The 72,089-nt window shown below is 41.6% G+C and overlaps 1 protein-coding gene across 2 annotated transcripts; it reads left to right on the top strand.

The window, feature by feature from the left end:
* The first annotated feature begins 35,130 nt into the window (after positions 1–35,130).
* On the top strand, positions 35,131–57,022 carry TLX1 (T cell leukemia homeobox 1). Of its 2 annotated transcripts, none has more exons than XM_070754019.1 (3): positions 35,131–36,028; positions 41,755–41,956; positions 55,564–57,022. In XM_070754019.1, the coding sequence occupies exons 1-3, from the start codon at positions 35,545–35,547 to the stop codon at positions 55,784–55,786; spliced, it is 909 nt and encodes a 302-aa protein (XP_070610120.1). In that variant the 5' UTR covers positions 35,131–35,544; the 3' UTR covers positions 55,787–57,022. The 2 variants fall into 2 exon arrangements, with proteins under 2 accessions (XP_070610120.1, XP_070610118.1); XM_070754017.1 differs by having other exon boundaries at positions 35,267–36,028; positions 41,719–41,956.
* The last annotated feature ends 15,067 nt before the right edge of the window (positions 57,023–72,089 follow it).

A 72,089-nucleotide genomic window follows, 5' to 3' on the forward strand; every position in this document is an offset into this window, starting at 1 on the left:
GATTAAACATTCGCGCCGGCGATCGGCGCAACCGACCACGGAACAACAAGGGAGGGAGGAGAGAGAGAGAGGCTGAAGTTCGTTGCGCGTTTTTCCCAAAAACCTCGCGGCGGCGGCGACGGTGGCGGGCAGCGCAGCCAGTCTTCTATATTAGGGATCCTCCCGCCTTTTACCTCGGCAAAGGAGGCTACCTCCCTGCAGAGGTGGGCTGCTAAGGTGGCACGGTATGGTGTGGTCGCCCCCGTGGCTCTGAGTGCTAGCGGAGTCCAGCAGCAATGATGCTATGCACCTGGGCAGGGAGCGAAATCGCGCGCGGAGACGCAGGTGCGCTATCGCACCTGCGTCTCCGCGCGCGATTTCGCTCCCTGCCCAGGTGCAGTAGCATCATTGCTGCTGGACTCCGCTACCACTCAGAGCCACGGGGGCCAGCACGGGTCACTCTTCCACCTTAGCAGCTCACCTCTGCTTTCCTGCCTGCCTGGAGAGTGGGGAATGAACCGACGCTCACTTACTTTCCAGCTCCTTCGGGACAATCCGCCTCGCGGCGCTTCCAAGCGATTCCCCCGTAGGAGGAGTAAAAACACACCGCCCGGTATCCTGTGCGAGAGAGACGGACGCGGCGCGGAGACCCTTTCCTTGAGCGCGGTCTGCCGTTTCCCGCGCAATGCGTTTCCAGAGAGAAAAAATAGCAGAGCAAGGCAGCCGCTTCGGAGCGCTTTTGGACCGGAGCTTCCGTGTTAGTGGCCGTGCAGGGGGCGGTTGGTAGGAATTAAAAGACCAAAGGACCAGAAGGGCACCAGGTTTCCTTTAACAGAAGTGCGGCGTAGGACTCCAGACGTTCGCTATTTTAGTACATACGGTCCCAGCGAGTGGAGGGGATGGTGGGATTTAATCTGATGGAGCCAGATGAAAGGATAGCAAATCGATAGGAAATAATATTGCATTTAAACAATTAAGCAATTTATTTATTTATACACTGCTCCCAAAAAAATAAAGGGAACACTTAAACAACGCAATTTAACTCCAAGTAAATCAAACTTCTGTGAAATCAAACCGTCCACTTAGGAAGCAACACTGATTGACAATCAATTTCACATGCTGTTGTGCACATCCAACTTTGTACAGAAAAATTATCCAATGAGAATATTTCATTCATTCAGATCTAGGGTGTGTTCTTTGAATGTTCCCTTTATTTTTTTGAGCAGTACTGTATATATCATCTTTATGGATTTTACAAACAACTCTTAGTATTACTACTACTACTACTACTACTACTACTACTACTACTACTACTACTATGAATTAGCAATATCATTTATTATTATAATAATAACAGAGTTGGGAGGGACCTTGGAGGTCTTCTAATCCAACCCACTGCTTAGGTAGGAAACCCTACCCTACTTCAGACAGATGGTTATCCAACATCTGCTTTAAAACTTCCAGTGTTGGGGCATTCACAAATTTAGACTTAAATACCACTTCCCTGTGCTTTGCATCCCTCTCTAAGTGGTTTACAGAGAGGAAGCATATTGCCCCCAACAATCTGGGTCCTCATTTTATGGACCTTGGAAGGATGGCAGGGTGAGTCAACCTTGAACCTACTGAGATTCGATCTGACAAACTGCTGGCAGCTGGTGATCAGCAGAAGTAGCTTGCAGTACTGCACTCTAACCACTGCACCACCGAGGCTCTTTTGTTGTTTGTAAAATCATAGTAGCGGACATATCTAACACTTCCTCCTTCTGTTTTCCTCACAACAACAACCCTGTGAGATAAATTGGGTTGAGATTGACTGCCCCAAAGTCACCGGCTGGTTTTCATGGTTAAGACAGGACTTGAATTCAAACTCTCTCACTTTCTAGCTCGGTGCCTTAACCCAGTGTTTCCCAACCTTGGCAACTTGAAGATATCTGGATTTCAATTCCCAGAATTCCCCAGCCAGCATTCGCTGGCTGGGGAATTCTGAGAGTTGAAGTCCAAATATCTTCAAGTTGCCAAGGTTGGGAAACATTGCCTTAACCCATAAACCAAACTGGATCTCTTGAATAAGTGATGGAAAGAAAGGGGTTCAGCCTCATTTTATGCTCAACTCTTGCTGGAGCAGCCTAGGGCAGTGATGGCAACTTTTTTTCCCTCGGGTGCCGAAAAAGTGTGCCTGCGTGCTATTGTGCATGTGTGAGTGCCCACACTTTAATTCAATGCCTAGGGAGGCGAAAACAGCTTCTCCCCGCCAAGGCTCTCTGGAGGCCGGAAACTGCCTGTTTCCCAACTTCTGATGGGCCCCACAGGCTCATGTTTCACCCTCCCCCAGCTCCAAAGGCTTCCCTGGAGCCGGGGTAGGGTAAAATACCTTCCTCCATCCCCGTGGAGGCTCTCTGGAAGCCAAAAACACCCTCCCAGAGCCTTTGTGCGAGCCAAAAATCAAATGGCAGCACACACATGCATGTTGGAGCTCAGCTAGGGCAATGGCTTGTGTGCCAACAGATATGACTCCACATGCCACCTGTAGCACCCATGCCATAGGTTCGCCATCACTACCTAGGGGGACCCTACAGCAATGCAGCCTATAGTGGTCCTTTGCTGTGATTGCAGGTTCTAGCAAAGCTATCAGTAAAGAGGTTAAGAGTCTTTAGGAAAATAGGGCATATCTTGGTTGCATTTTACATCTGAGTAGAAATCTACAGACTTAATGCAGAGTTGGGATTTCAGTGTAATTCCACTGGGATTACAGTTGCAATGCAAATGTAAAAAAATGATGAGTAACACTTTAGACAGATGTGGTTAAAGCAAATGGTTCAGAAATAGATGGAGAGAGAGGAACAAATAGGATAGGATGAGATAACTCTGGTGGGGGAACACTTAGTTTCTTGTTTGTTGACGTGTTGTTGAACTACGTAGATTGGAAACCATTTCTGATCTAAAGAACTGCAGTGTATCCCCATTTATCTTCATTCATCTATTATTAGTTGCAGTGAAGTTTCTGATTAAAAACAAAACTAGAATTAGATAAAAATGTTGACATTAAAAGCAAAGGTGTCATGAGAGAAATACAAAACAATCAAGTAGATACCTGTCATGGGAGCAATTTTCCTTGATGCATGATGGAGACCTTTTTCTTTGTATAGAATTCTGTGCTTTTCTAGCTACTGAACAAATCCTGTAACTTTATTTTGTTGTATTCTGTTAGGTCAATGCACAGAAGAAAATAAAAAAGCAAATTTCATGCCAACCATTTTCTAGGGAAACATATTATTTTGTTCCTTGTTAAAAATTAGAAGAAGAATATGTGGTCTGATAAAATTTTCAGTGTAATTTGAAAGCTGTGAATGTGAAAGTAAATATAAATACATTTGCATATAAATGATTCAACTGGCTTTCAGCATTTTATCTGTAACAAAAAAGTAGAAAACCATAGGTTTTCTACTTTTATATGTTATACATCCCACTAATACAGCTATCCTCAACTAATGGTCAAGGATAAAGACATCTCTAAAAAGATTTTGGCATCCATCAATATTAATCTCTCTTAAAATGAATAATTAAATAAAAAATACCTGTTGAGAAACATCTCTTATAATCCTGGAAGTGCAATATATCACCGTTTATTTTCCTCATCTCTGAAAACAAGTAAAAGAAAAATAAATTACATTTCTTCATAACTTTGTGTCCTTTTGGAAGGTTTCACTACATTTCCTTTCAGAGTTGCTGGTTAAATTAAGCAGGGTTAATAGTTACACGTTGACTCATGAGAAGATTTAGTTGAGGAAAGCTGCCCCCTTTCCATTCCTCAATTTAAAAAAAATTGTAGTAGCAACCTGTATCTGAAAATTCTACCTGGAAAGTTTTCTTGGTCGTGTTAAAGTTTAGCAAATCCAGGTTTATTATTTATTCATTCAGGGCACCTCAGGCAATCTCAGCTCTGTTACAAAAGTATAGCTATACTCTGCATATATTCATTCAGTACTATGCTGTACTTCCCATTCAGCCCAACGTGTAAATCCGAGCTATCTAGAAGAGCTTTACAAATTGGCCCAAACATAGTGGTTAAGGCCAAACATTACGCAGAAAGCTGTAAATAGAGTTCAACCACTGTGGTTTATGCCTCTGTGAATTAATTGCAATTTTGTAGCATAGAGGTGGGAATAAACGAACAAGCTTAGAACTACGGCGCCTAAAACACGATTTAAGTTTTGCCCACAAGATCATATGCTGCAACGTCCTACCGGTCAATGACTACTTTAGCTTCAACCACAACAACACAAGGGCACGCAACAGATTCAAACTTAATATTAACTGCTCCAAAGTTGACTGTAAAAAATATGACTTTAACAATCGAGTTGTCGAAGCGTGGAACTCATTACCGGACTCAATAGTGTCAACCCCTAACCCCCAACATTTCTCCCTTAGACTATCCACGATTGACCTCTCCAGGTTCCTAAGAGGTCAGTAAGGGGCGTGCATAAGTGCACTAGTGTGCCTTTCGTCCCCTGTCCAGTTGTCTTTCCTTTATCTCATATATCATATATATTTTCTTCCTTTCATATATCTTCTCCTCTATTTTTACATATTATCTTTAGATATATTACTTCATGTCTATTCTCTTCCATATGTATTGTGTATTGGACAAATGAATAAATAAATAAAAATAAATAAACTGTTTCTGCCATCTCTTTAGAAGAGGAGAAAAAGGGGAAATATGGAATAACTTCCACCCTAGATATGGGGAAACAGCTAAGAACTCCCAGGCATAAGACTGAGCAATTTAAGCAGGAAGTTAATATCAGGAGTCAAGAGTAATCAATCTCTGTTTCTCTGAAACAGCGTGAAGAGGCAAATAAAAGTTCAGCACCTGATGTAGGGCAGCAGCTGAAAGCTGGTTGATCCTCCCTCCCCTTTCTTCTCTTTCTGTGTCATTCTACTCTGGGCCTCCATTCATCACACTGTCACTGTCCGTTCTGGCTTCCCCTGGTGTTTAACTTGCCTCAGAGCTGATGGCACAAATTTAATTTGTTACAGGCAGAGGAGGGGTGATCTGAGCCTTGCCTGGGGCCACCACTGCTATAAATGGTGTCAGGTGGATGTATTGTTCCTTAATGGTGGCAGGCTGGTGCAGATAGAGGTGGCACAAGAACCAAACTGATTAAATTAAACCAAATTGCTTCTTTTTTCATCCTGCAAGTAGGCAGCTTTTGCCAAAAGACAATAACTTTGGAGGCAGATGCTCTTCCGAAGCAGAGGAGGAATTAATATTTATTTTTTTAAAGCTCAACAGATAAAATGGCCTTCCTGCCCCAGTCTGGTGCCCTCCAGATTTGTGGGCTACCACCCCATCATCAGCCTATGCCTATGAGGGACAGCAGCTGGGGAAGGCTTAATAGAAGGATACAGCCATATTTTGGGGAATAGGTGGAGCTCCTCATTGCTCCATTAGCAATGCAATTCTATGCATGTAGTTCCACAGGATTTCCTTGGTTAAAGTCCATAGAACTGTGCCATAATGGTTTCCCTTTTATATTTAACTGTTGCCTATATGTTAATGGTGGCTTTGAAACTTAGTATATGTCAAAGTTTCATCAGTTCTCAAAAGTAACTATTTTACTATATTTTATATTGTATTATTTATATTTTATTATAGAAAACCCACCTCAATCCTGTTTATGTATTAGTTCATTTTATCCACCTTGTGGTTAATTTTAGTGTTTTATCTTTTAATACCCAATATTTTAGTGTACTTAACCTCTTAATTTTTACATGGTTATTTTTGTCATCATTAAGCTGCTGCAAATCAATAGCAATAGCATTTACCGCTTCATAGCGCTTTTACAGCCTTGGAAGGCTGAGTCAATCCTGAGCCAGTGGTGAGATTTGAACTGATGAACTACAGTTAGCAGTTAGCTGAAATAGCCTGCAATGCTGCGCTCTAACCACTGTACCACCCTGGCTCTTTCTACTTTTTAAATCACTTGATGCAGAAATGAATGGCATATAAATTTCATAAATAAATAATACATTGCTATATGGAATAAAGTGGTTTTTTTTTAAAATGGTGTTTGAGTCTGTAGCAGTAAAATAATAATAGTTTTAAAAATGATACTAACTTTAAAATATACTCACTTTAGGCATATAGGGAGAGATTTTCTCTTTTCCATCACAGAAAATTTGTGAGAGGGTACTGATAATAGTGATCTTTATTATATGCTGGCAATATCCTAATAATCAGATGGCACTAATAAAGTCTCTTACTTTATTACTAATTTCCTAGATTCCAAACCACATAGATCTGGTCCAGAACAATAAAAGAATGACAATCCCACGATATTTCATTATTAGGGTACAGTGGTACCTCGAGATACGAGTTTAATTCGTTCCGGACCTGGGCTCTTAAGTCGAGCAGCTCTTATCTCGAACGACTTTTCCCCATAGGAATTAATGTAAATAATTTTAATTGGTTCCAGCCCTCAAAAAACTCACAGTTAGTCTAAATTATGCAGAAAGACATGTTTTTAATGAAGAAATGTACATGTACATATAAATGAATAATGAAGTTTCTTTCACTTAACTTGTAAACTTTCTTAAACTTTTAAATTTACATATGTTTAACTTCTCTGCCACCCAATCCTGTAGGACAGAGGTCCCCAACCCTTTTTGCACCAGGGACCGGCTTTAAGCGATCAAGAGAGGAATGGGTGAATGAATGGACAGAGGGTGGGAAGGAAGGAAGGAAAGAGGGAAGGGACAGGAACAGAGGAAGGAAGCAAGGAAACTTATGAAAGGGGAGAGTAAGAGAGGAATGAGTGAAGGGAGGGAGGGAGGGAAGAAGGTGGGAAGGAGAAAGAAAAGAAGAAATAGAGGAAGGGAAGGTAAAAGAGAGAAAGAAAAAGAGCAAGAAAGAAAGAAAGAAAGAAAGAAAGGGGGAAGGGACAGGAACAGAGGAAGGAAGCAAGGAAACTTATGAAAGGGGAGAGTAAGAGAGGAATGAGTGAAGGGAGGGAGGGAAGAAGGTGGGAAGGAGAAAGAAAAGAAGAAATAGAGGAAGGGAAGGTAAAAGAGAGAAAGAAAAAGAGCAAGAAAGAAAGCTGCAAGCACCCCCCCGAGCCCCCCAGGCCGGCTGCAACCTTTTAAAACACGCGCGCCGCTTCGCAGCTGTCTCCTGAAGCCGAACGCGGAAGTTAGCGTTTGGCTTCAGGAGACAGCTCCTTGGCGCTTGTATCTCGAATTTGGGCTTGTAAGTAGAACAAAAATATCTCTCCCCTCCCAGCTCTTATCTCGAGTTGCTCTTAAGTAGAGCAGCTCTTATGTCGGGGTTCCACTGTATAACTATATTCATTGCAGATAAAATATATAGTGATAGCTATATTCATTGCAGATAAAATATACTATATTCATTGCAGATAAATTCATAGCTATATTCATTGCAGATAAAATATATAGCGATAGCAATAGCACTTAGATCTTGGTGGGGGCTATAAAGATGAATACATTCATTATAGCAGTTGTATTCTTGGACACTGCCATAATAAACAGATTAAAGTTTAAGATGGTAGACTGTTTGTGCTTCTAACTTGAATGTTTTACCTTCACATCTGTTGCTCATTTGAAACACTAGGGATGGCCATATCATCTCCTTAAAAACAAGCCAAAATCAATTCCCAGACATAGTTTTTAAATTTAAATATCACTTCTCCGTATTTATTAGAAGTACAAAATAAACACCTTTGTCAGTTGACAGATCAAGTATGTAGTAAACCTTGTAAAAAACATCAGTTTGGGGGGTTTTGTAAGGTCTACCCAAGTGAAAACGTATACTAATTCATAAATTCATTTCAATAATTTACTGTTTAGGAAATGTACAATGGCCAATAAAAGTGGGGTTGCGATGGCCCCCTGAGTCAGTTGTGGCCTTTGGAAGCACAGCGCCACGACTCGCTCAGACCACGGAGAGCAGAAAGCAGGCCACGTGGCTGGAGCTCGAGCAGGCCACTTTTGCTGCTGTCCTGAGCTGCTGCTCAAGGTGCTGCAGCAAGATTCAGCTGTTGTCTATGTGCAGCAGCCAAAATATCACGCGCGGACGTCCTTCCGGCAGCAAAAATTGCTGTTTTCTTTGCTTCCGGCAGCAAGAAACTCAGTAATTTTTACCAGAATCGTGCCGGTTTCACGTGCACAGAAGGTACACGCCCAGCGGCAATGGAGCTAAGCTACATGCTCCATTGCCGCCACCAGAACAGCGTTCCCGGCGTTCTGGCGCCTAGCCCATCCCTGCCTTACTCCCAAGTTGACCCTTGTTCCTCAGCTGTTCCCTTCATCTGGCAACTCTGATCATGAGCACACTGGGAGCAGACTCCAACTGTTCCTCTGCCTCACTACTATCTGACTCCAAAGGCAACTGATAACTGCCAGACGGCCTTGGCCCACTCTCTGCCTCTGATGCAGAGCTGCCATCTGAGCCTACCCCAACCTTCAGGACTGGCCCATGATCCCTCCCAACCTCCTCACTGTCTGATTCTGTAGCCAGCTTTGCTGGCCACTGGTGGGCCACAACACCTACTTTATTTTGGTCTGGCCATTGTATACTAGTATAGAAGAAGATGCGGCACTCTGCTTGCAGATGTAATGTGCGGTTGTGAATGAATTGGCTGACTGATTTTATTATATATGGGATTTTAGTAGTAATTTTTAATTAATTAGATTTGTTGTTGTGTTGCTTTTGTATCCTGTGAGCCGCCCCAAATCTTCGGAGAAGGGTGGCATACAAATCTAATAAATAATAATAAAATAATAATTTCCCATTCAGTCATTTAGCCACAGAGCAATAGTACCCAAAGTCGCCTCAATTTTTAATCATTTATTTATTTATTTATTTATTTTATTTGTTCGATTTTTATGCCGCCCTTCTCCTTAGACTCAGGGCGGCTTACAACATGTTAGCAATAGCACTTTCTAACAGAGCCAGCCCCCACAATCCGGGTCCTCATTTTACCCACCTCGGAAGGATGGAAGGCTGAGTCAACCTTGAGCCGGTGATGAGATTTGAACCGCTAATCTTCAGATCTACGGTCAGCTTCAGTGGCCTGCAGTACAGCACTCTACCTGCCGCACCACCCCGATTCTAAATAGTATCTATCTAAATAGTATTTGTAATGGTTTATCATTTTCTGTGTGGATTGCACCAAACCATACTTGCAAGATAGATTATTTATTTATTTATTTATTTATTTATTTATTTGCCTCTTATTTATTTATTTATTTGCCTCTTATTTATTTATTTACTTATTTACGGTACTTATTTGGATTTGTATGTTGAATGTTTGTATGTATAGCATTTTCTCAGATTCTTAGATTCCATTCCCATAAAATTTGGATCATTTAGTAATGTAGAGAACCAATTAACAATTTGTAACTATAACTAGGGAGAAATGGTGTTTGGTCAGGTTCTTAAAATCATGCATTTATTCCCATCCCTTGAGCACAAGGCTCTTTATACTCATTAAGAGCTCCAGAGTGCTAAGTCATTATTATAATAAGGATATATGCTGAATAAAAGGAGCCATGCTTCAGGCTCCATAAATTACAACTGTCAAAAACAGTATTCAAGGGATCCACAGAGCTGGGAATAATTATTTACAGCATGTTTTATAGAGCAATTAAAAATTCCCCAAATGGTGTTAATTGCTTTTAATGTGCAGAAAGCTCTGTCTAGGCTCCAAGAGGTTATACTGAAAAAATGTTTCTCTTTTAGATTGTTTATTTTTGAAAAGATAATATTACTTTCTAAACTACTAGCTCTTATAATTTCTGTCATTTTAAGCAACTGCGTCACTGGTGCTTGTTAAAACAATATTGCTGTTCTGAATCCATCTTCATCTGGATTTTCTCATTCAAGCAGATTGATCAAATTAATTGGCATATCAAATTGAAATTACAATTTATACAAATACAGAGCTATAGAATGGGAAGGAAACTCCAGGCAATAAAGTTCAAATTTTATTTTTAACACCTGTGGAAAACAGCTATTAATTGACACATTCTCACCAGTCATTTCACTAAGGCAACTATGAAGCTTGACAGTATATTGTTAAAATTCAACATCAGAAACAATTTAAATTTTTTAAAGGAAAAAAAGGGTTTCTCCAGAATTACAAGTTATTCTCTTTTGTCTTTCCTTAATAAGGAAAAATGTTTTTAAAAAATTTGGGAAAATTTGAGAGGACTATATGGAGTAAGCAATGTCACTCAATGTCATGTCCATTGTCAAATTGTATGAATTTCATGTACTCATAAAAAAATATACTGCTCAAAAAACATAAAGGGAACATTCAAAGAACACATCCTAGATCTGAATGAATGAAATATTCCCATTGAATACTTTGTTCTTTGCAATGTTGAATGTGCATAACAGCATGTGAAATTGACTGTCAATCACTGTTGCTTCCTAAGTGGACAGTTTGATTTCACAGAAGTTTGATTAACTTGGAGTTATATTGTGTTGTTTAAGTGTTGCCTTTATTTTTTTGAGCGATGTATATGAAATCACCAAATCTTTGTTTTCTGAATGAAAATTAACCAACAAACCAAAGCAAAATTTGGCAGCAGTTATGAATATCTTAGCAAGTTTGAATATTTCAGAGCATAATTTCTACTTCACTAGATTAATTGATGGGCAAGTTATCTTTGATTTGATTCAGAGCTGAGTAGCTTACAAAATTCTTGCTCATAAAATTCTCAAAACCATGATTTCCGAAAGTTGCATTCTAGTTCACAATTTGGTGTAAGCTTGGCTAGTGTCCCCCAGTGGAACTGTAGTTTGATTTTACTCATCCTCTACTCATTAGATAGTTCCAAATCTTGTAAAATCATTTCTTGCTGGCCTCATTGAAAAGACTATGTCATGTTCTACATCAACAATAAATCACTTCACACTCATACAACTTCAATAATCTCCACCTTCATATGTTCTAAAAAAATGTTTTTGCACAATTTGTCCTTGTTGAGGATGAAAGACTGGCCCAGATTATCCACATCAATAAAACTACAATATCATCACCTTTCATGGGAGCGACACATTGTTCCCTTCTTTATCTGTCAGTCACATTTCTTTCTATACCTTTCCAAGTTAAACTTTGTTCTTTAGAATCTCTTTGTAACCCTTTTCTTCTTTTGTCAATAAATGCATACTTATACGGATGGTTGAAACAAATTGTACGTATTCAATCTTCCAAACTAAATCCACACTTTTGGCTTTGGGAAATCACAGTTTTCTTCAAATCACTTTTTCAGATTAGCAACAATTCACTGTTGGTATTAGCAACAATCCCTATACACTGTGCCCAAACCTACAAGGATTACTTCCCTATAAATAGGAATTAAGGAAGAAGGAGCTTCCATTGATGAAAATAAATGTATGAAGCAACACTGTACACTGGTTGCCAGCTCTGCTGTCAGTTCGCTATGTACTGATATCATCCCAATTAGAGAACCTCAATATACTTGAAGACAATTGAGAAATCTCGGTTGATACAAGCTTGGCAGCAAAAGTATTAACTATAACCAGTGATGCAGAGGTAGGTTCCTCCCAGTTTGGACCAGTTTGCCCGAATGGTAACAAATAGCTGGTGACATCACAATAATGTCACAGAACCTGACTCAGTAGTGTCAACCCCTAACCCCAAACATTTTTCCCTTAGACTATCCACGATTGACCTCTCCAGGTTCCTTAGAGGTCAGTAAGGGGCGTGCATAAGTGCACCAGTGTGCCTTCCATCCCCTGTCCAATTGTCTCTCCTTATCTCATTTATCTTTTCTTCCTTTCAAATATGTTCACCTATACTTTTATATCTTTTCTTCTATTCTTTTCTTTACTTATATTATTACATATCTTTCTCTTCAATGTGTATTATGTATTGGACTAACTAACTAACTAACTAACTAACTAACTAAATAAATAAATAAATAAATAAATAAATAAAACCACCATATTTTTGGGGAATGTTTAAAAAATGTCTTTATTTATGTCTTTATTTATTTACTTACTTACAGTGGTACCTCTACTTAAGAAGTTTTCTAGATAAAAACCGTGTTCAAGATTTTTTTGCCTCTTCTTAAGAACCATTTTCAACTTAAGAACCCGAGCCTGGAAAAAATTCACAGGAAATTTGAGAGCGGCATGAAGGCCCCGCCAGTTCCATGCAATTCCCCCTTTAATCCCGGCCATCTCGGGCTTTACTGGGCTGCCAGAGGAGCCTTTCAGTGGTGCCTAAGGAGGCTTTGGCAGTCCAGAGTGAACAAAGCATTTCCCTTTCTCTGGGCGCTTGGAGAGGGAATAAACCTCTGCTAGCACCCAGAGAAAAGAAATGCTCCCTTTGCTCTGGGCAGCGACTGTCCTCCTCCTCTTCTTCCTCCTCCTCCTCCCACCCAGATTCGGAGCTTTTATTTGTTTCTTAATGGGTTTGCACACATTATTTGCTTTTACATTGATTCCTATGGGAAAAATTACTTCTACTTACAAACTTTTCTACTTAAGAACCTGGTCACGGAATGAATTAAGTTTTTAAGTAGAGGTACCATTGTATTTAGGAATTTTTTCCCAGGGGAGGGTGTTCTGTGTATGCACAGAAGCTAGGTTTTCAGCATTGTGCATGTGTTGCCATCTTGTTTTTGGCTTTGGGGGGGATTTTTCGGCACTGTGCATGCGCGGTGCGTGAAACATGCCCATGCCCATGAGGTGCAGCCATACAGCATGGAAGGAAATGAACCAGTAGCGAGGTGTTGTAACCCACCCCTGCAGTGATGAATAGTATAGCAGATTTAATGATTTCTACTAACTTTCTATGTGTTTTCATACAAAGATATGTGGCTATCTTTTTTTTTTTTAAAGTCAGCTTCTGCCAATATTAAGATCTTTGTGAGACCTGCTCTATTGCTCCTGTGTTTTGAGTTTAGGCAGATGACTATTGCAGATCAATTTTCTTGGGAAAATTATCAATGTCGCAATAATTTCTCTCTAAGCATGCTCCACACTCTTAATTTTCAGGTTTAAAATATTTTCTTTAGGGGCTTAGCCCTAATGGTTCTGGTAAGCCCTTCATTTGTCACTCATTCATTCATTCATTCATTCATTCATTCATTCATTCATTCATTCATTCATTCATTCAGTTACTTACTTACTTACTTACTTACTTACTTACTTACTTACTTACTTACTTACTTACTTACTTACTTACTTACTTACTTACTTACTTACTTACTTATTGGATTTATATGCCGCCCCCCCCTCCAAGGACTCAATGCAGTTTTCAACACATAAAAAGACAAGGAAAAGATCTGAAATCCAATTTAACTTTAAAATTAACTAATCTGAAATCCAGGTTTATTACAAATTAAACACTCCCCTTCACACAGCAAACATATATCTCATTCATCAGCCAGGGGGCAGGGAATTAATAGCCCCAAACCTGATGGCACAAATGAGTCTCTAGACTCTTGGGGAAGGCATGGAGGGTGGGGGCAGTGCGAATCTCCAGAGGAAGCTAGTTCCAGAGGGCCAGAGCCCCCACAGAGAAGGCTCTTCCCCTAGACATTGTCTAGTTTAGTGTTTCCCAACCTTGGCAACTTGGAGATATCTGGACTTCAACTCCCAGAATTCCAGAGCCAGCAAATGCTGGCTGGGGAATTCTGGGAGTTGAAGTCCAAATATCTTCTAGTTGCCAAGGTTGGGAAACACAGGTCTAGTTGACGGGACCTGGAGAAGGTCGACTCTATGGGACCTGACCGGTCACTGAGACTCATGTGGCCGGAGGCGGTCCTGTTCCACACTGTCGATGTGGCTTATGCAGGATGCCCTGTGTTTTCTTTCAACATCTTTCAATGCAAATTGGGTGCTGTGGGGTGGAGCTCCATTTTCGCCACCCTACTACGTTCCCTCCCATCCGGGGAGTAGCCCACCCCTGGTGGCCCGGGCAGGTGCCTCTCTCTCATACACATGCCATCCCTGGTTTATTATAGAGAGGAAAGGGGCAAGAAGCAGGGTGGAGAAGAGAGTGGGGCGGCCGGTCTCCTTTCCACAGTTGGAAGCAGTTGAAGTCTGCTTGATCTCTGAGTCCGCATTCTGCCTGCATTGCAACATCCAGGGGAGCAGTGTTTGGGAGAGCTTGGTGATACCCCGGAGTACAAAATCAGTTTTCATTTGTTTGCACAGAAGGGGTGGTGGAGGGCATCCAGGATGCAGACCTGCTAAGATGTGATCCCCAAAGGGCCAAATTGTGGGGTGGAGCAGCCCTCTAAGTTGGCTGCTTTACCAACTTTTTTTGAGCATAGCCTTAATGTGCAAATTTATTTATTTTATTTATTTATTATATTGGAATGCCGCCCCTCTCCGTAGACTCAGGGTGGCTAACAACAATAGTGAAACAACATATAACAAATCTAATATTTAAAATAGTTTAAAGACCCTAATTGAAAAAACCAAACATACACACAAACATACCATGCATAAATTGTAAAGGCCTAGGGGGAAAGAATATCTCCTTTCCCCCATGCCTGACAACAGAGGTGAGTTTTAAGGAGCTTTCGAAAGGTGAGGAGGGTGGGGGCAATTCTGATCTCTGGGAGGAGTTGGTTTCAGAGGGTCGGGGCCGCCACAGAAAAGGCTCTTCCCCTGGGTCCTGCCAGACGACATTGTTTAGTCAATGGGACCTAACTGGTCGCTGGGATTCGTGCAGCAGAAGGCGGTCCTGGAGATATTCTGGTCCGATGCCATGAAGGGCTTTATAGGTCATAACCAACACTATGAATTGTGATCAGAAACTGATGGGCAACCAATGCAAATGAACAAATGAAGCTAGAATGGCCGCATATCTGCCTGGCTGCGGTTAGAAAACCAGCCAGGGCTATCTCTGTCTGTCCCTAATGGGGCGCTCTCCAGAGGTGAGGAGTGGCTGAGGGGGTGGGGCCTGCTGAGTGATGTCAAGTTGGCCCTGCCCACCCAGTCACATGACCACCCAGCCCTGCCCACACGGCCTGTCATTAGGTGAGAGAACTGGTTGTTTAAAAGTTTGAAGCCCACCACTGCTTTGAGGTGGCATCTTTAGTAAGGATGCGACTCTAAAAGCTTCCAGTTTGAAAAGCAGCATTGGAAAACAAGACTAAAACATTAAAGAGAAATAAAAACAAGGAAGAAAACGAGTGATCTTGGGAATTTACTGGATGAAAAATGAAACCTATATTCTCTTCACACTCGCATACAAGTAAAAGTTGTGTTAATTGGGATTGACAAAGCCAGCAGAACAGAGAGCAGGCACTTTTCCCACTATAGATCTATAGGCTTGTGGATTTCAGTATAGGATTTTAGGCTCTCTAGCTCAGTGTTTCCCAACCTTGGCTACTTGAAGATATTTGGACTTCAACTCCCAGAATTCCCCAGACAGCGAATGCTTGCTGGGGAATTCTGGGAGTTGAAGTCCAGATATCTTCAAGTGGCCAAGGTTGGGAAACACTGCTACCCCACATTTTATCCTACAAATAAACTGAATTTAAACACCATCATTCCTAAGCAGCAACACAGTTTAGAAAAACAGTGTACATCTTCAGACATTAAGTATTTTGGTAAACATGAATTTTGTTGATAAAAAGAATATGCAGACTTTGCAATTAATTCACAAAAGAGTTTGCTATACTTAACAGAAACGTTACTGAGGGGGGGAGGTGTGCCAATCACTTTCTCTCAGCCCTAGGAAGGAAGGATTGGCAAACCAATTCTGAAACACTGCTAAGAAAACTACAAGGATTTTTCGGGGGTCATCTGACTTCAAAACTCTCTCTCCCTCTCTCTCTTTCTTTCTTTTCAGGAGACAAGAACTCTGTGGAACTTCAGTGATATTCAGATACCAAAAGGACGGAAATGAAAATTATAATTACTCACAATTACAATTGAATAGGAACAAAAGGAATTTTAATACTGTGAATGTTTGACTTGTATATATGTAAATAAAACATCCAGTGCCTAATCTTAGGAAAGCAGAGGCCTAAATCAATGCTTACACTTTAGAATGCTCCTTGCTTAGGTCATTAAGGTGTGAAAGAACAGTAGGGAGGGAGGGGGAGAATCCCAGCAACCGATTAGGTCCCACAGAGTTGGCCTTCTCCGGGTCCCCGTCGACTAAACAATGTCGTTTGGCGGGTCCCAGGGGAAGAGCCTTCTCTGTGGCGGCCCCGACCCTCTGGAACCAGCTCCCCCCTGAGATTAGAACTGCCCCCACCCTCCTTGCCTTTCGTAAATGCCTTAAAACCCACCTCTGCCATCAGACATGGGGGAATTGAGACATCTTCCCTGGGCCTATACAATTCATGTATGGTATGTTTGTGTGTATGTCTGCTTTAATAACGGGGTTTTTAATGTTTTAAATTATTAGATTTGTCTTGAATTGTTTATTGCTGTTGTGAGCCGCCCCGAGTCTACGAAGAGGGGCGGCATACAAATCGAATAAATAAATAAATAAATTTGTGCAGCCTCTGCAAAACAGCTGTCATAAAGCTACTGCAGTCACACATTCATAGACACAAATGCCATTATGCAGGAATGTTTTGCTTGTGTGTAATTCAAGGAGACAGGTTTGTCCACGACATCTTTAGCATTTCGGCAAAATAAATTGTCCCTACTTTGCAACATTCTTCATCTGCAGTGGAAAATTCATGGGGAGCCCTTCCAGGGTAGCTTTAATCAAACTGATGGATTTCTCTCCAGTGTCTTTATTAAAGATTGAAAGAGGGACCCTAAACTCCCCCTTAGGAGTTTGAGTTGGGGGATGAGAAGAAAAGGGAGCCAGGACCTTAGCCGATGATTGACTTCCACAAGAGCTGATAGGAACTAATAAATAAAGAGGCCAGCAATGTATTGCTAGCTACACACACTTTCAAAGAATGTACTATGCTGATGTGAGGCCCTGTCAGGCATAGTCATTTATTAGAAGCAGTAAGGCAGATCAAATACTTGTCCCATTCAGATTGGCTATTGCCCTCTGGCACCTTAATACTCAAGTCACCAATTAAACAAGATTGCCTGTAAATTCCATATTATTCTTATTCCATGTTGTGGTTAGCTCTAGCCCAGCCCCTGCCCCAAGGACTGTGGATGTGGGGGAGACATCCCCATGCTGCAGGCCTGTTTTGCCCCTGGTGGAATCTGATGATGAAGGCTCCTCTGACCAAGAAGGCATGAGTGACAGGGAGGAGGAGAGTGTGGCAGACAGCTCAGAAGAAGATCAATTATCTAGCTCCTCCTTGGATTCAGAACAAGAGTTAATGATACAGCCACGCATGCGGAGAGCGATGCATAGGCAACAACAACTGAGAGATTATTATCAAAGAAAATGAGGCCACCTGTGGTTGGGTGGGGCTGTGGTAATGAGTGAGGCTGCTATAAATAGCAGCCTGTGGGTTTGGCCATTGTGGAGGATTATCTGATCCTGGTGTTTCGTGACAGCTTTACTGACTTTGACCTTTTGTGTGCTGATTTTTCCAGGCTGTGAAACTAAACCAAAGCAAAGTGTGTTTCACTTTGTGAAAGAAGAAGGACTGTGAATAGCCTCAGAGCTGCAAGCTAAGTATCACAGAACTGATAAGGGACTTGTACAAATTACCAGTTTGTTTGGAGTGCTCTTTGCTACACCAAAAGAGGGCTTAGGTTAAGGGAATTTTCATTATAAAGAACATTGTTTTGAATTTTCAAACGTGTGTGTGTGTGTGTCTGAAATTTGTACCTGTGAATTTTTGGGAGGAGTCTACCTGAGAGCCCGACAGAACAATTCCATATTTAATAGAAATAGATTACCGATGGGTGGTTTGTAATCTAATGATAAGAATGACCTACCTGTCCATGGCAGCACATGTCAATTGCTTTTCCTAATGGTCCATTGGTTGTTTCTATAAATGTTGCAGGTTGCTTTGATTGTTTGAGCAGCCCTTCTGTGAACACAATGCCCACTAAAGATTTCCAAGGGAACGTCCATGATGAGTTATTGAATGTTTGGGTGTTATTCTGAAACCCAAATTCACTTACATTAAACATGTTCCAATCACACGACAATCTGTCCAATGAAATTATTGCCCTGGCTTCTAACCAGGTAAAGTGGCGATGGGCAATTAACTCCTATCATCTCTTCTGGTTTTGTTTTTCCAATTTTTCAGGGGGGGGGGGAGTTGTAGGTGTTAAAGATTAGAAAAATCAACCATCTCAAGCCAGTCCAGAGAGAGAGAATTTTCCTTGATTCATCCTCAAGAAAATATAATTATAGATATAAAGATAGAGATCCCCCCCCCTGTTGTGATTCCGTCTGAGGCCCCTCAGGGAACAGCTGATCCTCTGCCGGCTTCCTGCTCAGAGGGGGAGGATGAGGAACAGGAGGTTCAGGCAGATGGGGAGGAGGAATCTCAGGCTGAGGGAGAGGGAGGACAGCCAGAGTCCCCCGAGAGGGAGCTCTCGCCAGCAAGCAGCCTGGATTCCTTAGATGAAAATGCACAAGCAATAATCGATCTCCGGCAGAGAAGAGCAACACAAGGCAGAGAAGAGCAACACAACGAAGGGGACAATTAGCCAGGTACTTTCAGCACTAAAGAGGCAACAGCTGGGTTTGGGTGTGGTGCTCTCTGGAAAGGCTGAAAAGGCAGACCCACCCTTCCTGGCTTGTGGAGTATTATCTTTGGGAGTCCTGGGACCTGGCTGTGATCTTTGGCGTCTTGGAATTCTGGTTTGTGACTTTGAATACTGAAACCTTGGGGGGAAAAGGTGTGGGTCTTATTCTCTACAGTGGTGGGTGTGCCAGCAAGAAGTCTGCTGTATTGTCTGGCCATCAGGACTCTGCTGTGAAGTCTCATAGCCTGCCTGTTGGGAAGAACAGGTTTTTCTCTGTGTTTATTTTTCAAACTATAAAGTGCTTTTGCTTTTACCAGCGTGTCTGGATGCTTTTTCCAGTTGGTGTTGAAGTCTGGGGGCACCCAGACAGAACACCCCCAAGGCTGGTGTGCTCATCTAGCGATATTACGTATTAGCACTTCTGAATAAATATTTGCACTAAGTGTATTATTGTTATAAATTATCACCAACTATCTGATTACATTAGCTGCTAGAAATAATTCCTAGCTATGTGATGGAATTAATTTGTTTTATATAGCACCTTTTCTCCAAGAACTCAAGGCATGGTATTCTGTTCTCTATTCTCTCCCTAATAAGTCTGTGTGATAGGTTTTCCTGAGAAATAGCAATTGGCTGAAAATCTCAACAGTGGGCCTATCACCCCCTCCCTCAAAGAGAGCAATGAACCAAGAGAAATGTCTGAAATAAAAAAACCTCTGTCTTATTCAGTTGTGCTGTAAGTGTCAGTTATCTACAGCAGTGTTTCCCAACCTTGGCAACTTGAAGATATTTGGACTTCAACTCCCAGAATTCCCCAGCCAGCATTTGCTGGCTGGGGAATTCTGGGAGTTGAAGTCTAAATATCTTCAAGTTGCCAAGGTTGGGAAACACTGATCTACAGTATATACCCGTGATGGTAAATCTATGGCATGGTGCCACAAGGGGCACAAAGAGCCCTCTCTGTGGGCACACGAGCTGTTGTCCCAGCTCAACCCTACCAGGCATTCACGTGGGCCTCCCGCTATCCAGATGATTTTCGGATCTCTGCCATGCATGTGCAAGAGGTGGGGTGCATTTGGGAAAATGTGTGTGGGGGTCTCACATGCATGAGCAGGCAGTGAGGTGCATGCAAGGGGCATGAATGCATGAGGGGGGTTGCGCACACATTTCACTGTGGATGTGTGTGGATGTGCGTGCTATTGCATGCATGTGTGTGCACCTTTGGCACATGGTGACAAAACGTTTAGCCATCATTGGTATATAGTGATATACTGTATCTACCAGTATGTTAATACAGTGGTATCTCTACCCAAGAACGCCTCTACTTAAGAACTTTTTTAGATAAGAAACGGGTGTTCAAGATTTTCTTGCCTCTTCTTAAGAACCATTTTCCACTTACAAACCCGAGCCTCTGAAACTGTAATGGAAAAGGCAGGGAGAAGTGGTGCCTCTGTAGGAATCTCCTGGGAGGAAACAGGGCTGGAAAAAGCGGGGAGAAGCCTCTGAGGGGCCTCTCCAGGAATCTCCTGGGAGGAAACAGGGTCGGAAAAGGTGGGGAGAAGCCTCTGTGGGGCCTCTCCAGGAATCTCCTGGGAGGAAACAGGGTCGGAAAAGGTGGGGAGAAGCCTCTGTGGGGCCTCTCCAGGAATCTCCTGGGAGGAAACAGGGCCAGAAAAGACGAGAAGAAGCCTCTGTGTGGCCTCTCTAGGAATCTCCTGGGAGGAAACAGGGCCGGAAAAGGTGGAGAGAAGCCTCTGTGTGACCTCTCTAGGAATCTCCTGGGAGGAAACAGGGCTGTAAAAGTCAGGGAGAAGCCTCTGTGGGACCTCTCTAGGAATCTCCTGGGAGGAAACAGGGCCAGAAAAGGCAGGGAGAAGCCTCTGTGGGGCCTCTACAGGAATCTCCTGGGAGGAAACAGGGCCAGAAAAGGTGGGGAGAGGCCTCTGTGTGGCCTCTCTAGGAATCTGCCAGCACTGGTGTGTCTTTAACACCTTCAGAAAGGCAAGGAGAGTGGGGCGGTGCAAATCTCCAGGGGGAGTTGGTTCCAGAGGGTCGGGGCCGCAACAGAGAAGGCTCTCCCCCAGGGACCCACCAGCCGACATTATTTGGCCGATGAGGCCCTGAGGAGGCCGACTCTGCGCAACCTAACCGGTCGCTGGGATGCATGAGCCAGAAGGCAGTCCCATAAATAATCTGGTCCAATGCCATGTAGGGCTTTATAGGTAATAACCAACACCTTGAATTGCGTTCAGAGATCAATCGGTAGCCATTGCAGCGCACGGAGTGCTGGACTAATGTGGGAATACTTGGGTACACCCAACATGGCTTCCCCTGCCTATAATCAAATGCTATGTGTTAGATTCATGCGTAAATGAAGAGGTGAGTCACAGGAACAGTTCAGCACCTTTATTGTCTATTAGGCCAAACCGACGAATGAATTCATATGTTTGATTGCCTGAATATGACTGACTGGTTTTTTTTTTTTTAAAGAAATTGGGTTTTTAGTATGTTTTTAAATTTAGATTTCTACATGTTATGTATTATTTTGTTGTGAGCTGCCCTGAGTCTGAGGAATAGGGTGGCATAGAAATCGAATGAATGAATGAATGAATGAATATAGAAGAAGATAGATAGAATTCTTTATTGGCCAAGTGTGATTGGACACACAAGGAATTTGTCTTGGTGCATATGCTCTCAGTGTACACAAAAGAAAAGAGACATTTGTCAAGAATCAGGAGGTACAACACTTAATGATTGTCATAGGGATCAAATAAGGATTGAGGAAACAATCAATATTAACAAAAAAGCTTAAGGATACAAGCAACAAGTTACAGTCATAAATGGGAGGAAATGGTTGATAGGAATGATGAGTAGAAACTAGTACCGGTAATAGTAGTGCAGACTTAGTAAATATATTACTTTAAAAAAAAATAAAGGGAACACTCAAAGAGCACATCCTAGATCTGAATGAATGAAATATTCTCATATAATACTTTGCTCTGTACAAAGTTGAATGTGCACAACAGCAGGTAAAATTGATTGTCAATCAATGTTGCTTCCTAAGTGGACAGTTTGATTTCATAGAAGTTTGATTTACGTGGAGTTGTTGTTGTTGTTATTATTATTATTATTATTATTATTATTATTATTATATTATTATTATTATTATTATTATTATTATTATTATTATTATTATTTATTAGATTTGTATGCCGCCCCTCTCCGAGGACTCAGAGCGGCTCACAACAAATAAAACATCATATACAAATCCAATGTTAAAAACAGTTTCAAAAGACCCCTATTAAAAACAGTCATAGAACCCAAACATACCATATATAAAGTCCAGGCAGCTAAGGATATATCGATTGTTATATTGTGTTGTTTAAGTGTTCCCTTTGTTTTTTTGAGCAGTGTAGTTTGACAGTGTTGAGGGAATTATTTGTTATTATTTGAATTAAATGAATGAATGAATGAACGAATGAATGAAAGAAAGAAAGAAAGAATGAATGAATGAAAGAAAGAAGGAACAAACAAACAAACAAACAAACAAACCTGTCACACCAAATATAACCCGGTGTGCCTTTTTGTGGAAGAGCCACACGATTTCTTTGCCCCTTAAAGCCCATCCCCTTGATCTCCCCGCAGTAGCCCCTGGGGGGGGGGGCATATAAGGGCTCTCTTCCTCGAAGCAAGTCCTCAGCGCCTTCCCTTCTCTCCAGAAAGCGCCCGCTCTCCCAAACAAACCACAAGGACTTTGGATGATGGAGGTGGCGCCGGCACATTCCCTAAAGAACTCCGAAGAACTTTAAGGTGGGGGGGGGCAGCGGGGGAAATCCGATCGCCCGCAGACAAGGCGCGTCCCGGGAAGAAAGAAATCTCGGGAGACCCCGGAATGCAGCCGAGCACACACACACATACACACACACACACACACACACACACACACAGCGGATTCTGGCAAGAGTCCCAGCCTCTTTCCCGGTGACCCGTAGAGAGAAGCACTTGGCCGCGCAGCGCCGAATTCAACAGGCGCGGTCGGGAAAACACTGTAAAAATCTGACCCGGTTGAGTTTCTGTTGTCAAATCGATGGGGAAATGTCACCACAACCCGACGGCGATAGCACAACGCTGGGTCAGACAAGAGAGGAAAAAACAGGCGAGTTAGGCCAGTCTGGTTCGCTGTGGCCCAAGTGCACAATGTGGTTTGGAGTTTCAGAAAGGTACAACGGTCAAAGGTAAAGTTGAAGGCAATATTCGGTTGGGTATGACCTATAAAGCCCTACATGGCATCGACTAGATTACTTATGGGACAGTCTTCTACCTCATGTATCCCAGCGGCCGGTCAGGTCCCTTCTCCAAGTCCCATCAGCCAGACAATGCCATCTGGTGGGGCCTAGGCCAGGGGTAGGCAAAGTGGGCTCTTCTATGACTTGTGGACTTTAACTCCCAGAATTCCTGAGCCAATCATGCTAGCTCAGAAATTCTGGGAGTTGAAGTCCATATCTCATAGAAGAGCCAACTTTGCCTACCCCTGGCCTGGGGGAAGAGCCTTCCTTTGGAACAAACTCCCTCCAGAGATTCACACTGGCCCCACTCACAAACTTTTAAAAGCCCACCTCTGCTGACAGGCTTGGGGCCACTGACTTTTAATATATAGCCCTGGCCAATGACTGAAAGGATGGTGCATGATGGGATGAATGTGATTGATTGTTTTTAAGTATTGGGGTTTTTAGAGTGTTTTAGTTTAGATTTCTTACATGTTTTTTTATTAACCTTTGTTGGCTCTTGAGTCTAAGGAGAAGGGTGGCATATAAATAAAAAAATAATATATATATATATAAATAAAATAAAAAATAAAAAAATAAAATAAAATAAAATAAAATAAAATAAAAAATAAAAAAAATAAAAAAAAATAAAAAAAATAATAAAATAAAAAATTCGTTCGTTCGTTCATTCATTCATGCCAACCAATCCCGAAGGACTCAGGGCTGTTTACAAAATATAATACAAATACAAAAGATACAAAGTAATAAGCAATAAATATTGAGTGAAGGTTGACTCAGCCTTCCAGCCTTCCGAGGTGGTTAAAATGAGGACCCACATTGTTGGGGGCAATATGCTGACTCTCTGTAAATCGCTTACAGAGGGCTGTAAAGCACTATGAAGCGGTATATAAATCTAAATGCTAAATGTATAGGGTGAGGCAGAGGGGGTCCTTAGAGCAGGGGTCCCCAACCTTGGCAACTTTAAGACTTGTGGACTTTATCTTTAATGTGTTTTAATATATTTGATTTGTGACATGGTATTTTTATTGTGAGCTGCTCTGAGTCCTCAGAGAGGGGTGGCATTCAAATCTAAATAATAATAATAATAATAATAATAATAATAATAATAATAATAATAATAATAATAATAACAGCAACAACAACAACAACTCCCAGGCTGAGGAACTCTGGGAGTTGAAGTCCACAAGTCTTAAAGCTGCCAAGTTTGGAGACCCCCTGCCTTAGAGCAGGGGTAGGCAAAGTTGGCTCTTCTATGATTGTGGACTTCAACTCCCAGAATTCCTGAGACAATCATTCTAGCTCTGGAATTCTGGGAGTTGAAGGCCACATGTACTGAAGAGCCAACTTTACCTACCCCTGCCTTAGAGGGTCCTTGGATGGACCCAAAGCCGTGGTGCCCGCTTGAAGAAAACCGGCCGTCCCCAACACTCCCCTAATATCCTGTTAGTTATTGCACAATTCATGACTGGCTGATCTTCAACAGCCTCTCTCGCTCCGCCTAATGGTAAATCCGGAGGAGCGGAGCTCTGCGGGGGAGGGGGATTTCAGGCCTGACTTTGAGCCTGCTGCGAATGCCCCGACTTAGAGCAGTGTTTCCCAACCTGGCTGGGGAATTCTGGGAGTTGAAGTCTAAATATCTTCAAGTGGCCAAGGTTGGGAAACACTGACTTAGAGTACATGGGGCAGCCGTCATCGCCCCGGTGCAGACGGCTGGTCTCTCGGGGCGCAAGAGGTGTGCTTGCCTCCTGTATATGCGTCCCGTGGCCAGGCATTTCTCTAAAAGCTTCGAATAAGTGACCCTGCCAGACATACCCCTAAGCTGCGGAGATTCCATAGGGACCAAGGCACCAACTTCAGCTTCCCAGTGGAACTTTGTTTCAAATAAATAAGAAAACAAACACGTGGAAATTGATAGGAGATAACGCGCGATATACCTTCTCCTAAATCTGGATTAGCAGTGCAGTTTGGAGCCAGAGCTTAGAAGAATTCAGAAGTCAAGATAGTTTTCATCATAGTAAAAAACGGTATTGGCATCTTTAAGGATACTCTTTTAAGGTTTCAACTTTTGGCTCTAATTAAAAAGCATTGAGCTGTAACATCTAGCATCAGTCTGCGGAGAGGGGCGGCATACAAATCTAATACAGTATTATTATTATTAATTATTATTATTATTATCAAACAGGTCATCCCAAAAGCACAACGAAAAATGTTCTTTCTGCGCCAATTCAGGAAGCTCAAACTGCCCAAGGAGCTGCTGATACAGTACTAGAGAGGAATCATTGAGTCTGTCATCTGCACCTCTATCACTGTCTGGTTTGGTTCTGCAACCCAACAAGACCGACACAGACTTTAGAGGATCAGAACTGCAGAAAAAAACAATTGCTGCCAATCTGCCTTCCATTGAGGACCTGTATACTGCACGACTCAAAAAGAGGGCTGTGAAAATATTTACTGACCGCTCGCATCCTGGACACAAACTGTTTCAACTCCTACCCTCAAAATGACATTATCCACACACCAAGACAACTACACATTTTTTTCCGGAACGCCATCACTCTGCTAAACAAATACCCCCACTCAACACTCCAAACTATTTACTAAGTCTGCACTACTATTACTACTAGTTTTTTCTCATCATTCCTATCATCCACCTCCTCCCACTTAGTGTATGACTGCAACTTGTTGCTTGGATCCTTAAGATTTTTATTAATATTGATTGTTTCCTGATTGCTTATTTGACCCCTTTGACAATCATTAAGTGTTGTACCCCATGAGTGTGTATATATGTGTGTGTATGTCTCTCTCACTGTGTGTGTATGTATGTATGCCTATATGTATATATGTATGTATGTACACTGAGAGCATATGCACCAAAGACAAATTCCTTGCGTGTCTAACCACACTTGGCCAATAAAGAATTCTATTCTCACTGTGGGACCGAGTCCGTATTACCAAAGGGCGTATAACAGGAGATGTAGGGTAAAACTCCACTTCTTCAAACTGCATTGGCAATTAACAAATGTAGTGGAAAACTTTCGCTACCGAGTTAAAAAAAAGGGAAAGAGGACAGTTGCGGGGCGAGGGGGGGGGGCAAATTCAAAGTGAGAAAGGATTTTAATGGGTATTCCTCCCCCCTCTTTTCCCCCCCACCTCTTGCAAACCTCCCACCCTTTCTTTCGGGGGGGGCGGAGGAATCTGCGCATTGGGCGACGCGGATATTGCGTGATCTTTGGTTTAAATTGGATCTGACACCGAACAAAACGGCCTTGCAAATATTTATCCGGAGCTGGGGTTCCCTGGGACATTTGAGCTCCCCCCGAAGAGAGCTGCGGGCAACAGGGGAGGCGGTGGGGCCGGGCATCCTGAGTGAAGGTGCGGGGGAAGGGTGCCTGAACAGATGCTCTTCCCAATGAGATCGTCTCCCGATCACTTAGCGGCGGCGGCGGCAAGGCAAAGGCCATCTGGCCTGTTATTCTATCTGGCGGGGAAAGGGCTATATTGGGAGGTCCCGAGTGGGACCAACTGGGAATTGGAGCGTTGTTACAACAGAAGCACTGGATGCATGTATGTATTGCGCAACGTCGGGAGGGAGGACTCAGGTTCGTTCTAACTTCTTTCTGAAGGATTCGCAAATAAAGGGAACGCTCAAAGATAACATCCTAGATCTGAATGAATGAAATATTCTCATTGAATACTTTTGTGTCTGTACAAAGTTGAATAATGTGCACAACAGCATGTGAAGTTGATTGTCAATCAGTGTTGCTTCCTAAGTGGACAGTTGGATTTCACAGAAATTTCATTTACTCTACTTGGAGTTGCATTGTGTTGTTTAAGTGTTCCCTTTATTTTTTTGAGCAGTGTATTTTCACAATCACAAAAGAAGGAATTGCGGATCTTTGGCTCCCCATATTCGGGTTCACGGCTAGTCACCACCGCTACATTTTCCGCTCCGGTTATTTAATTCGGAGCAAAAACGATCTCTCTCACAGTACCTATTGAATGCTTTCTGCTACTACTGTACTACTAGAAAATTTTAAATGGGGTATTTATCTCTATAGTCACCGTGTCCTCCCTAGATAAATTAGATAAATTGCACTACAGTTCCCATGATTCCAATTTTTGGCCATGTGGGTAAGCAATATGGGATTATCGGTCCATTTGGGGAAAGCAGTTGGAGGCCTCTAGGGAAGAAGATGACTACCTTGTTTTCAAGTTTACATATATACTGCTTAAAAAAATAAATAAAGGGAACACTCAAATAACACATCCTAGATCTGAATGAATGAAATATTCTCACTGAATATTCCATTTGCACAACAGCATGTGAATTTGATTGTCAATGTTGCTTCCTAAATGGACAGTTTGATTTCACAGAAGTTTGATTTACTTGGAGTTATATTCTGTTGTTTAAGTGTTGCCTTTATTTATTTATTTTTGAGCTGTGTATTTTCCACAATTTCAACTCACTGCATATTTGAGAATATTTCACGAAAGAAAAAAAATGAAAAAAAAAAACCCCACCCAAAATACATTACAGTTTACAGGTAAGAAAAGAGTGTGGATTAAGTGTTCACGGGCTTTCAGCAGAAAGGGCAAATCGGATGTATTACACTCACGTTTGTATCAAATTGGTTGCCATGAAGAGTTGGTGGATTACCTGATCGATTAACAGATGGATCCTTCAGCATTTTTCACTGAAAAGTCTAATTCTGTGACACGTCGAACTATATACAGCGGATAGATTCATATAGGTTATCAATATAACGTGGCGCTAAAAGGGGATCATGTTTTAAAACCCATTTCCAATTCTAAATCCTGGGTTCCTCTGAGTCATGTAATGAAATGGCTTCAAGTCGAACCTCCCAAAGATGCTGAGGAGAAAAATGGAGCTGGCGTTATATACAGGTGTCCCCTCAGCACCAACTACACCACTCAAAAAAAATAAAGGGGGTACTTAAACAACACAATATAACTCCAAGTAAATCAAACTTCTGTGAAATCAAACTGTCCACTTAGGAAGCAACGCTGATTGACAATCAATTTCACATGCTGTTGTGCACATTCAACTTTGTACAGAAGTATTCAATCAGAATATTTCATTCATTTGGATCTAGAATGTGTTCTTTGAGTGCTCTCTTTATTTTTTTCGAGCAGTATATTTTCTCAGACGAAGGATTAAATTATTTCCCTTCTCGGCACATTTTCATCCGAAGGATACCGCTGGCCACTCATTTGTTCCCCCCCCCAAAAAAATTCCTGGTTACTCGTTTGTGGATTTTTATCACAGGATCTCCCCCGCAGAAAAATAAAACACTCCAAAATAACTCTGAAGGCAAAGGTAGGGACAGTAGCCTCTCCGTTCGTTCGGCCACGGAAGTTACGGGACTTGCTAATTTGGGACCACGTCGGAACTTGGATTTAGCTCATTCCCTTGGTCCTTCGGCTGCCTGCCCACTTCTCCCACAAACCTCCTCCAAATCGTCTCGCAGAGGTCTTCAAACTTGGCAAGTTTAAGACTTGTGGACTTCAACTCCCAGAATTCTCCAGCCAGCATAGATGGCTGGAGAATTCTGGGAGTTGAAGTCCACAAGTCTTAAACTTGCCAAGTTTGGGGACCCCTTCTAGTGGAGGGTGGGGGACATTTCATTTTAATTATTTACCTGTTAGCGAGAGGGCTACACTCCCCCTCTTTCCCCCCCAAGCTCCCTCCCCCTTCCTCCAGGCTAATGGTTCTGTTTCTTTGGGCCGACCAGCCTTCTAAATCTGGCCGGCAGATCATTTCATTAAAATTTAATGCCCGTCAATTGCCTGACATTAAAAAAGAAATACAGACTCGGATCCCGTCTTAAAATATTAATACTTTAATGCTTCGCGGTGAAATCAGCCAGGCCCCCCGAGGGCCCCAAATCAATTCGCCAGAAGGCTCTCTCTCGACTCCTTTTGGCCCAGCGGCTCCGAGACATTTTTCTTACGCCCGTTATTAACTTCTGTCAGTTGCTTACCCGATTAGTGCTCACCAGAGGGGGGGAAAAGGCTTCCCAGAGAGCAAGCGAGAGGGGAACCGCTCCGCTCCGGAGAAACCCAGTGGGCCAGAGAGGGGCCCAAGGGGAACTCTGGACCGCAGGAGAGCCCCGGGCAGCGGTGGCCAGCCAGGACCCTTGGAGGATAAGCAGAGGTGGGCTGCTAAGGTGGAAGGGTGAGGTGTGCTCGCCCCCGTGGCTATGAATGCCAGCGGAGTCCAGCACAATGAGGCTACTGCACCTGGGCAGCTAGCAAAATTGCGTGCGAACACGCAGGTGCGCCCAGGTGCAGTAGCCTCATTGCGCTGGACTCCGCTAGCACTCAGAGCCACGGGGGCGACCACACGTCCTCGTTCCACCTTAGCAGCTTCTGAGGATAAGAGAAGGCAGCGGCGGCGTCTCACACCTCGGGCGTCCAAGGATAACTTCGCTCGCCTTCGACTCCGATTCCCATCACCTTAGCACGCCCTGCCTCTGACCACGGGTTGAAAAGAAGCCCTTAGGAGTCGAGCCCAATAAAGGTAGTGGCGGTAGGGGTTGGAGGAGGCTGCGGGAACCCCAAGCCACCCACAAAAAAGCGGTAGCATCCCGAAGTAGGTCAGTTCAAAATTTACACCCCCAGATTATATATATATTTTAAAAGTCTGTTGTAAACTAGAAAGGCGGGTGTCCGACTGCCGTGCAAGGTTTTTTCACTCACGGCGTGAGCCTGGGGAACGGCCTGACACTTGGGCACCCTGAACTCGTGCACTCGGAAGAAAACGCCGTCGGATTCCGTGAGGCTCTTTGCAAAGAGCCTTACTTTTGGGTGAGAGCTCGCCCGTTTGCTGGATGAGCAACTGACGGGACTATAAAACTGGGGTTCCCGTAGACTGTATCTTGAGCTCGTGACCCTTGGACAGGCCGCTCTGACCAAGGGAAGCGGTGGGAAAGTTGTTTGCCACAATAGAAAGCTAGTGATTGTGCGTTCTTTTAATATGTTTAAGACTCGTTGCAAGGGGATTGTGTCTTATCTGTGCTCTCTTAGCCGATTTCAAAACGGTTTGAAAAATAAACTACTGCAACCTTTTTTATGAAAAGAAAAGAGTTCGCCGTCTCAACTCATTGTTTTTCAGACTTCAGAGAACCGAAGTCCATGTGGGAGACTCTTACCAAGCAACTTTCTCCAGTTTTCAGTTTGTAACTGAAGATAAAATAGGAATAGTCGAATGAATGAATGAAGGAAGGAAGGAAGGAATGAATGAATGAATGAATGAATGAATGAATGAATGGAATGGAATGGAATGGAAGCGGCCCTTGTAAACTGGGCATCTCCCCAGCGAAGATGGAAAAATGCTATCATACTGGGATTATTTACACACGTATATCAAATACAGGCACACTTGTATTGGTATATCGATAGATAATTGGAGTGCCAAAAGCACGTCCTACACATGGCGCTCAACCTCGCCCCTGGTTGCTGAGATTATCTTCTACTTACTTTCTGCTTTTCAAATTTACAATATGCTTCCTTCCCCCTCCCCCTCCCAACGCACACAGTTTTGCAGAAGAGAGGGAAAGAACATTGTTCTGTCCTCAGTCCTAATCAGAAAGGCTATGCTTGTGCCACATTATGAGTATTAAAGCAACCATAAACCTCTTGACATGCTACTTTAGCAGACGAAACACACGGTTTTATAAAATCGGTTTTTATTTGAAATTTCTTGAAACTAACCGCAGCGCCTGGTCAATTTTAAGTCAGCCAAAAGTTCTTTGGCAACAAAGATGGGGAGAAGGAAGGAGCTGAGAGCAAACAAAACCTCAAGTGTTGACGTGTTGAACTGAAACTTCCTCCATTTCACCCCCACCCCCGTTTTCTGACTAAGGCTGAACACATCCTTTACAAAAAGAAACGAAAGGAATTAAAAGTTAATTCAGGTGTGTGTGTGTGCATTCATTGTATATTTTAAACATTGCTGCAGAAGAGAACAGCCTTGGAAGCAGAGAGCTACTAGATAATGGAATTGAAGAGCATACTTGATACTAATAACCCTATCAATAATAGGTTTGTATGAGAACCATGGGGATATATTCACAAGGAAATGTGTATTTTTACTAACAACACCACACAAAAAAAGTTTTTGGGAACAAACATTTGGAATTAAAATATTTTTGTCCTTGTTTTCCATAACAAACAAATAACATTCGGAATTAAAACTCATGGTGAATTTTGTCCTTGTTTTCCATAACAAACAGATAACAAATACGGTAATATAAATTATAAATTGAGAGGAAGGCATGAGTTGGGTTGAAATGATGAGACGTTTTTCAGGCATCTGAGTCCCAATCCTATCCATCCTAGTCTAAATCCTGAGAAAGATGGTGAAAATTCCTCCAGACTAAATAAGGCACATTGCACAAATACTTTTTTTTAAATTGAAACGTACAGTTCTACAAAGGCGCTAATGAACCCATGTGAGTGATGGGGGAATCTCTTGGGCTCAAGTCAAATCTGTTCCTTCCGTCTGGTCTGCTCTTGCTGAAGCGGTGCTAAAGTTGAGCCACCCCACTTGGGAAATTGCTGTCAATTATGCTCCAGCAATTGCAGATGCCTCTGAATATAGAATATTGGATCGACTAGAAATGTTTAGTCACTTTAAGCTGCTTTGTCAACTCTGTTAAATCGTACTCGCTTTGATTATAAGTACTGTAGTGCTATTATTGTTGTTCTAAACAATATCCAGGCATGGCGCAGGTCTATAGGATTGAGAAAGATGTAGTCAAAAATGTTTTGATTCAAATTGGCTGAAGTTTCAGTTCTGCTCCCCAAACCAATTGATCAATACCACAAAGCTGTTCGCCAATTCAGAGTATTCAAAAACTTGCCCCCAATTTCCTAAGGGAAAGTTGATTCCAAACAAATGCAAAAAAGGGAAGCCGCTGCAACCTTATGATATAAAGAAGTAAAAATAGAGCTGACAAAATAGCCACGGGGAGAGAGTCCTGGTTGCCAAGAGCCCCTCCACCCTGTAATGCACCCAACTAAGCAAAGTGCTGTGAATTCTGACATCAGTAAACCCCTAAAGGGTTTCTCTCGTCCAACTATAGAAAATGATTCCGTGCCTATGCTGTGTATTTCTCAACTGATTTTGAAAATAAAACAGATCTTCTTTGCCCTCCTTCGTTTTAAAAGCAAACATTATGCGCATGTCACTTCAAATTACAATGTCAGTAATTTTGGCTTGAGTTCACTCACTTGAAGGTTCTGTGAGTGGTTGAAACCGGTGGGGGAAACTTGAACAAACATGGGTGAATACTGTACTCACTGTATATACTGAAGGGCCTACTTTGTTGATTTTGAAATTGTTTGATAATCTACCATTCGATCTACATAAAATGTCAAGGTAATTGATGTGTGCGAATGTCTGTGTGAACATCCCAAAGTCAAATGTGTCAAAGGATTTCTGGTAGCCACAGCAGCTGTTGAACATAGACCAAATTTCCATCAGAGCTCTAGGATAAAAAATCCTCCTGGGCACTGTATTAAATGCTTCTAATATAAAATTAAAAGCAAAATGCAAACTGTTTCCACCAGTTTCTTAAAGAACGTCGTATGAGCGATTGATTGTAGAAGGGGCAGCACATTAAACAGTGTATATTCACAGCTCTGGATGAGCATTGAAAACCCTTCCAGAAAATCCTTGATAATTATTGTATCAATAATTTGTACCAAGGGTCTTAATTTACCTTCGGCTTTATAAAGGCTTTTCTGCTTCCAACACAATTAGAAACATAGACACATAGAAAACTGCAGAAAAAGACCTCATGGTCCATCTTCTAGTCTGTCCTTATGCTATTTCCTGTATTTTGTTTTAGGATGGATATGTGTTTATCCCAGGCATGTTTAAATTCAGTTACTGTGGATTTACCAACCACGTCTTCTGGAAGTTTGTTCCAAGCATCTACTACTCTTTCAGTCACATTACTTCTAATCTTTCCCCCAACTAACCTCAGATCGTGCCCCCTTGTTCTTGTGTTCACTTTCCTATTAAAAACACTTCTCCCCTGAACCTTATTTAGCCATTTAACATATTCAAATGTTTCGATCAATTTACCACATACTGAAAGAAACTTGCACATTGGCTGTAGTGAAACAACTAGGAAAGTGAACACCAAGGTCCAGCACCTTCTCCCACCCGTGTCCATTTCTAGTTTTCACCCTTTTCACAGGAGCATCCTCTGCTCCTTTCAAGAACTGCAGGAGAAGGTCTTGCCTCCCCATACATACGACCTCCATGGAAAGTGCTGTCTATTAATAGAACTGTACGCAGCTAATGAGCAAAGGGGGCTCGGATAGCAAATGCTGAGAGCTGACTTTGTTCGCAAAATAGAAGGGTTGAAGGTAAGGAAGGATTCCTGAATTTGCAGCCAGCCCTCCAAAATTGAGACAGCTTCATTTTGCTGACTCCAAAGGAGACAAAAGGATTTTCAGAATTTTCCATTTTTTAATAATTTTTTGCACCTATTATCCCGAGAGAGAACAAGATACGGACGACCAAGACTCGAGTAACTTCTGAAGCTGATACACTCTACCATCTCGCTCTTGATGAAATTTTACTTTCAAACTTAACACATAGTCATATGCTATTGGGTTGGGTAGTTGAAACACGGCCCTTAATGAAGAGTTTCTACCCTCTGCCTCTGAATAGACACATAAACGCCTCCTAATCAGATCAGAAGAGATTGGTAGGATTATCTAAACGGGAGATCACTACCAAATTTGCTTTCCTCTTCTTTGTCCCCCCACCCTATAATCCTTGCGGATGAAGATGGGGATTATAAGTAGTAGTAGGAATAGAAGAGAATAGAAGTCTTTATTGGCCAAGTGTGATTGGACACACAAGGAATTTGTCTTTGGTGCAGATGCTCTCAGTGTACATAAAAGGAAAGATACATTTGTCAAGAATCAGGAGGTATAACACTTAATGATTGTCATAGGGATCAAATAAACAATGAGGAAACAAACAATATTAATAAAAATCATTTGGCCCGTTACATTTTTGTACAGAAAAACCATTCAATATGGCACTTCTTATGGTCGGCACAACTTTGCGAAATGTCTTCCATCCTTAATATCTTTATATCTATTTCCTCCCTTCCGAAGAGTCAAAATATTAAAGCGGGTATTTTTCCCTTTTAACTAAAAGTGGGGGTTTGATGAATGAAATGAGGGCAAAAAGTACTGAGGTGTTCAAAGCAATATCAATTTTTATTGAAAATTATCCCGAAAACGTTCTGAAAAATACTGTATATGCTTTGGAAAAGATCCAATCAATTAAACGAAAATAGTTCTCTCATTCTGCAGGGACCAGTCTATAGACAGCAGCCAGGAGTCAACAGTACATATTGAAAGCTCACCTGGCGGATACACAATACTCTCAAGCCCAGTATTGAGGACACTTAACGCTAAACGGTTCTAGTCCAAATTAAGTTCAGGGACGGTGATTGTAATCTTTTAGACTTCAGGATTCTCCCTAATCAGGGGAGGGGGGGGGGTTGGATCAAAACATTTAAATATGTTAAAGGGTTAAATAAGGTTCAGGAGAGAAGTGTTTTTTAATAGGAAAGTGAACACAAGAACAAGGGGGCACAATCTGAGCTTAGTTGGGGAAAAGATCAGAAGCAACGCGAGAAAATATTATTTTACTGAAAGAGTCGTAGATGCTTGGAACAAACTTCCAGCAGACGTGGTTGGTAAATGCACAGTAACATGCCTGGAATAAACATATATCCATCCTAAAAGAAAAATTCGCTGGCTGGGGAATTCTGGGAGTTGAAGTCCAAATATCTTCAAGTTGCCACGGTTGGGAAATACTGGACTAGATGGACCATCGGGTCTTTTTCTGCCATCAATCTTCTATGTTTCTATCAGTGTGGGTCGGAGGAGAAAAAGGGAAGAGAAAGTGAAAGGGAAAAGGAAAGGTTGAAAGTAAGAGGGAAGATACAAGACAACAGCTGCAGCGAAAGAATTCTCGTGGTTTGTTTTTTTTTTCAAAAATAGGACTGAACACACGTGGCGCTCAAAGGCACAAAACCAACGGAGCCAAAGCTGCAGAGGCAACAGTTTCCGCGGGGAATTAGAACGGAGAGCAGTTGCAGTTTCGCTGTTCCACCCGCGCGTGGTCGGACGCTTTGCTACTACTGCCGGGCTCCCGGGTTGGAATTTTTTTTTTTTTTTTTTTTGCTGGGGGAAGAAGCTTCCTCGGTCTCTTTTTCTCCCTCCTCGCTTCTCGGTGGTTCCGCCAATGGGGGAGCCGGGCCTAGCAGCGCCAACTTCGGGCCAAGGTGATTGATGCCCTGGGAAAGAGGCGAGAGAGGGAGCCCACGGGCGCGCACGGTTCCCCCCTCCTCTCCTCCTCCTCCTCCTCTCCCCGCTTTTCCTTCCTCCGCTTCCGGCCGTCTTTTTTTTCCTCTTCCCCCCCCCCTCCCCACCTCTTCGGGAGCAAGTGAAGCGAGACCAAGAAAAGCTGCGCGTATTTTTTAAAAATCTCCAGCGCGCTGAATCGGGAGGAGGAGGTGGCGGTGGCGGAGGAGGAGGGGGGGAAGTCACCCTCTTTGGAGGGGCTCCCGGCCCAGCATGGATCACTTAGGGGCGCACCACCTCCACCCGAGCCACGCCGAGCCCATTAGCTTCGGCATCGACCAGATCCTCAACAACCCGGACCAAGGCAGCTGCATGATCTCCAACGCGCGGCTCCAGGACGCGGCGGACTACGGCCTGGGAGGATGCGTGGTGAGCAGCGCCTACAACCCCATGAGCGGCCACTACGGCCCGGGCCCCGGCGGTGGAGGGTCCTCCTCCGCCGGGGGCTACGGCAACGGCGGCGCCTGCAGCATGGCTTCGCTGGCGGGCTCCTACAACCTCAACGTCGGGGCCATGAACGGAGCTAACCTCAACGCGGCCGGAGGCGGCGGCGTGATCCGGGTGCCGGCGCACCGACCCATGGCCGGCGGGGTCCCCCAGCCGCTCCCCACGGCCGTGCCCACCATGAACAATCTGACGGGCCTGACCTTCCCCTGGATGGAGAGCAACAGGCGCTACACCAAGGACCGCTTCACGGGTGAGTTGCGAGATGCTCTCCGGGGCTCCTGCCCAAGCGCTGGTCTCCCCCGCCGTCTCCCCGCTCCTGCCTCCGTCCGCAAGCCTGGTGGGCTGGACGGGCTCCCTCTCCTGCCCTCCAGCGAGAGAATCCCGGCCGCGCTCGCCTTCGATTTGCAGCTTGCTTTAATTGAATCGATTGGGGTGATAGATGATAAACAGCGTTGACGGACGTGCCTTAGACCAGTGTTTCCCAACCTTGGTAACTTGAAGATATTTGGACTTCAACTCCCAGAATTCCCCAGCCAGCATTCACTGGCTGGGGAATTCTGGGAGTTAAAGTCCAGATATCTTCAAGTTGCCAAGGTTGGGAAACACTGCTTTAGATGTAGGGCCCGAAAAGAGCAGCCCTGCCAGAAATTCAGAAGGCTAAACACCCAAGTAACAAGCGTTTCCTAATGCTTTTCAAGGCGACTTGATTGTCCTTATTCAATTGAAGATATTTTATAGCGTAACTAGCACGAGGCTTCACATCGATTAAAGCTTCTACGGAAGAGATACCGTATTATCTTTCTGCAACTCTTACCACTTCTCCCAGAAAGCTCAAATCCGCGGGCAAATAATAACAGTCTGGTTGCCTAGCCTTTATGCGACTCTTAGAAACGTTTAAACATCCAGTTTTACTTCCTTGGGTCAAGCACGTCATTTCAACATTTTAAATTTATTTATTTGATTTGTTAGGCCGCCCAATCCCGAAGGGCTCAAAATTAAACCGTGTTGCCCCCGACGTAAATTCTTTTCCAATTTTCTATACTGCGTTCTCGAATATATTATATACTGCTCAAAAAATAAATAAAAGGAACACTTAAACAACAGAATATAACTCCAAGTAAATCAAACATCTGTGATCAAACTGCCCACTTAGGAGGCAACACTTATTGACAATCAATTTCATTTTGTTGTCAGCACATTCAACTTTGTGCAGAACAAAGTGTTCAATGAGAATATTTCATTCATTCAGATCTAGGATGTGTTCTTTGCGTGTTCGCTTTATTTTTTGAGCAGTGTACTTTGCCCATCTCAATTCCCTTCCTAAAACGTGTCCAACGGTAACAACATCTCTTAGGAACATTACAGATATGGCTAGAATCTAAACTATAATAAATATTATAATAACCCTATAATAATCACTAACCTCGACAACATCATTATTTCTCTGTATGGTCATGTGAATGTGAATATGCACACACTTATGTACACAGAGAAACGTAGTTATCAAACGATTTCATACACACAATTCACCAACTTTTCTTAGCACGCATAATCCAAGTTGGAAAATAATTAGGTTTTAAAAATAACATACCATAATTAGAATTCCAAAACTTAGAAATCGTAAATTGAACCAAGAATGCCTCTGTCTACATATTATTCCCTGATCGGGTTTATTCTGCGTAATTGTGTGCATCCCTCACAATTACGGTTATAAATAATGGAACTTGGGAATACGGGAAAAAATACACATTTAAAAAGAAATGTATCTTTCAGACAGTCGGTACAGAAAAGAGATTAATACCGGTAGCGCTGAAAGAGAGGGTGCCGGGAAATGGTCCAAGAAACCCTATGCCGTTTTCCTCCCTCCGGCCAGGTCCGTCTTTTCCTAGAGGAAATGGGACATATATGACCCGTAAATTGGCACCTACATTATTCGATATACAGTAGTGCCTTATAAAAGGCAGGAAAGGGGGAGAAGCGAGGGAAAATGTCAATTCGTCTTTTAATGGCAGATCCACTGGAAGATGGCAGTCTGGAGGACAGAAGGGAAAGGGGGGGGGGGAGCATGATCGAAACATTTAAATATGTTAAAGGGTTAAATAAGGGTCAGGACGGAAGTGTATTTAATAGTCCAGTGAACACAAGAACAAGAGGGCACAATCTGAGGTTACTTGGGGAAAGATCAGAAGCAACGTGAGGAAATATTATTTTACTGAAAGAGTAAGAGATGCTTGGAACAAACTTCCAGCAGACGTGGTTGGTAAATCCACAGTAACTGAATAAACATATATCCTAAAATAGGATAAACATATATCCTAAAATAAAATACAGGAAATAATATAAGGGCAGACTAGATGGACCCTCAGGTCTTTTTCTGCCGTCAATATTCTATGTTTTTATGTAAGATAAATTTTAGCAATCCGGCGCTCTTTCCGAATTGACGCTCCTCCCTCCCCTCCCTCCAACCAGGATGCCACAAACAACAACGGTCGTTATATTTCAATTTTAATTTAAGCAGCCGAGCCCCCGACCTTCATCAATAAAGGCTCCCCTTATCTGTCACTTCGGGAGACCACATCCAGCCCCTAGAGCTGGCCTTTTACCTGGCTCCCAGCCGGGGTGGGGAGATTATGACATGCAGGTTAGAGTTATGGTGGCTGCGGTGTCCCCGGCAAGACGGACCAGCAGATCGAGGCTGTGGCGGCGGCGGCGGCAGACCTTTGCTCCTTGACGCTCTGCTCCGAAGGGAGCCCCGAGGGCGTTCAATGGCAGTAACTCCCGGCTTGCAATTGTATATCCGACCGGGAGTCGTTGCCACTGAACAAGGGAAGCAAATGTCGGACTAGACGCGGCCCAGGAAGGAGGGAAATTTCCCTTTCGGTTGTTATAGGCCTCCGCTGGGACGCGCCCAGGTCCGGGAGAAAAAAAAAAGGCCTGTAATCGGCTCGTTTTGAATTGCCCGCCACGCCTCAGTGTCTATGGGAGTTATTTGCTTTGACTTGAATGGCGGAGAGAAATCATAAACGGCCGCGGAAAGCTGAGGAGAAGGGAAACCGGCGGGGTTTTTTTTGGCAACGCGGGCAATGTCTGAAGCAGCTTAATTCGAAGACGCGACGACCCAGTTTGCCTGGCCGTCGCCGGACTGGGGTGGGTAGGTGGGGGGTATCTCCAGGCCTACTGGATTACATCGGCACCATAGCCAACTACTAGCAAGGCCGAATTGGAGGTGGTTCTTTCGAAATTTCCACCTCGCAAGGGCTCAGACGCGGCTGAAGGCCTCGCCGCCCGAAAAAAAACAAAAAACCTGTCGCCTGGGCCTCCATCCTGCCGCAAATGAGGCCGGTTCGTTTTAAGTTCGGAACGAATCCCTACTCCTCCGGCCCGTCCTGGTCGGGCTTTATATAATTTTATATATAAGAGAATTTTTTTTGGTCCCGAGTCTCAATTCGTTTTTCGGAAAGAAGAGACAGCGTTCTTGCTAACAGGCCTAACCTTGGCCTTTTTTCCCTCGCCGCCCCTTCTGCCGAGGGCCTCTACTGAGGAAATGCGAGCCCTATTGATTGGCCTGTGGCTGAGATGAGGTGCTAGGGCGATTTGTGGCAAAAAATAAAATAAAAGATCAGCCCCGGCACCGCCGAACAAGGTACGTAAGATTTTTTCCTCCGTGCCTTGTTCGGTTCGGGAAACTGCTGAACTTTCTACGGCGAGCACAGGACCCAGATCAGGCAAGCTCAGAGAGGGATCTCAGGTGAGAGAACGGGATGTGGCTGGTAAATTAACAACAACAAAAATCCCGCCATTTTTCAGTTTTGGGATTATTTGCTGCCACTGAACGAGATAAAAACAAAATCGGGTATCTAGGAGAGTTAGCGATAGATTGCAGTGATATTCTATTTTAAACACCATTGTCGCCTTCGTTCTTTGTATTTTATTTTATTTATTCATTCATTCATTCATTCATTCATTTCATTTGATTTCTATGCCGCCCTTCTGCCGAGATTCAGGGGCATTTCTTCCCCAGTTTCCAGCTAAATTTTTCTATGCCTCTCTGGCATCAGATTAGTATCTTTCCAGCAAATACTCCGCCTTAGAGAGAGGGGGAAAGGGTATAGGTAGATAACACCCCCACCTCCCATTAGACAAAATACGAGGACCAAAATAAAATCCCTGCAAGAGAGTCTTAAATCCGATGTCTTTTTGTTGCTGTTGGTGGTGATTTTGAAGTCTGGTAATAGAACTGTAAGCATCTACTTAAGCTAGGAAGGTTTGGAAAATAGGTTGTTCGTTACAGCTGTCACAAATGAAATATATTTTTTAGAGAAATTTAAAAGGAGCTTTCTTTAATTGCAGGGTGGGATTTATTTAAGGCCCAAAGAACCCAATAGTGTAAAAATAATTCCCTCATGTACAGAATCATTATCAAAAGCTATCTAACTAAAACAATTGTAGTGGACAATTATTTTGATAGTTTCAGTCCAACAATGCTACAAAATGTATAACAAGTCATATTTCCTAGATTTAAAATTAAAGCCCTAAATGAAGGAATTCCAAAGTTTGTCAGAGTAACTCAGAGCAATTTTGTCTAGAATAATTCTTGGAAAGCATTCCTATGCTGCTCCTTTCACTTCCTAATTCCATTAAAAAGCTTTTTCTTAACTTTATGAGTTAAAACATTTTCCTTAGTTTTATGATTTACGCTTGACATTTCTTGGGAATGTTTTCAAGTGAGTTAGGTTGGAAGGCAAATATATTTAAGGTTATAAAGAAAGTAGTAAAATGTATATTCCCATAAGCATTATTTCAATTGGAAATTGCATGGACATTTATGAATAAATCAAATATCAAAAGCAGATGTTGATAGAGAGATGTATTCCAGTTTACATTTGCAAACAATTGTGTCCACTGTAATTACAAGTTGAGTTATGTAACATGAAGAGTCAGTTCCATTCAGTTCTTAATTCTGAACAAACTGGACTCCTCTTTAGCATTGGTGTCAGCAAAATACATATTTACTTCAACATAATTCCAATATTTAAAAAGCCATTTTCGTTCATATGAGGGGTATTTTAATTTACAGGATATATAATACACATCTTTTTATCCAGAGAGAATAGCTCAAACTTCAGAAAGAACTGCCTGTTTAATTAGGTTTATTTTAAGTGTTAACTCCTGTCAATTTTTCTGAGTGTTTAAACTTTACCCGGGGTTATGGACTTCAGTAAAAACGATCTTCAACAAAATAACAGCACATAAAAATGAAAGTGCACTTTGATAATTACGTAACTACTATGGATAGGAATAATAATAATAATTTAAATAGATTGTCAAAACAATAAAAAGTGGGGTGAAATAGAACCCCAAATTTGGATTTTTTTTAATAGGGAAGGGTTTCAAGGTCTCTTTTGTTCCAAAGTCTTAAATAACAGCAATTCAGTAATGCTCTTATTCAAGCTGCAGAAGTCGGAAGCTTTATTTTTACGTACTTTCTCCCAGATAACATTGGAATGATTGGGCTATACATGTACAGTTTTGATCTCCCTGCTCCTAGCTTGCAAGGTAGATTTGGTGTTCCAAACGAGGATTTCTCTCCTCCCCATTTCTGTCCCCTGGCCGCTTCGTATATACCCTTCATGTGCTCCTCTGCCACAGAGCTCGCTTCTTGCAGAGAGTCTGGTGTCTCCATACTGGTACCCACCTGGGAACATGCAGCTCATGAATAAGGAAATATTGGTGGGTTCCAAAACAGATTTGTGCTTGGAAAAGCAAGGAGGAGATTGCGAGCCCTGTGACCAAGCCTTCTCTGTGCCTTCCTACTTCTCTGTTTGACTCTTGGTGTATGTCTTTCTGTCTCTCCTCTGCCGCTCCTCTGTGGAGTCCTTCCTGATCATGTCACCGCTTGCTTCTTTGCCCCCTTCCCGCCCGTCCTGTCTCCCCCTCCAGTGGCCCTCTCACCGTTCACTGTAACACGCCGTATAGGTCACCCCTACCAGAACCGGACGCCCCCCAAGAAGAAGAAACCACGCACCTCCTTCACCCGTCTGCAGATCTGTGAACTGGAAAAGCGGTTCCACCGACAGAAGTACCTGGCCTCAGCCGAGAGGGCGGCTTTAGCCAAGGCTCTGAAAATGACTGATGCCCAAGTCAAGACCTGGTTCCAGAACCGGAGAACAAAATGGAGGTAAGCACACCAAGCAAGTGAGCTGTTGCTGTGCTGAAACATGTTTTTTACACCCACTGGACTAGGTCACCTCCTGGGCCATCAAGACCAGATGCTCTACAAACCTCCAGTAGGTTTCTTCCCCCCCTCCCAAAAAAAACCCTTCTCAGTGAGAGTTGATAAGGAGTAATGGTGATTTCCTGGGGTGAGCAGGATTAGATCTGGTCTGCCAAATGTGAAGCATGCCCCAAGGATCAACTGGGTATACAGTGGTCCCTCGATTTTTGCGGGTTTGAACTTCGCGGAACGGCTATACCACGGTTTTTCAAAAATATTAATTAAAAAATACTTTACTGTTTGTTTCCCTATACCACGGTTTTTCCCACCCGATGACATCATACGTCATCGCCAAACTTTCGTCCGCCCTTAATAAATATTTTTTTAAGTAAACTTTAATAAATAAACATGGTGAGTAATAATCTAAATGGTTGCTAAGGGAATGAGAAAGTGCAGTTTAGGGGTTTAAAGTGTTAAGGGAAGGCTTGTGATACTGTTCATAGCCAAAAATAGTGTATTTACTTCCGCATCTCTACTTCGCGGAAATTCGACTTTCGCGGGCGGTATCGGAACGCATCCCCAGCGGAAATCGAGGGAACACTGTATATCCAGTCATTTGTGGAAGAAGTTAGGCCCCAAAGTTGATCCAGGAATCAAAGAATTTGGGTTCCTGTTCTTTTGTAGTTCTTTGTAGGAGGCCTTCCCCAAAACAGTCCCTCCAAATCTTACAAAGAGTAGTGGAGCTCATGGTAAATATGTGTTTTGCAATTTTGGTATATCTAGAGGGAAATTGATGAATGGTGTGCAGTTTTAATGTCAGAGGGATTGAGAATTATACAGAATTCAGATTTTCTTAAAATTTGACTATTGATCCTACTACCCAATCTGGTATTTAATATTTATTTAATTTCATATATATATCACTAAGTGTTCATACCTTTTTGAAAGTGTGATATATAGACATTTTTACTAACATTTACCCGATTCAGCTGCTTCTTCTCCTATTAATGTACGTTATCCATTTCAAGGTAGCACTTTCTTATTTCTGGGTAAAGGAGCATCTTTGCTTTGAGATCTCTGATTAGTCAAAGTTATTCTAATGCTTAAATAAGAAATCTCTGTGTCTTACTTACGCCCTCTTCCCCAAAAACATGACCAGTAGATGGGTAAGATATAAACTCCTAGAATTCCTAGACAACACAGTTGGGAATGGAGTCCATCTTTTTTAACCATTGAGATACACGTACAGGACTTCCTGTCCATCATGTGACTTTTGTTGTGATGGAAAATATTTCAATCAGCATATATTAGCGGCTGTCTCCCATTTGTTTTTGCTTTGGAAGCCAGCAATTTTTCTGATCTATTTTAAGCTTGGAACAGATGATTTGAAAACTGATTGGTTAAAGCTGAGTCTTGATTTATTGGCTGATGGACTGAAAATGGTGAGGAGGGGCTGGCTGGTTCCTGTGAGTTGCCATTCAAAATGAAAACAGCCTAGTTTGTTGTGGAATGACAGTTTCCGTTGCTAGAGCTACAGGAGAAACAAACCAAGGAAAACTTTTGCATGGTGAGGTCTGATGCATTCAATTTCCGAAGTCATGCTATATGTACCATCTCTCTTTCTGGGTGACTTTTCACCCCTCTTACGAGCAGAATAAAAGGGGAGGGGCTGCCATCACTCACAGCAGAATCCAGGCCATTTCCTTTGCTATCCTATGACTCAGCAACATATTGGAGGGAGGTGGCTAGAAGTGGCTTAACCCATAAGTGTTCTCTATTTCTAGAAACGTTATCTTTAAAATATCGGATAAGTCTTCCCCCTTCGTGGGGTGGGTTCCGGATTCTGCTACTGCCACTTTGCTCAGGGATATGCCGCATGTGTGCGCATGTCCAGTACTAAAAAAACTATGCACAGAGGCAAAAAACAAAATGGTGCCCCAGGAGAACCAGTTTACGGGAGTGGCAGGCCTGGGTCACTGCCGGTTCCAGTGACCCAGGCCGCCAAGTTATTAATGCTTCTGTAAAACCAATCAGAACTGGTAGGAAGCCATCTCTGCTCCCTTTGCAAAAATGGGGGTGGGGCTGGCCGGCACATGACGCATCTGGCCTGCAAGTTTGACACCTCTGAGCTAGAGACACCTAGGAGCTAATCTTTATTAAAGCTGCTTCCTACATAGATCCCTTGAAAGAATAAGTCAAGGACAATTTTGTTTTGCAGTTTCAATAATTTTTAATGTAATCTGATGAACTAGATCCGAGGTCTTCAAACCTGGCAACTTTAAGACTATGCTATGCTCGCTTGGGAATTCTGGGAATTGAAGTCCACAAGTCTTAAAGTTGCCAAATTTGAAGACCTCTGAACTAGATTGTCCATGTATGCTATCATAAATATATAGCCTTGAAATTCATAAAGTTCCTAGTGGTTTTGTTATAAAAAGTCTTCCAGACATCTACCATGAAGCCAGATATTAACATCCTGCTTGAAAATGACTACAGTTTGGGAAGGCAAACAAGCTGTTCTCCTATCTAGTTTTTTTAAATAGATGGTTTGTCTTTATCTGGACTTAAGGAGGTAATATAGGCAGCACACTTGGTCTTTTCTCAGTGTAAGAAGGAGATAATCATTTCACAATGAAGTTACATGCCATTATAGACATACAGTATATAACTCAGTTCTGACTTTTTACAATCCTGAAAATTTTGGTCCTTGCATCCACATAAGTAGTGTTGGGCGAACCGAACCCGCACAATTTGGGTCCATACCGAATTTTGTGGTGTTCAGCATGCTGGACCCGAAGCCAATTTTTTTGTAAAATTCGTGATTTAGTTCAGCGTTCGTGCCGAACCCCCCGAAAGCCACCGCCCGGCTGTCATCTGCTGAGAAGAGGAGGAAGAGCTGGGCGCCGGTGGTGGCGGAGGAAGGCAAACACTGGGGAGCTGTCAGCCGGTCGGGAGGCTGGGAGGGAGGCACAAAAGGAGCTGGGGAATCCCACGAAGAGATTCCGGGAGCAGAGCTTTGATGTCACATATACCAGCAGGTTGCTAAGGACGCCAAAGTGATCACTTCCTGGATTCCAAGTTTTAATTTTCACGTAAAAGGACCTCCCTTTGCTTGCAGCGCCGTTGCGGCGTTCTTTTTCGTAAAAATAAAACAAAACATTTACATGAAAAGACCTCCCTTTGAAGGAGCTGGGGAATCCCTCCCACGAAGAGATTCCAGGGGCAGAGCTTTGGTGCCACGAACCGTTCGGGTTCAGGTTCGACCGAATTTTGTGTGAAGTTCATCCGAACTTGCCGAACCCGAACACCGTTGGGTTCGCCCATCACTACACATAAGGAGTCTATAGTTATTAGGATGGAAAATAAACAGTTTTACCTTTGGGGAAAAAGGTCCACAAACATGAAGCACTTTCTCAGAATAGGGATATGGATGGGGAGGGGACTAGTGATATTGAAGTTCAATAAAAAAATAAAATAATAACATCCTGAACACAAGTATTCATTGACCTTATATCAGTTTGCCTAGTGATTGCTCAAAGTTTCAACAGCACTAAGAAAGAGATTTATGTTATTTTTTCTCACTTACGATCATTGCAGCATCCTCATGGTCACCTGGTTTACATTCACTCACATTTATGGCGGTTAAAGAGTCCCGGGGGTCGATTACCTTTTGCAACCTTCTGACAAGCAAAGACAAGGAGGGAAACTAGATTCACTTAACAACCAAGGGGCTAACTTAATAGCACTGATTAACGTAACAAATTGGGTAAAACTCACTTTAAAGAATTCTTAGTTAGCAACATAAATTTTGGGCTCAATTGTGGTCATAAGTTGAAGACTATATATAGCAAGCCATTATGTGTGTAATGCTAGTAACACTGACTTTACTAACAACACAACACTAACAGTAACATTATACACTAACATATTAATGTAAAGCTTGTAATCATATTGTCAATGAAAATGGTTACCAATAGCCTAGGGCAGGGGTAGGCAACGTTGGCTCCTCTGTGATGTAGACTCAACTCCCAGCATTCCTGAGCCAATCATGCTAGTTCAGGAATTCTGGGAGTTAAAGCCCACATGTCATAGAAGAGCCAATTTTGCCTACTCCTGCTCTAGGGATACAAATATTAACAAAGAAAATCTTTTTTTAAAAACCTATAACCAAATTAAAATAAAGACACCCAGTCCATTTTAAAATATATGTTCTATTTGCAAATGCATTCCAAATTAAAACATCTTTTTATCTTTATTAAGAGATTTTATACACTAATAAAAATCAAGGTACAATATAAATGAAAAGAAAAAGAATAAAGAAAGCAGAGCAAGTGAATAAATACAAGACATAAATAGCGGAGAGGAGAGGAAAGGAAAGGAAAAAACACATCAAGGTTTGGCTTCCAATTTACTTTATAGCAATTACAATTTTTTTCATCTATCCTTCCTCTTTATAGTTGCCGCATAATTCCCTTCCCATATTTTCCCCTTTTTAATTATCAAATCCATAAATCATCAGTTCATTTTTTTCATTTTTAGCAGAAAGTCCTTAAATGTTTCCAGTTGCTAATTAATGTATTTATCTTCTTCCTAATCAAACAAGTCATTATTGTATTTTTGCAAGTTTTGTCATCTTTACCAATCATTGCTCTGTTATGAGTATGCCAGAATCTTTCTGTCTTTGTACATAGTCTTTCTGTTACCATATATCAAGTAAACAATTTTCCAGGAGTTTCTTCAAGTCCCAGCAAAAAAAACCCACCAGGTTTCCTATATATTAATCTTTAAAATTCTTTGCATTATTGTATGTATTTGTACCCAAAATTCTATTATGCATGTTAAAATAACTTTTCATGTTTTCACGTTTTCCCTACAAACCAGAATTATCTTTATTACATCCTGGTTCTGGTATCATATACCAACAGTATATCATTTTAGAACAAGTACCTTCCCTTACATATATTTTTTTAACAGAACCTTTGCTATGTAGTAATCAGTGCAAGAATACTGCTTCCTGCTGTATTGGAAGTTTTTCTACATAATGGTAGTTTGGGGAAAGACATTCAACTTTCACAGCTCAGTCATGTCCTATGCACATTCCAGCCTTTTTGCTGGAAGGCAGCCAAAAGAATAATGAAGAATGTGAAGTATAAAGGAGAGTTGATGGTTTGTCTAAAAGTGAGGATATTTAAATACCGGTAGATGTTTAAATATTTAGTAGTTGATATTAGAGTATCTCCTCTTTTATGCCCATAATTTATGCCCATAATTGATCATTGGAAGAATTCATGGTCCCAGATGCTATAATTCTATTTGAAATACAGCATGTTAAAGTTTTCTATTAATCAGTGTCTCATAGGATATCTGGAGCTACACTTCTTGGGCCCTTTTTAGTTAGCAGACTTATTAATAATTAGAACATTTTGAATCCTCTCTCTCTCTCTGGGTACATTATTCATTTTTGTAAGAGCAATAAAACATTATAAATAGGGCATATGTGTTATTGGCATTTAAACATGAATGAAAAATATATTTCTGGTTTTTTTATTTGAAGTGTCCATCTGTAATTTCACTATAAGCTGTCTTAAACTATGAATGTGTCCTGAAAATGCTATTAAGGCGCCAATCCTATGCCAATGTACATAGGAATAAGCCCCTCTGAGTAAGTAACACCTATTTCTAAATAAGCATGTGTAACATAATAATTAGCTTAAATTATATATAGAGAGAAATTCATATTGTAAAAGCGCCAGAAAAGGTGTTAAAAGTAAGAAGAGGCCCAGGCTTGTGTCTGACCCCAGGCATGAAAGCTCGCTGGATGACTTTGTGCCATTTATTGCCCGTCATTCCAACTGTCTCCATTGGACTGCTGTTGGGAAAATAGGCAAAGGGAGTATAAACTGATGGAGTAAAAACAATTAAATTAATTATTGTAAATAGAGATTGAGGGCAGAATTGATATTGAGTTTTGTAGTCTCAAAAGGTTTTATATCTCAATTTTAGAAATTGGTGTTGAAGTGTGCCTTTTCATAACACTTTAAATAGGTCACATATTCAGGCCCCAGAGGCATTTTTTTCCCCCAGCCCAAGAATCTATTGCTTGCCTTATATGTGGGTTTCAGATCCCAGAATTCTCCAAATAGCATATTTACTTTTGAGAGTTTTGGGAATTTTCCAACACCCAGGTTGGAGAAAGGGGATATAATTGGTAGGCCTTGGAAGTTTGTTTTTGAAATGAAAAAGGTTATGAAATAGTCTTTACCTATGAAAGCTCCATCAGGCTTTATGTGTTAGGATGTCACCAACCTTCTTGACTTCGCTAAATACCAGTCATACTAGTATGTTGCCATACAGAATCATCCAAAAAGCCAAGGACTTAACCTTTCTGAAAGCTGGCAAGAAAAAATAACTTATTTTGCACACTTGCCACCAGCAAGGCCTAAATTATACACAACCAAGATAAAAGAATGGCAGGAAAATTATTGCAAAGAAAGACATGGATATAGCTGGTTTAAATAATCAGTCCAGCTCTGCCAGAGACAAAGAATGGGAATCTGCAGGAATGCATTAGTTGAGCTCTGTTTATACATTTACTTTTGTCAATGGATTGTTCTATATGAAAGACAGAATTATTATTGCAGAAATAGCTACACTGAATTGTGGATTGTGCTGTCTTTACAGTTGTTGAATAACACTTATTTAACACTGCATGTGTAGGATTAGACACCTCTTGGTTTGCCCCAATGATGCTGCTTTTAAATGAACAGCTACTCCCTCCCTCTTTCTTTTCAGTTTACAATTCAAAATGGGGCTCAACATTACATGACAGCGTGTTATTTGTGGGATTGCCTCTTTGTGAAGTATCTGTGAGATCCATCAGTCTATTTAGGATGGGCATATTCCAAGTTGGTTCCCTTATATGGTGCCATCTAGTGGCTCTTTGGAAGCAATAGCAATAGCACTTAGATTTATATATCATTTCACAGGGTTTTATAGCCCTCTCTAAACATTTTTCAGACTCAGCATATTGCCTCCAACAATCTGGATCCTCATTTTACTGACCTTGGCAGGATGGAAGGCTGAGTCAACCTTGAGCCAGTGAACCTCAAACTGTCGAACTGCCAAATTTCAAGCAGCCGGCAGTCAGCAGGAATAGCCTATAGTACTGCATTCTAGCCATTGCGCCACTGCAGCTCTTACCCCCTGTCCCTTGTCTTGTGGAATACTTTTCCCTTAAGACTTTGCATCCCTCACCCTTTTGTCTTTCCAGAAAAATGTAAAGGGTTGACTGTTCCCCAAGGCATTGGATAAGGTAAGATTGGAGCCTGAAGATTGTTCTGTTCAATGGACTGGGTATTGCTGGCTAGGCACCAGGTTGTACCATATTTGGTTTTTATTATTATTGTGAGCCATCCAGAATGGGCCACAAGAGAGTCTTCCAAATAGATTAATAACCACCCACCCAAACAAATGACTGCTGTGTAGATTTCAGAGGAGGAGTTCTTTTCATATCAACTTGGACAATCAGTCTGATGCAGCGATTAAGGTGTTGGGCTAGGAGCAAGGAAACCCAGCCTAGTCTTAGTCAGTTTGGCTGCATACAGTCTCCTCCTCTTGTCACTGACAGGTTCTGCAATAAGGTAGATGATAAAATACTGCTATTGTGAGAACTAGGTAAATAAAGTGCAAAGCAAGCAGACTCTGCACTTAATTGCAACAAATAGTAAGAAAAATAATCCTGCTTCCATATTTCCTTGATCATTTAAAAAAAAAAAAATCTCAAATAGCCTGTTTATCTTATAAAGATATCAGACATACCACAAGTTTAATCCAGAGACAGCTCACCCAAATGTGATCCAGAGCTCGCCTTCTATCGCTGCAAAGTTTTATAGAATGTTTGGTTCCTTTCCCTGCAGTTTGTGGGTTTGTGATGATTTTAAAAGATAAAATGGATGCCCCAAGCTTTTCTGATACTTATGAGCCTCCTTTTAAGAATGAGCCCTACCCATCAATGCAAAACCTGAAAAGGCTTATGGTTAACAGAGGAGTTCAAAGTGCAGCACTACTAATTTTGTCTTTAGATTGTTTAGATTAAGTAATATATATAGCTTGCTTTCCGAATTATCAGAAATGTAAACAAATAAAATAACAGTGTGTATGTGTGTATGTAACCGTTTTCTCTTTTCTCCTTTTTCTTTTCTTTCTATCTTTTCTTTTTTACCTGTAGGTTTGTATTGTTTTTTAATGTTTTCTCTCTCCCCCCTATTTTTATGTCATGCTTTCTAAACTGTATTGTTGTTTTATATGTTAATAAAAAATAAAAAAAAATACTAATTTTGTCTTTAAAATAATAACTTATTGAGACAGGTTGCATTGGGAAAGAGTGATTGGCCCAAGTTACCCAGTGACCTCATTGGTCTAGTGGGGCCATGAAGCTGGGTCTCATCAGTCCAATACAGATGGTTCTCACTTATAATTGCCCTATTTAGCAACCATTTGAAGTATTAAAAAGTCAGATTTACGATCAATCTTTGCATATTTGACTTTGCAGCATCCTATAGTTGTAGCACTACTACCCTGTTTTCCCCAAAATAAGTCACCCCCGAAAGTAAGACATAGGAGAGATTTCATAGAATTGCCTAATATAAGGCATCCCCCGAAAGTAAGACGTAGGAGACGTTTCGTTTCACAGCATTCCCAAACAGAACATATATAACACTGCTGTCCATAAATTGCATCCCTAAACAGTACATCAATCAGATTCAAAATACATCCAACATGCATCCAACATGCGGCTGCGTGTTTGGATGCGTTTTTGCTGCAGGATACAAGTTTTTGCTGCAGGATACAATTCACTGGGGAAAAAATAAGACATCCCCTGAAAATAAGACGTAGCACATCTTTGAGAGCAAAAATTAATATAAGATGCTGTCTTATTTTCAGGGAAACACGGTATTCAGGCATATTGTAGCTGGCATGCATTAAGGACCATTACCGAATCCATCATCACATGATTTCTATTTGTGTGCTTCCCAATCGGCTTGCGTCAAGCAGAATTAATGGAAAGTGCGAAAATAATACCATAAGTCATGATTACATGATGTTTTGCTTACAGACTATGGTGACTCACTTAATAACTGAATGGGAAGTAAGGTCATAACATTTTTGTTTTAGCAGCTGCAGTTCAGCAGCCGCAGATTAGCAACAGAGCTGCTGGTGCCAATTTTGACAACTAAGTGAGAACTTCCTGTATTCTAATGCACCAGGGTTTATTTCAGAGTAGATTGATCTCAGGATTTCATTCGTTTTGTAATTAATATATGCTGGACTGTACTCAGAAGCAAATATTTCTTTTTTTAACAATGTTTCCAAGGTCCCAGTGCAGTCTGGATGGAACTTCTCCCAGGAGACATTCCTTCTCAGTGCCAGGAAAGCTTTACTTAAATTTGCATATTTGCAATTAAGGCAGTGAAGGTCTGGCTGAAGAGCTTTAACTAAGCTGCTTTCTATTTGCAGTCTTGAAACAAATTGAGGTGGGACACGGTGCTTACTTTATTCTTTCCCTCCTGCTCCCCCCCCCCCCCCAAGCCTGGGCTTTATTTTTTTGTTCTTTAACAAATTACTGCTTTTCTCTGCCAAGTGAACAACTTGGCTAACTGAGAAAAATATTCCATACTGAAATTAATAAATCTGTGTTCACTAATTACAAACACAGCTAAACAGCAACAGAAGAGGCCTGGTTACATTTCTCTGAGTCAAAACAATATTAAATATGCATCAGGAGTGAATTTGTAGTGGAAAGAAAATGATATTTTTTATTCATGCACTTTTTTTGTTAGTGGTAGAATCCTTCTCCCAGTACACACACAGACCTTCACACAACGCGTTTGTAGACACACAACATATACAAAGGGCTTAATTTAAAACAATTGATTTATATGAAAATTAACACACATTTAAACTATTTGTTCTAAACTTCCTCTTCAAGAAATATTGAATTAAGCTTCCCATCCTTCTCAGTCATTGCAAATGCTGAGAACAGTAGTCCCAAATAATCAGAAAGCACCAGATAGGATGAAAAAGGCACTGTGAAGTGGTATATGAGTCTAAATGCTATTGCTTTTGGGTAACATTAACTCAGTTGCTCTCAGAGAAGAGCGCTATTCATGGTTGTAATTTCAAATCTGCCAATGAGATCTGAAATATTTTTAATAGGCAATTGATGGGTCTACTGTTAGTACAGAAATGTTGGTCATGACTTAGTAACAGTTAAGCCACAATGAATTCATAAAATCAGGTTATATACAGAGGTGGGCTGCTAAGGTGGAACGGTGACGTGTGCTCGCCCCCATGGCTCTGAGTGCTGGCGGAGTCCAGTGCAACTCTGCTACTGCAGCTGTGCAGGTGTGCCTGTGTTTTGGCAACTCTGCTACAGCAGCTGTGCAGGTGTGCCTGTGTTTTGGCAACTCTGCTACTGCAGCTGTGCAGGTGTGCCTATGTTCTGGCGCGGTTTTTTGCTTCCGCGCGCAAAACGCGCTGGACTCTGCTAGCATTCAGAGCCATGGGGGCAGGCACATGTCACCGTTCCATCTTAGCAGCCCACTTCTGCCTTGAAATCATATTGATCTAAATGCAATATTAAAGCTGTTTGTATCTAGGCCTTGCATATTTTGGGGTATTTCCTATTAGGTGTAATCTCTTGTAAAATGCATTGATGTTAATAGGGCATTTTTTGTGTGCAAAAAGGGCACAGTTTAGATTTAAACATAAATCATTCTCAGAGAAGTAAACTTGGTGGTCCTTGACTTACAACCACTGTTGAGCCCAAAATGCCCATTGCTAAGCAAAGAATTTGGTAAGTGAATTGCACCCCATTTTATGACCCTTTTTGCCACAATTAGCAAGCCAATCACTGCAGATTATATATGCAGTAGTTGGTAGCAAATCTGGCTTCCCCCATTGACTTTGCTTGTTGAAAGCCAGCTAGGAAAGTCATAGATGATGTTCATATCAGGATAGTACAATTGTCATAAATAGATGCCAGTTGCCATGTGCCAAATTGTAATCACATGACATCATGAGGATGCTTACAGTGGTGGTAAGTGTGAAAACTGGTCATAAATCACTTTTAAAGAGAGAAATACCATTTCTTTCCCATCTCCACTCTTCTTGAAAAGTATTGCAGTTTTAAAGTTAATAATTTTCCTGTGCTTTAAGGAGTTAAACCTGCATTGTGCACTACATTTTACTACTCTCTTTTTTTATAATTGTTTCAATAATCTTCCCAGATCCAATGGAATCAAACTAAATCAATATCCCAGGCAGAAATTGTTTTATATTATGATGATGGTTTGTGAACTGCAGCAATGGAAGGAGATCAATATCAATAAAGATAATAAAAAGGAATCTCCTAGAGTTTCATTCCAGAATGATTTCCAAAACAGTTTATTACCAAGTAAAGAAAAGAAGAAATTAATAGTTGATGGACAGTAAATCAGTCTCCTCCTAATTCCAATAAGAATGACTTTTTTAAAAAAAGGTATAGATTCTTGGAAATATTAACATTTGGGGGATTTTGAACAGTGGAATGCTCTTCTAAGAATGTCTTATTAGTTAGCTTGTTGGCTTTAGCTTATGTTGGCTACATAATATAGGTGCCAGGTTGCTGGTTTCTGGCATAGCTCAGCATGTTGGGAGAAGTAGACATGCTGATTTACTTCTCAAATTTCTACGTCAAAGTCAAATCAAAAATGTTTTATGGAAATTGGGGAGTAAGGGTGGTTTCAACCTATGGTGATAACTGAAAAAGAGAAAAAAGTCAAATCTTTCCTGATATTAGCATTCTCATCAGAAATCTTTTGAGATTTGGCATTCTTGCCCCAAATCTCAAAAGTATTTCAGATAGAAACAGTAAATTTATAAAATTTGGTCAACTTTTCAGATATTGAAATAACATATCAAATGTATTTATTTTTAAGAATCTATATGGTCACTAAGAGTCAACAACAATTTGATGCCATATAATCACTATAAACAGGTAATCTATAATATTTTTCTGAATTTCTTTTTTTTAATGCAGTTAAGAGTATTGTAGCATTTATTTTAAAATACCACCGTTTTAATGTAAGCTTGTCAAAGCAGAATACTTGCTGCATCTGATGACAGTAGCTCCAAAGAGCCTGAAAGCTTCCTTTTCACTGCTGCTTAAGAGATAATTTCTAAAATCCATAATCAGTTCCTTATGAATCAGTTTTAGGATAAAGTGATTATGAAAGAAAGAAGAGAGAGAGATGAATGCAAATAATTTCTAACTTGTCTTAAAAGAAACTTCATCCTTCTGATAGAAAAAAGGATCTGACATGTGCCAGATCATAGCACTAAGTTACAGAACTGGAAACAGGACTGCTAACACCTTTCATATGTCTTCTATTCTGACAGTTTTCTTGTAAACCCCTTTATTTTTCTACCTCTCAATTTCTTTTCTTGGTCCCTTCTTCTCTCCCCCCCCCCCAGTACATTCTTGTGGATTCCTTTGCTCCTTTTGATTATTTCCATAGTCCTCAAATAAAATAGAATTAAGAGATGTTATTTGGAGCAAAAAAAGTTGAAAGGTGTTATGTATCTCTTTGGGAACCAAATTTGTGGCATGAGACAAATTATTGTGAATTGAGTTGCACCAACTTTAGTTTATAATGGACCCTGTGGGTTTTTTGACGCTCTCTGAACTTGATTGTTTTGTTGCAGACTTTCATTACCAAACTAGGTAACATCATCATGATGTTATCTGCTTGGGTAATGAAATGTTTTCAAGCAAACAACCAAGCCCAGAGAGCACCCAGAGCACCACAGTTCAACCCTGAGTCACAAATATTGTTATTTATCTGTTTTTATTTGTTCTTTCAATCTTTAATTCTTCTGATTATGACACAATTTTAGATACTCTTAGTTGCTATGAATGGTGTATACATTTTCAAAGGATTTGAAGTGTTTGTTCTGTGTAATTGGGGTACAGTTTTAAAACGAGGTATTCTTTTTATGGATATGAAGTAAAATATTCAGTGGATGGAGCAATGTTTAGAATCTCTAGCTTGTTTTTTACATTTTCTACTCACATAAATTGTGTACGGACAGAATAATCAGATACACACCATCACACACACATCCAGCTGACCCTTCATAATTCTAAAATCTAGCATCAACCGAATGACATTAAATGGATGGATAGTAGGTAGTAGGACAGAATGTGCTGCTTCAGACAATACACAGTTAATATATTGGCTGTCACTAGGATGGTCCTTGATTTAGATGGTTTCAGAGAAGGGCTTTTAAATGTTCCCTTTGACTGGTCATGGATTCTCCATGCCCAGTTATTTAATATATCTGGGAAGCAGGCTGCCTTAAATGTGACACTTCATTTTGGCTATAATGGAAAGGGGGGAAAATCCTTGAGTGTAAAAATGTTCCAAAAGATGGGAAGATGTTGTGGTGAAAGGGAGTGGGAGTCAACTTTGACAAGTAAGGGGCATCTGTTATCCTGATGAAACATGACATACCCCGTGCATTTCTCTTAGGCGGCAAACTGCAGAAGAACGGGAAGCAGAGCGGCAGCAAGCCAACCGCATCCTCATGCAGCTCCAGCAAGAGGCCTTCCAGAAAACCATCAATCAGCCCATCCAAGCAGACCCCATCTGTGTTCACAACTCCTCCCTCTTTGCCCTCCAGAACCTTCAGCCATGGTCAGATGACACTTCCAAGATCACCAGCGTTACATCTGTGGCCTCTTCCTGTGAGTGAAATCTTCACTTTGCCTATACACGGACTCTTGCATTACAGAGTGGCTGGCCTTATTCAGCATCATCCATAGAAGACACGGTTACCTCTGAGTGAGCCAGTGGCGGCAACCAGACAGTGTCCCCTTGCTAGCCAAGGCTCTGAAAGGTCATAAAGTGCCGGTCTAGTGGAGTGTTCTAATAAAAGGCAACACTTTCCTTCTTTCTTCATCGTCATCACCATCACTGCCGTATCACCACCTTCTTGAAAAGGGTGATATTAGAACATTTGAAAACTCTTTCGGAGAGAAAACAACCCAAGATTCTTCCTTTGAGCCATTTTCAAGAAAACAATGCTATATCATTTTATTTGCTGACAACACAGGAATAGTTCTCCCATGTAAGTATTGCAGGTTGATCATTTCAAGAAAACCCACAGTTGAAATCTGAATGAAGAATAAGAACTTTTTTTTTAACAACAACTGCATCTCCTTCCTGCTGGAGCCCTTTTCTTAAAAGACATTTAGATTTTACAATTAAATAAAAGCTCCCTCCTTTTGCTTTTGTCTTTTCCAAGATGAACTCTTTGGGTTTTTCTGGATTTATTTCGTTTTTGTTCTGCTGAAGGAATGTTGACACTAGAGTGACTGAGAAATGCAAAGCTTGCCTCATAAACTCTTGCGTGGCGGCTGAAATCAGTTTCACAGCTACCCACAGACTCTGCATTGATCAACTTATATTTTAATAACTCTGAGGCATCTGTGGCATTTTGCAGGGGTAATGCAGTTTTACTTGATAGATTATTTTGGTATGGCTGATGATATTGTTCAATATTTTATTTACTTTTGCTCAAGAAGTCAGCTCCACAGAAGAGGGGGTGTGAACCAAACAGAACATCCTTCTCTTTCCATTTTTTGACCAGTATAATTTCACAGTTTTCTTTTTATTGTATTGAGAAAAAGCTTGTGATTAATTTAAGCACTTCTTACAGCAAATTCCAAGAAGATACAAAATATCTAAAATATATAGGGTTTTTTAAAAAATTACTTTTTAAAACTATGCATCATTTATATTTAAAATGAGACGGTACCCACAGCCAATTTATCAAAAGGAAATATTTTAGTGAGTTTCTGAGATGCATTCTTTGGTTTGTTTTTAAGTTATGCACTTATAAGAAGGTTTCCCTTTTGTGTAATCATTTTCTAAAGTGTTTGTGTAATTTATGTGGAAAAATGAATAAAAGGGGCAAAATATTAGTCTCAATTATTAGAAATAACTTTTTTTAAATGACATTTCTTCACCTGACTTTTCTGTTGATTTTTCTAGAGGAATAGAATTTCAAAGATAAAAGAGTAGCTGCTTGAAATACCTACTTTGAGCTATGATAAAGAGGGGAATCTCTATTTTTTTAGTTTACTTCAATTTTGTATCCCGACAGCCTTGAATTTAGATATATTCTTACTTAAAACAGAATGATGATTCTGTTTGTGTTCACATAAACAATGAACAGTTATAAACAAATGAAGAAGCCATCTTGTTTTTACTGACTGTATAAAACCTCTCTATCTTTGGCTGCAGAGCACATAGTCAATCTGATTTCTGTATTCACCACCTGGTGATGTTCATCTATGGAGTCTCTTGAGTTGTTGGGAAAGAGTGTTTGCTATGGCTATCATATTCTCTTGACAAAATTCTATCAGCCCGTGCCCTGTTTCATTTTGTATTCCAAAGCCAAACTTACCTGTAATTCCAGTTATCCGTTGGCTTCCTACTTTAACATTCTAGTCCCCCATGATGATAAGGATATCATATTTTGGTGTTAATTCTATAAGGTGCTGTAGGACTTCATAGAACTAGGTCAATTTCATCTCTTCAGCACCAGTGGTTGGGGCATAGACTTGGACGACTGTGATATTGAATGGTTTGCCTTGGATTCGAACTGAGCTCATTCTGTCATTTTGAGGATTGTAGCATGCGCTAGAAGCAAAAAAGCACTGAAATCTCACGAGGGGATGTGTGGGCGTGCATGATTTTGGCAAATTTTTACTTCCGCGCTTGCTGAAATTGCGCACGTGCCCCACATAATTTTACTTCCACACATGAGCAGGAAGCAAAATAAAGCAATTTGTTTTTTTAAAAAGATGGCACAACACGACAGACCGGTGAAGACCACACTGGAACGGTCACGTGCAAATTGGACAATCCATGGGTCACTACCGGAATGGAGCTCCAGGGCATACTGGTAGTAACCCACCCCTGCTCGGCTCTTCTCCAGTAGCTTATGGGACACCTGAGGGGCTTATCTTCCAGCATCATAGTTTTGCCTTTTGGTACTGTCCCTGGGGTTTTCATGGCATTCGGGTTGCCATTTCTTTTTCCAGTGGATCACATTTTGTCATATCTCAGTGATGGCGAACCTTTTTTTCCTTGGGTGCCGAAAAAGTGTTATCATCTGCTGTTGTGCACGCACGAGTGCCCACACCCATAATGCAATGCATTGGGAGGGCGAAAACAGCTTCCCCTGCCCCCGGAGGCCTTCTGGAGGACAGAAAACGCCTGTTCCCAACTTCTGCTGGGCCCAGTAGCCTCATGTTTTGCCCTCCCAGGCTCCAAGGTCTTCCCTGGAACTGGAGGAAGGTAAAAACACTCTTCCCCCATCCCCTGGAGGCTCTCTGGAAGCCAAAAACACTCTCCCAGAGCCTCTGTGTGAGCCAAAAAATCAGCTGGCTGGCACACACATGCATGATGGTGCTGAGCTAGGGCAACGGCTCGTGTGTCAGCAGATATGGCTCCATGTGCCACCTGTGGCATCCATGCCTTAGGTTCGCCATCCCTGGCATAGCTTCATTGTGCTGTTCAAGCCCCTTTGCCACGACAAGGCAGTAATCCATGAAGGGATTATCTTTTTTTTTTTACATTTCTGTACATAGAATAAAAATGATGCAATTTCATTTATTTATTTATTTATTTCATTTATATGCCGCCCCTCTCCAAAGACTCGGGGCGGCTAACAGCAATCATAAAACAGTGTACAATAATAATCCAATACTAAAAACGAATTATAAACCCCTTAATATAAAAAACCAAACATACATACAAACATACCATGCATAAAATTGTAAAGGCCTACGGGGAAAAGGAATCTTAATTCCCCCATGCCTGGCGGCAGAGGTGGGTTTTAAGTAGCTTACGAAAGGCAAGGAGGGGGGGGGGCAATTCTAATCTCTGGGGGGAGTTGGTTCCAGAGGGCCAGGGCCGCCACAGAGAAGGCTCTTCCCCTGGGTCCCGCCAAGCGGCATTGTTTAGTTGATGGGACCCGGAGAAAACCCACTCTGTGGGACCTAACTGGTCGCTGGGATTCGTGCAGCAGAAGGCGGTCCCTGCGATAGTCTGGTCCGGTGCCATGAAGGGCTTTATAGGTCATAACCAACACTTTGAATTGTGACCGGAAACTGATCGGCAACCAATGCAGACTGCAGAGTGTTGGTGTCTTTTGTCTCAAGTACAATTTGAATTCTTTATCTCAATATAAATTCTTAAATTGATTGTTACAAGATTTGCACGATGATTAAGATAATGGTGAAATCGCTGGTGCTGCCTGAGCTTGGTTGTCTGCTTCCTTTGTTTGCTTCTCACATTCACCCTGATGATGTTACTTACTTGGGTAATGAAATGTCTTCAAGTAAACACCAGCAACAACTCCACAGTTCAACCCTGAGTTACATATATTCTCTTCTGTTGAGTTTGTATAATAGAACATTAAGTTGGATTTAATTCAATAGGTAAAATTCTCATTCTGATGTACTGTTACTCTGGCCATTCCTTTAACCTTCTTCAGAATTCTGCTATATTTCATTTCTTAACTTGTATTCATGTGAATGCAGTTTATAGGGCAGACATCTGAGAGGATGACATTTCTCAGTTTTGGAGACTTAATGATGATGAATTCCTAGTTATCAGCCAGCCTTATAGAGTGGATACTGTACTGTACTGTACACCCTTATAGAGTGGATACTGTATAGAGTATGACAATATAAGTCAGCCTTCTGGGGAAGATAGGAAGATATTTCAAGAAGCTAGCAGTTGTTGCTTTAATTCAGAACGTGCATCAGATTTGGCTAAATCCCAGAGTTTGAGATGAAGGAGTATAATTTAGACCTAATTTTCAATGTTCTGAAGCAGAGTAGGCTAGTTTGAACTTGAGCTGTGCTTAATAAAGTGCCAGCTCCGATGTAATCCCTTGCAACGTATGCCTTGTGGCAAAGAGAGAAAAAGAATTTTCATTGTTCACCTGAAGTGCCATGGTTCCGATACTCATGGCCAAGCCATTATTCTGCAAGCAGAAAGAAAATCACAAGCCTGTATCGGGTGCGAAGGTCCATCAGCCCCCAAGACCTCTTCCAAAGATTCCTGCACAAATAGGAGAAGATAGGATGTGCTGCACCAAAATTTTCAAATTCTATAGACATTTATTTGTGACTTGATTTATTCTTTGCCACTTAATATTTTGGATTATAACATAATTATCACAGGGCATGGTCAGAAAATGCAAGTGGTGCCACAACACTGTGATTGATCTCTTTGTTTAATCAGTGCTATGAATCTTGACCTTTTTGCCTACACCAGAGTGGGTTCCTCCCAGTTTGGACCAGTTCGGCTGAACCAATAGCGACCCACCGCTGACGTCACGATGACATCATGGAACCGGTTCTGTTGGTGCCATTCCATGAGCACCGCCATCTTGTTTTTGAAATATTTTTTGCAATTTTTTTTCTTCTGAGCATGTGCAGAAGCTGAGTTTCCGGCTCTTTGCATGTGGGCGCCATATTGTTTTTGGCTTTAAAAAAAAAAAAGAATTTTATTTTATTTTTCTCCTGAGCATGGGCGGAAGCTGAGTTTCTGGCACTGTGCATGCGGGCACCATCTTTTTGGAATTTTCTTTTTGGAATTTTTGGAATTTTATTTTTCTCCTGAGGATGTGCAGAAGCCGAGTTTCCGGCTCTGTGCATGTGGGCGCCATATTGTTTTCGGCTTTTTTTTAAAATTGTATTTTATTTTTCTCCTGAGCATGTGCAGAAGCTGAGTTTCTGGCCCTGTGCATGCAGGCGCCATCTTCTTTTCGGAATTTTCTTTTTCTCCTGAGCATGTGCAGGAGCTGAGTTTCTGGCACTGTACATGCAGTCGCCATCTTGTTTTTGGCTTTTTTCCCCTGGATTTTTAAGCACTGCACATGTGTACGTGCACGAAGCACTCATGCACTGACAAGACACGTCCAGGCGGCGGGGGAGGAAGTGAGCTGGCTAAGTTAGAACCCGCCCCTGGCCTACCCCCCTCTCTCCATTCCGCAGATGTTCCTCAAAATAAGCCTCCTGTCTGAGAAGCTGCCCCTGATGAAAAAGCGAGGGCAATGCTGCCCCATCTCACAGGCTTCATAGCGATTCAGGCTTTGCTGAGGTAACCGCTGAAGCTTGAGACAACTTGCTCTAACTGGCCTCCCAAGAATGTGTCAGTTTCTTGTCACCCGAGCACCGTCGCTGCTTTCTCTCTGTGTTTCCAGATGGGAAACAATACGAATCAAAATATTTCAAAAACCGAGAGAGGGAGGGAGAAAGGAAGATGAGACTGAAGATGGTGTCAAAGAGAGACATTCGTCAAAATAGAGAGAAAGTGGCAATATCCTCAGGGTAAACAACTCTGAGAGTTTCTTTTAAAAAGTGTTTCTTTTATGGATATCATACCTACGGTGAGTTTTTAATATGGCCTTTAGACTTGCCTCCATCAGGGTGAAGGCTTTCAGTAAGCAAGACATCCTTGTCACTGGACGTCTCAAAGGCACAGCTTTCCTCAGGCTGAGAACTAGATTGCTTTAGCCTTTTTAATTGGCATGGGGGCAGGCTGAAAAATGTAGGGGGGGAGCTGTCTCATTGTAAAAGAGGGCGGGGCAAAAAAAGATTTTAGAAGGCAAGTAGTGATTGATCAGTTAATAATCCGTAACATTTAGCACAAAAAGATTTACACATACAGTGGTACCTCATCTTACGAACGCCTCTTCTAACAAACTTTTCAAGATACGAACCCGGTGTTTAAGATTTTTTTGCCTCTTCTTCCGAACTATTTTCACCTTACGAACCCAAGCAGCTGCTGCTGGGATGAAGGGGTTTCTTTCCCCCACCCTTTTTTGAAGAAAGAAAAGGGAGGGGTGGCTTGGAGGAGGAAAGATTTTGCAGAGAACAGGTTGCTTGCAGAGGCACTGAAAGGGTGTCTTTTGAAGAAAGAAAAGGGAGGGGTGCCCCCCTTGCCTTTCTTCCTTCCCACTCACCCTTTAGCCTAGCCTTGCTTCTTCCACCCGCCCCCTTTAGCTGCTCCTCCCTGCCCTCTGTTCGCCTCCCTTCTAAAGTTTGGGATTTTCCTGAAGGATTTGCACGCATTATTTGCTTTTACATTGATTCCTATGGGAAACATTGTTTCATCTTACGAACTTTTCACCTTACGAACCTCCTCCTGGAACCAATTAAGTTCGTATGATGAGGTACCACTGTACAATGAATCCCGAGTCCCAGATTTGGAATAAATTTAGGAATGCTTTAATTGAACGAAAGAAATTAATTTCATTACAATAATTTTATTCAGTTTAATGCAGATTTAAAATAATATACTCCTGCAACCTTGTGCCATTGGCATAATTTCCTGTGCATGTACACATCCTCATAAATGCAGAAAAAGTGCATGCACACAAGAAAATCTGCTCGGTTGTATTTTATTTCTCATTTGTGGTAACACTGGAAGCCGATGAGAGAAAACTGCAGAAAATTATAATCCAGGGATATGATACATTGTGGACAGCAATGACAGTATAGGACAATGATGGTGAACCTATGGCGCAGGGGCCCCAGGTAGCACGCGGAGCCATATCTGCTGGCATGCAAGCCGTTGCCCGGGCTGAGCTCCAACGTGTATGTGTGTACCAGCCAGCTGATTTGTGGCTCACACAGAGGATCTGGGAGTGTGTTTTTGGCTTCCAGGGAGCCTCCATAGGCATGGGGGGTATTTTTACCCTCCACAGCTCCAGGGAAGGCTTTGGAGCCTGGGGAGGGCAAAACCTGAGCCTACTGGGCCCACCAGAAGTTGGGAAACAGGCCATTTTCAGCCTCCAGAGGGCCTCCGGGAGGTGGGAGAAGCTGTTTTCGCCCTCCCCAGGCATTAAATTATGGGTGTGGGCACTCGCGCATGGACAATAGCGTGCGCCCACACTCTTTCGGCACCTGAGGAAAAAAAGGTTCGCCATCACTGCTATAGGACCATGACGGTGAACCTATGACATCTGTGCTAGAGGTGGCACGCAGCACCCTCTCTGGTGGCACATGAGCCTTCACCCCAGTTCAGCTCACGCGCACCTGCCTCCACCAGCCAGCTGGTCGTCAGGTCTCTGCTGCACATGTGCACATGCAAATGCATGGGGGAGTATGTAGGGGTTCACACCTCCCTGTGCAGGGGGTGGGATGCTTAGGGGGGGTCATGTGCATGCACATGGGTGGGGCTCAGACATTGCATTTGGGGGGTTGACACCAGGGGTAGGTTCCACTTACCTTTGCCACCATTTTGCATCGTGATGTTTTGCGCGCGCGCGATCACTCTGCTAGTGTAATTCTGCTACCGTGCATGCTCAGTAGCTATCATCAGCCCGAAACACAGCTGAGGATCTGATCAGCTGTGTTTGGGGCTGATGATAAACCCGGCGGCGGGCAGGAGGGGCCTTTTTCAAGCAGCAGTAGAGGAAAAAAAACCTTCCAGTTAAAAATTCAGAAAAAAAATGATAATAAAAAAAGATGGACCGGTACAACTGGACCCGTGACGTCATCAGCGAGTCACTACCACTTCAGGCGACCTGGTCTGAACCGGGAAGAATCTACCCCTGTTTTGGGCACTCTACCGCACGAATCCCAGCGGTCGATAAGGTCCCACAGAGTTGGCCTTCTCTGGGCCCCGTCGACCAAACAATGTCATTTGGCAGGCCCCAGGGGAAGACCCTTCTCTGTGGCGGCCCCGGCCCTCTGGAACCAACTCCCCCCATAGATTAGAACGGCCCCCACCCTCCTTGTCTTTCGCAAATTACTTAAGACCCACCTTTCTCGCCAGGCATGGGGGAGTTAAGTTATCCTTTCCCCCTAGGCTATTACAAGTTATGCATGGTATGTTTGTGTGTATGTTTGGTTTTTTATAATAGGGGGTTTTTAGTTGTTTTTATTAATTGGATTGTTCATGTTGTTTTACCACTGTTGTTAGCCGCCCTGAATCTGCGGAGAGGGGCGGCATACAAATCCAATAAATAATAATAATAATAATAATAATAATAATAATAATAATAATAATAATAATAATAATAATAATAATAAGGCTAGCCATCACTGGTATAGGAGATATACTGTCTATATTTGATCCCCTATAGCAGTGTTTCCCAACCTTGGCAACTTGAAGATATCTGGACTTCAACGAATGCTGGCTGCGGAATTCTGGGAGTTGAAGTCCAGATATCTTCAAGTTGCCAAGGTTGGGAAACACTGCCCTATAGACTAGAGAAAATGTATAAAGCAATTTCTAATAAGTGCTGGAAATGTAGTCAAAATCCAGATTCATTTTATTATATACAGTAGCCTTGCATATGTGAAAACATACAGGCTAAATAAATATAATGACACTGCAGAAAATATTTCAGATACAAATATTAATGAAACCTAAAACTTTTAGGTTTTGTGGACAAGGCAATTGAAAATCAGGTTGGGGTGCTATTCTTTCACATGGTGACAGATGCAAAGACTTTCCAAACGCTGGAAAGAAAAAGGGATGTTGGCCGTTGAAGCATGGATTTTGCAATTGACTGAGTTAGCAGAGATGGCTAAATTAACTGCTTTGATTAGAGGTAATGGACTAGACAGTCTTATAAAAGATTGGAAACTGGCGTTTCTATGCCTTAAATACAACAACAAATGGTTAACAGAGGGATTTGAAAATTAGTGTAATGTTTAGCTTAACCTGTTGACTCTGTGTGTGTAAGAAAGAATAAACAGTCAACAGGTTAAGGTAAACATTATACTAATCTACAAATCCGTCTGTTAACTATTTGTAATTGTATTTAACAGTAGAAAGTCCACAAGCGTTGTTACTAGTGTTGAATGTTATGCTTTTATTTTGTTTCTCTTTGTTTACTTGTATTTTAGTCATTATGGTAAAACAATAATACAGTATAGACCAATATATCTATAATTTTCAAATTCAGTAAAAAACATGTGACATATATGTATGTATGTATGTATGTATGTATGTATGTATATATGAGCCTCTAGCAAATAAGGCATTTGCAGTTTCATATATTTAAGGAGCATAATTATAAACATTATAGCATAAGGTTGCATAAAAATCAACAGTGGTTTTTTTTTAATTTCTTCCACATTCACTAATGAGTCTACACTGTGTTACAATATTGTTTTGTTTGTTTGTAGCCTTTTGAGTCAGTTTTGACTGCAGGATTACTAGCCCTAGAGCAGGGGTGGGCAATTAATTTTGCCACGGGGCTGCATGAGAAATTGGGATGGTTTTAGAGGGCCGGATTAATATAATTAATACTGTATATTATTGGGTAGAACTGAGTTAATTATATTATAATTATAAATTATAATTATATATGATATCATATTATATATATTACATGTATATAGAATTATATATTATATTATTTTATATTATATACTAAATATTATATATTATATTACTGTATAATTATAAATTAATTGCCCACCCCTTCCTTCCTTCCTTCCTCCCTTCCTCCCTCCCTCCCTCCATTTCTCCTTCCTCCCTCCCTCCCTCCCTCCCTCCATTTCTCCTCCCTTCCTTTCTTCCAACCTCCATAGGCCGGTCACAGACAGCGGGTGGGCCGCATCCGGCCCACCCGGCCGCCCTTTGCCCAGGTCTGCCCTAGAGTAATTCCTGAAGGTTTTTTGGCAAGATTTTCAGAAGTGGTTTGCTATTGCCTGCTTCCTCAGGCAGAGTGTGACTGGCCCAAGATCACCCAGCTCGCTTTGTGCCAAAAACAAGATTTAAACTCACAGTTTCCTAGTTTCTAGCCCATTCCTGTAACCACTACGTCAAACCATTTGCCAATATTGATTACTTTTTATTTAAGTGAGCTGAATAACGTTTGACACCAGCCAAATCAACAGATACCATGCAGGGGTTGGTTCTAACTTACCTCTCTGCTGTTTACTCCCTCCCACACCACGTGGCTGCGCTGTATGCCCGCCCCCCTTGCACAGGTGCAGTAGCAAAAAAAAAATTAAAATTCCACAAAAAGCCCAAAAGAGGATGGCAATGCATGTGGAAACTTGGCTTCTGAACAAACACAGAAGAAAAAAAATCCCTGGAAAAAAATCCCCAAACCAAAAAAAATCCAAAAAAGAGATGGTGGTACCCATGGATCAATACCAACTGAACTGCTTCTGTGACATCATCTTGACATCACCAGTGGGTTGCTGATGGGAGAAAATAATCTCTGATACCATGGTTCTCAGCCTAGATAGGCCTATGACACCTTTCTAGCATTTTAAAAAAATAGGATTTGTGCAGAAAAAAAAATAATATACATGTATTCAGCTCCAGACTTAGTACTCAAAGCCTTCTGCAGGTGAAAAACCTGAGCTGTCATTCTTTCCAATCTTGTTATGAAGAGCAAACATTCAGCTGGTAAAAGAAACTGCTGCTGATATTAGTAATGCTACACAAAAATAACTTTAGTTTGGAAGAAGATGAATGGTTTTGATAGGAGACACTTTTTTCAAGAAATTGACAAATCAATTTGTAATTAAATGCATTGCGCATGCAATTCAGCTAAAATTATAATTAATATGCATGAAACGAATCTGCAGAATCTACTTCTAAAGTTGATCATTATGTGACATATTGAATCTGACACCGTGAGCAATGTAGAGAATTGATCACAAAATGATCCATTGAGTAAAACACTCTGTGGTATTTGCTGTTTTTTTAATCTACCAAACTTCCAATTGCGTTATAATGCGTACAATGAACATATTTCCGGTCCTATTTTGAGCACATCATCACCTGGCCACATTAGAAGGCAGTTAAAAGCAGGGGTCACAGAAAAGTAGATGTGCAAATTTTGAGGAAGTGTTGCAGGGCAGCAAGATGTGCAGGAAGACAATACTTTCAGGAATGTCACAGCATCAACAACCTTGCGGGAAAGGTCTAGAAGGAAACAGAACTGGGAACTGAGGTAGGTGAAGCAAAGTAATAGAGATTGGCCAAGATTTTCGATTGGGGGAAAATACTTCCAACTGCACAAGTAACTATTCTTTCTTTCTCCCTTTCTATCCTATATGGCACAGATGGAAACTGCCTTAATAATGATGCTGGCAGGCTTACTTTGAAGTACTGTGATTTATTTTGTTTTAAAGAAAAACTCTATTTTCTGCATGAATATTACTTGTGGCCTTGTTATATACTGAATGCTGCTTCTATTTATAGTTTGCTTTACTGCCCTTTCATCTATATGAAGTTTGGAAACAGTATACCATGAATACTCTTTTTTTAAAAAATATATTTTTATTACATTTTATTACAACGAACAAAAAAAATTACTTAAAGAAAAAGTGCCCAACACCAATAAACCCCACCACCATTTAGGGGGTTAAATTATTTGCAATAAGTTTCAATTTCTTCCTTAGCTCCGGTTTACATTTCTTTACATACAAAAAGTGATTGGAATTTATTTTTCACATTGTCGTCATAAATTCTACTTAAGATATAATTTTTCACCTTATTCCATCGTGCCATCACCTTCTCCAATTTATTTTCATCAAAGTTATTTAATCTTATTTCCATAATTTCGAAGTAGATGTGGTCCACCATGTACCAGTACCAATTCTGGATTGTCCATTTATTGTATACTATGAATACTCGAGGCGTCATGGCGGCATCACATAACGTATCAGGACTTCTCCCCCTTTTTGTTAAACCGGGTGGGGACAGGGCCAGCACATGACAATTTTGAAAGCCCAACCGTATAGATATCACTAAGAATGACAGCTCAGTAAATACATCTGAGTAAAAGTAGGTGTATAAAGAGTATGTGCCTAATACTCTGAAACTAACTAATTTTGATTTAGTTTAGTTTCTGGTTTAATCAGTAAATTATGATCAAACAATGGCTTAATGAAAAGTTCAACAAGCCCTGTGAATCACCTACGTTTAGCAACCCTGTGAGATGGGTTAGGCTGAGAGAAAAAGATACTGAGCCCCAAATCACATAACTGGCTTTCATACTTAAAAGAGGAATGGGATTTTTATATTTATTTACTTTGTTATTTGAGTGAGTGCCATGGGAAACTTAATTCATTTCTTGTTTCTTCTTCCAATAACATTGGTCAATACAAAAAAAAATCATCAGCATAAGAACAGCCATGCTGAATCAGGCCAAAGCCCATCGAGTCCAGCATTCTGTGGCACACAGTGGCCCACCAATTGTACATGGGGATCCTGAGCAGAAAGAGAAGGCAAAACCTTCCCTTTCCATTGACCCCCAACAAATGGTACTCAAGGGAATCCTGCCTGCCTCAACCAACATAGAGGCGGCACTTGGACATCCGTTTCAATAACCACCGATACACTTGGCATCTATGAATCTGTCTAATCCTGTCTTGAAGCTATCAAGGCTGACATCTGTCACAACCTCTTCTGGAAGTGAATTCAATAAACCAACAACCCTCTGGGTGAAGAAATATTTCCCTTGATTTGTCCTCACTTTCTTACCTATGAGCTTTAGGGAGTACCGCCTAATCCTAGTATTGTGTGATAGAGAAAAGAATTTTTCTCTATCCACCTTTTCTATCCCATGCATGATTTTATATACTTCGATCAAGTCACCCCTTAAACGCCCCCTTTCAAGGCTGAAGAGACCAAGGCGTTGCAACTTGGTTTCATAAGGGAGGTGCTCCATTTCCTTGATCATTTCCTTGATTATGTCCAGAAACATAATTCATTTCTTGTCCCTTCTTCTTCCAATAACACTGGTCAATACAAAAAAAAATCATCAGCAAAGGTAATATGTCTATTTTATGGAGTTTGATATGCTGATTCCAAAAACACGCGTCGTTTTGCTCTATCGCATAAAGTTTCTGATATAGAAGCATTTTTGTTATGTTATTTTTACTTTTTCGGAGAGGGGCGGCATACAAATCTAAGTAATAAATAAATAAATAAATAAATAAATAAATATGTGGTAGTTACTGTTTTCTTAATGCTGCCAGTATATTTCCTATACCTTATAATAATGCTGCTGCTCCATGGAAACTATATCTTCTGCAGAAAAACTATATACAGTTTGAAATCAGAACAAAAAAAATGATTCAGGAAAGTACAAGGTCAACTGTGATGATTGCAAAAAATATATTCTTGTAGACTTATGTAATGCAAGAAACTACAGTTGTGTAAGGTGTTTGCATTTGCAGAGGTCTTCAAACTTGGCAACTTTAAGACTTGTGGACTTCAACTCCCAGAATTCTCCAGCCAACTATGCTTCATGGCACCGGACCAAGGTATCTACGAGACCGCCTTCTGCTGCACGAATCCCAGCGACCGGTTAGGTCCCACAGAGTGGGCCTTCTTCGGGTCCTGTCAACAAAAAAATGTTGTTTGGCGGGCCCCAGCGGAAGAGCCTTCTCTGTGGCGGCCCCGGCCCTCTGGAACCAACTCCCCCCGGAGATTAGAATTGCCCCTACCGTCCTCGCCTTTCGTAAGCTCCTTAAAACCCACCTCCGCCGTCAGGCATGGGGGAACTGAGATATTCTTTCCCCCTAGGCCTTTACAATTTATGCATGGTATGTTTGTTTGTATGTATGTTTGGTTTTACAAATAAGGGGTTTTAATTGTTTTAGTATTAATTTTAGTATTGGATTTACATTATGTTTTCTACTATTGTTAGCCGCCCCGAGTGTACAGAGAGGGGCGGCATACAAATCCAATAAATAAGTAAGTAAGTAAGTAAGTAAGTAAGTAAGTAAGTAAGTAAGTAAGTAAGTAAGTAAGTAAGTAAGTAAGTAAGTAAGTAAGTAAGTAAGTAAGTAAGTCTTAAAGTTGCCAGGTTTGGTGACCCATCAGATTATAAAATAACTTTCTTTCACTTGTTTTCTTCACGGTCTCTTGCATGTGTATATCTGCCAATAAAGAGATGCTGTCTATCAATTCAGAATTGAAGGCTGAGTGGAGCCCCTCTATCACCTGCCAAATCTCAATTGTGGCCTTGGCCCTTGTTGAACGTATCAGTGCATTACAAATAAGCAGACAGAAAAAGCTCATCCCGTAATATCACCCATTCCTCATCTGTGGTTTATTTACACAAAGTGGAAGGGAAGCCATCCATTTTTATACCTATTACCGTAACTGACACTTTTCCCCAAGCAATTGCCAAGCGAATGAGACAAAAGAAGAATCCCAGCTTCTTTAGAAGAACTTGCAAGAAAACAGATAAGCTTCTTGCACCCTCTAGTGGTCATTTCTGAAGTCACAGTTAAATGAGAGCTAACTGATCACATATTTGCGCTCTCCCTCCGATTCCATTCTCTCACTGTGTTGTAGTAAAGTATAAGAATAAGATCAGGGACTCCCATACACTAAACCATTTTAAGTGGCTTAAGTCTAGCTTGCCTTGCAGGGTTGTGAGGGCAGACTGAAAGGAGTGTTATGTCTGCTGCTTTCAGCTCCCAAAGGAAAGACAGGATATAAAATTAACACACTAACGAGGCTAAACAGAAAGAGGAAAAGTCATCAGATAAACTGAAGCACACAATGTCATCCATAGGGATATTATCAGTCATGTGGAAACACCTGCTAGGAGTGTTATCACAAAGGATGGTGACATCGTCCTTCCAGTCAACGACTACTTCAGCTTCAACCACAACAACACACGAGCACACAACAGATACAAACTTAAAGTAAACTGCTCCAAACCCGACTGCAGAAAATACGACTTTAGTAACCAAGTAGTTGATGCATGGAACACACTACCAAACTCTGTAGTATCATCCCCAAATCCCCAAAACTTTACCCTTAGACCAGCGTTTCCCAACCTTGGCAACTTGAAGATATCTGGACTTCAACTCCCAGAATTCCCCAGCCAGCATTCGCTGGCTGGGGAATTCTGGGAGTTGAAATCCAAGTTGCCAAGGTTGGGAAACACTACCTTAGACTATCCACTGTTGACCTCTCCCGATTCCTAAGGGGCCAGTAGGGGGCTTGCATAAATGCACCAGAGTGCCTTCCGTCCTCTGTCCTAACGTTTCTCTCTTACTAGTATCATGTATATAAACATTGTTAAATAATTGTATACTACCAATATGTACTTGACTAAATAAATAAATAAATAAACATCCCACCAAATAAAAGCAAAAGAAGAACGCATAGGCTTGGCTTTACTTTCTGATTATGTTGATGTCACTTTTGTCATTTGTTTTCCCATTGATCTTGGCATTTGTTGTTTCTATTTACCTGTGAGTTAGTATATTAGTTCTCTTGCTTTATTTTATCTTTTTTATGCTGTACGTCTGTTCTGTCAAGCTCTCTGGTAGAATCCTCCCAAAAATGCACAGATAAAATTTCAGACACACACACGTTTGAAAATTCAAAACAATGTTCTTTATACCGAAAATGCAAATAAACAGAGCACTCTTTTTGTATAGCAAAGAGCACTTGTGTCCAAACAAATTGGTAATTTGTACAAGTCCCTTATCAGTTCTATGATACTTAGCTTGCAGCTGTGAGGCAATTCACAGTCCTCCTTCTTTCACAAAGTGAAACACACTTTGCTCTGGTTTAGTTTCAAAGCAGGGAAAAATCAGCACACAAAAAGTCAAAGTCAGTAAAGCGGTCACGAAACACAATGATCAGATAATCCTCCACAATGGCCAAACCCACAGGCTGCTATTTATAGCCCCACCCAACCACAGGTGGCCTCATTTTCTTTGATAATAATCTCTCAGTTGTTGTTGCCTATGCATCGCTCTCCACATGCGTGGCTGTATCATTAACTCTTGTTCTGAATCCAAGGAGGAGCTAGATAATTGATCTCCTTCTAAGCTGTCTGCCACACTCTCCTCCTCCCTGTCACTCATGTCTTCTTGGTCAGAGGAGCCTTCATCAGCAGATTCCACCAGGGGCAAAACAGGCCTGCAGCATGTGGATGTCTCCCCCACATCCACAGTCCTTGGGGCAGGAGCTGGGCCAGAACTAACCACAACACCGTCGATGCTTATTTTTTAAATGAG

The sequence above is a fragment of the Erythrolamprus reginae genome, chromosome 5, assembly GCF_031021105.1.
Source record: "Erythrolamprus reginae isolate rEryReg1 chromosome 5, rEryReg1.hap1, whole genome shotgun sequence".
Classification (NCBI taxonomy): domain Eukaryota; kingdom Metazoa; phylum Chordata; class Lepidosauria; order Squamata; family Dipsadidae; genus Erythrolamprus; species Erythrolamprus reginae.

Bases quoted from the DNA above. Each gene is read 5' to 3' on its own strand.
- TLX1 (XM_070754017.1), top strand. From the start codon at position 35,545: ATGGATCACTTAGGGGCGCACCACCTCCACCCGAGCCACGCCGAGCCC. The intron at 36,029-41,718 runs GTGAGTTGCGAG...CTCCCCCTCCAG, and splicing joins CACCAAGGACCGCTTCACGG to TGGCCCTCTCACCGTTCACT. The intron at 41,957-55,563 runs GTAAGCACACCA...CATTTCTCTTAG, and splicing joins AACCGGAGAACAAAATGGAG to GCGGCAAACTGCAGAAGAAC.